The 72,089-nt window shown below is 29.7% G+C and overlaps 2 protein-coding genes and 2 non-coding genes across 4 annotated transcripts; 2 read left to right on the top strand and 2 right to left on the bottom strand.

Moving 5' to 3' along the window:
- Positions 1-8,481: 8,481 nt before the first annotated feature.
- Positions 8,482-8,588, bottom strand: LOC113860379. Its single transcript, XR_003503832.1, has one exon. It is a non-coding gene; the product is annotated as a small nucleolar RNA R71 (small nucleolar RNA).
- A 27,317-nt stretch (positions 8,589-35,905) lies between these two features.
- LOC113859578 lies at positions 35,906-43,407 on the top strand. Its single transcript, XM_027492313.1, has 4 exons — positions 35,906-36,056; positions 36,133-36,482; positions 42,738-42,770; positions 43,306-43,407. The coding sequence occupies exons 1-4, from the start codon at positions 35,906-35,908 to the stop codon at positions 43,405-43,407; spliced, it is 636 nt and encodes a 211-aa protein (XP_027348114.1).
- An 865-nt stretch (positions 43,408-44,272) lies between these two features.
- On the top strand, positions 44,273-44,379 carry LOC113860437. Its single transcript, XR_003503890.1, has one exon. It is a non-coding gene; the product is annotated as a small nucleolar RNA R71 (small nucleolar RNA).
- A 19,038-nt stretch (positions 44,380-63,417) lies between these two features.
- On the bottom strand, positions 63,418-64,542 carry LOC113860142 (ethylene-responsive transcription factor ESR2-like). The gene has a single exon (XM_027492806.1). It carries the CDS (start codon positions 64,540-64,542, stop codon positions 63,418-63,420), a length of 1,125 nt encoding a protein of 374 aa, XP_027348607.1.
- Positions 64,543-72,089: the final 7,547 nt, after the last annotated feature.

Here is a 72,089-nt window from a genome sequence, read left to right as displayed (position 1 = left end):
ATCTCTACCTTTAATCCTTATCACATATTTCACATAAGCACATCTTGTTCACTCAAACCAATTAATTAAACACATAGATTATCAGCTTTCCCTCACAAATACTATTATTAAGTATATACTCTCATACAATAATTATGTAATAATGTTCCCATGAGAAATAAATATAAACTTTAATAAAATGATAAATAGAGCTCTCATTGCCTCGAGATGAGTATTTGGAGAGAGGTTGATGAAGACTATTGGCCAACAATAAAAGTTTTCCTAGATATCACAAGATATCTTTCAGAAATGAAAAACAAAGAGAAATGAATGAAGAATCCAAAATTAAACTCAGAAACATACTTAGAGTCAATTAGATTTAACGTCCAAGTTTGAAATTAAGGAATAATTGAAGTTTGACAAGGTTTTATCTGAGAAAAAAGAGTGGAAGTTCAGAGAAAATGAGGAGAGAACATAGGACTTGGAGTAAAATAAAATTTTCATGCTGAAAATCTTTTAAATACTCCTTATTCTCGCGCATTCTCAGTTGAGCAAGCGGGTTCTCGCTTAAGCAAAACCACTCTTGCCTGGACAAGAAAACCAAACAGTGGTTCCCCTAAGCTTTATCTGCTATTCTCACTTGAGTGAGAGTGACTCTCATATGAGCGAGAAGACACCCTAAAAGTTAGCCATTTTTCCTGTGAATCCTTGCCTAAGTAACTCATCTCGCCTGAGTGAAAGGACGGTTAGGTCAAGTCTATCCTATTCTCAAGCGAGATTGCTCTAAAATCATGTGGTTCTGAGCGCTCAGCCTCACCTTACCGAGACCTCCTGTACTAAAATTCTATTAAACACTCATCAATTCAAATTAAAACACCTCCCAACACCCAACTTTAAAATAATTATCAAATAATAAATAAAATAAAAAGAAGATATTACAAATAAATAAGTAATCCATGCATATAAAGGAAAATGTAGCTCTAAAAAAATTATCATGACACACATAATATTTATAAAAATAATAATATTATGGTCAATCTTGTATCGATGTTAGATCACTTGTAAATGTTAAATCCTACAAATTTAACATTTTATATATTTTAATGCAAGATATAAGGAAATATATTAAGATATCTTATGTCAATTAAAATATTACTTTATAAGACTTAAATAATTTCTCTCCTTTAAATTAACTTTAAAAATTAAATTAAGGTCGCTTTATTTTTATAATGTCTACTTAAATTATAGACATTTAGTCACATTTAAAATTATCACTAGTTTAAATTCATCAATTATTTAATAATTATTTTATAAATTTATTATTTTCATAATAAAATAAAAGTGTTAATTCATTGTAAGCATTTGATTCAATCTTGAAATACTAAGTTTCTTTGCTCATTCAGAATATAATGACGAAGGGAAAGAGCATCACATGTGCATCCAAAGAGAGATACCCCACAATAACTTATGACCAATAATTAAATCATGTAATGTAATCAATTAATCAATATTTGATTTAATATATATATATATATATATATTATTAAATGAGAAGAGAGATAAGATAAGATAAAAATGACATAATCCACTTGAAGCTTGGGTTGCAAGCGGGAATATTAGGCAGAAATAAGGAAGTATATATATATATATATATATATATATATATATATATATTATATTTTAATTTATTATGTAATTTTTATTTTTGATATAATTATGTAGTTCTCACATTATTAAAGCTTTAGAGAGCATTAATCTGAATTCATTATTCTTTGATGTTTCCTCCCCTTGATAATGTTGAGTTTTAGTATTTTTTTTTAACTTTTCCTTTCTCTTTTAGTTCTTCTCCGATAGTTGAAAGAAAGTTCTTTTACAATTACCATGATACTGTCAGAAACTGTGAAAATAATAGTACATATATATGTTGTAACTTCTACTTGATAACTGCTCTTTTATTTTTATATGAAAAGAGAGGAGAGAGTTTCTTATAATTATATTTACAATTATACTTCCAATGACTCTATATTTTATATTTAATTACTGTCACGCTGAATCATTAATTAGAGTCATATTATAAATTATATAAGCCACTATATAGATTATTAAAATAATTCAACATATATATATATATATATATATGGGGCATGATTTTCTTACACCGGTGTAAGTCTAAAAATTCTTACACCGGTGTAAGTCTAAAAATTCTTACACCCAATTTGAGCCTTTTATTTAACTTAAATCTAACGGGTTATAATTTATTACTTTACTGATTGTTAAATTTAACTTAAATAAAAGGCTCAGATTGAGTGTAAAAGTTTTTAGAGTTACACTAGTGTAAAAAGATCATTCTCCTATATATATATATATATTATGAACTAAAATGAACCTAATAGTCGAGCATTTTGATTCTTTCTTTCTAACTTTTGTTAGCAATCAATTTCTGTTTCTAGTTATGATTTTCAAGGAACATTATGTGATCCACATAACCCTATTATCTGCATCCGTTTTTGTTTTACAAGGAGTTTACTTTCACTAGTTTTTCAAAATGGGCTCTATGATGAGTAGAGCCCTATAAATATTTTACTCTCATGGTTTTAGGTCACCGAATCTGCTCCCCTTCTTAAAACAAAACACACCATTGTGCTTGAGTGAGTGAAGGTTTGGAAAATTAGAACTGTGACTGCGAATCAACTTTCCAATGGCTAGAGGTTTGTGTTCTCAATCTGTTTCACTTTTGCATAGCCTTATTATGGTTTTTATTTGACTTTTCTTTATTTACATTTGGTATCAGAGCATTGTATAGCCTCTACCTTACTTGTTCTGAAAATTTGAAATTTTGTTTTTGATATGGATATTGTGTGTTTGACTCTTATTATCAAAATTGAATATGAAAAATTATTTTCTACATTTTCATCAGAGCATTGTATAGCCTCTACCTTAAATGTTAAATTTTTTAAATCGAGTTTGTGGGTCATAACCTGGTCAAATTGACCTAGGTAGAGGTTGAAGACAACTGCAATGCAAGCTTTTTCGCATTTTGTGTGTTCTGAGTTTATGAATACATGAACATATATTTTTGGACATGAGACAAAGACAAATATGGTGCATGGCCTAATGGTTAGCAGTGCCTTGCCATTTGTGGAGGATGAATTTTATTCAAATGTTTTTTTTGCCCTTAATCAATCCAAAAAATAAGTTTTGGTCCTGCACTGGTTCGAGCCTAAGACCTCTACAGCAAGACACTACAGTTTATATGTTTCTGAAATTTATATATATGTAAAAAATATCTGAAATAAATATATGTTCTTTTAAAAAATATATATGTTTTTAGCATTAATACCAAACCCATGTTGTGTAAAATATATATTTTTGAAATTTATATATCCTCTCTTTGTGACTGTTTAGCATGATATTATTAATTTTTATGTCTAATTTATTTGATATTAATGCCAACCTTTGACTCTTTGGAGAGAATTAATGTTTGGTGATGAATATAATTTTAATAAATTGGAGAGTAGCCACAGCACCTTTGATTGATTAAAAATTATATGTATAGTTTTTAAATCACATTGAAAAATATTAATTGTAATTGATTATATATGATGTGATAAAATGTACCCACAAGAATTTATTGCATGTGTATGATTAATTAGGATAAGATATTGGATTATATTTCTTAATCTACCCACAGGAATTAAGAAAAGGAATATAATTTAATGGTTTTGTCATAAAGATATGTAATGAGTCTAATTGAATAGGACTTTAGCTCAGAGACAAGTTTTATGTTACTAGATTCATGAATTAAAGAATGTTTGCATTGGTAAAACATGATATTTATTTTATCCTCAAATTATGATGATAAGCATGTGATATTTTAAACTTTGGAGTTTCTCAATCTGTGAGTATTTCTGATATTAAATGTGGTATTCCCGAGTTAAAGGGTGACAACTATAAGGTCTGGAAAGAGAGAGTTCTTCTTCATTTGGGCTGGATGGACATTGATTTGCTATTAGGAAGGACGAACCACCGGCTATTACCACAACTAGCACTCTAGATGCAGTTGATCTTTATGAAAAGTGGGAGGGGTCTAATCGTCTTTCCGTGACTTTCATGAAGACCAACATTTCTGCTCGTATTCGGAGTTTTATCAATCAGCATGATAAAGTCAAGCATTTATTGAAGGCCATTGATGAGCAATTTACTACTGATAAATCTCTTGCCAGCACCCTTATAATGCAATTTTAATCCATGAAGCTTATTGGAATTAGAGGAGTGCATGATCACATCATGCGCATAAGGGATATAGTGGCTCAGCTGAAAGCCTTGGAGGTTACCATGTCTGATTCCTTCTTAGTACACTATATTTTGTGTACCTTGCCTCATCAATATACCCTATTCAAGATCTCTTATAACACACATAAGGATAAGTGGTTTATTAATGAATTGTTTACTAAGTGTGCTTAAGAAGAGGAAATGTTACTAATGGAAGAAGGGGAGAGGGTAAACTTAACTACCTCTGCGAGGAGTAAAAAGAATCAAGTTAATCACAAAGGAAGGATTCCTATTCAGCCGGACATAAAGAATGAGTCAAAGTATTTCTTTTGTAAAAAGAAAGGATACATGAAGAAAGACTGCCTGAAATTCAAGACATGGCTAGACAAGAAGGGTAATCCATTTGCTTTTGTTTGTTATGAATCTAATATGGTTGATATTAATCATAATACATGGTGGATTGATTCTGATTCTACAATCCATGTTTGTAATACCTTGCAGGTTATGCAAAACCTAAGGAGGCCAGTGGGAAGTGAACAATGCATCTACTCAAAGAGTAGGATGAGTTCACATGTAGAGGCCGTTGGGATGTGCAATTTAACTTTAAGTAGTGGTTTTGTTTTAAACTTAGAAAAGATATTTTATGTTCCTAGTTTTTCCAAGAATTTGATTTTAATTTCAAGACTTGCACCTTTAGGTTTTTCTTTTAACTTTTCAAACACTAGTTTTACTTTATTGAATAAATCTAAACTTGTTGATTTTGGTGAACTATGTGATGGACTTTATTCTATTACTTTTCAAAATAATGTCGCTTATAATTCTATGCACGTTACTGCTGGGGTAAAACGATGTGTTGTGAATGAGGAATCCTCTATGTTGTGGCATCGGAGATTGGAACACATCTCCATTGAGAGAATTAAGCGATTAGTAAATGAATGATTACTTAGTGCTTTGGACTTTACTGATTTTGAGACTTGTGTGGATTGCATTAAGGGTAAGCAAACTAACAAATCTAAAATTGGTGCCAAGAGGAGTTCAAACCTATTAGAGATCATTCATACAGATATTTGTTGTCTAGATATGGACGCAAGTAGTCTGAGATATTTTATCACCTTCATAGATGATTACTCATGATATATGTATATCTACTTGCTTCGTTCTAAGGATGAAGTTTTGGATACCTTTAAAGTTTTTAAGGCTGAAGTAGAGCTGTAATGTGGAAAGAAAATTAAGATTGTGAGATCAGATAGAGGTGGAGAATACTATGGTAGATACACAAAGAATGAACAAGCACCTGGTTCATTTGCGAAATTTCTTCAAGAATATGGCATTGTTGTCCAGTACACTATGTTTGGTTCTCTGGATCAGAATGGTGTGGCAGAAAGAAGGAATCAAACTTTGATGGACATGGTGAGAAGCATGAGGAGTAATGCAAGGCTTCCTCAATTCTTGTGGATTGAAACACTTAAGATGGCTGTGTATATATTAAACAAAGTTCCAACTAAGGCTGTCTCAAAGACACCTTTCGAACTGTTCAAAGGTTGGAAACCTAGTTTACGACATATACACGTTTAGAGATGCCTATCTGAAGTAAGAATTTATAACTCACAAGAGAAGAAACTTGACTCTAGGACTATTGATAAATCCACATTTTACTACATATTAGGTACATTTTTTTTGTTAATAAATAAGTAGTAATGTGCCAAATAAACTTGGAAATGCAATTAAAAATTGCATTAATATTCATAATTGTGTAAATAGTTTAGAATTTTAGATTTTTTTTACAATTCTGAACAATTTGACTTAAAAAGACTTAATTCTTATACAGAAACTTGAGTTGAGAATTTAAAGATATTAAAGTGGAAAAGTAAAAAGATTGAGCCTAAAAAAGCAAGAATCAGATGGTAAGTGTTGAGCGTAACCACTTTGAGTACATAATGTTAACACTTTGAAAAAGAAAATCTATGAAGACCAAGATAGTAGCAACTCTAAGTGGTGAAAGTGAACACTCCAGCAGCAGAGATCCTGAAAGACCTTGCGGTGTCCACACCAAGCGTTGAGAGTAGCTACACAGTAAGTGCACGTTCCTTCCAAGCGTTTAGAGTAGTTACGCCCAAGGGTAATTCACTTATGTAGTAAGCGTGTGTCCCCTGCAAGCACTATGAGTAGCTATGCAGTAAGTGCGTGTCCACTCTATACGTTGAGAGTAGCTATGCGTGAGGCTTTTCTATACAGAACAATTGCGTGTGGACACTCTTACCACTTAAAGTGTCCACGCAAAAGTAATAGAATTTTGAAAATCACTTCTAAGTGTTGACTTTGGACGATTTGAGTTCCTAATTTAGTTGTAGAAGCTTCTAGAAGACCTTTCATACTATAATCTTTAGAGACTAAAGTGTGAAAGTGAAAAAGGCGGGAAAAATATTATAAATAGAAGTTAAAAGTTTAGATTAAGGGACTTTTGTTCATTTTTGTCATTTTTCACTTTGTAACTGTTTTAACTTCCAAGGGAAGTCAAAGAGAGAGATTGGGAGCAACTTTCAAGCTTCATTGCTAGAGGAATTAAGGTGAAGATTGAGTCTTGAAAGATGTTCTTCTGTTTTTTGTCTTCTTCTCTTACTTCTCCTTCTTCTATTGTAATGTTGTTCTAAACCTTTTCAATTAGGGATCTATGGATCTAGATTTGATATTGTGATATAATTTTAGATTTAGATCTTGAGATTTTAATTGAATTAAGTATGTGATTATGTTCTTAATGCATTTGTGAACTAATCATTTATTCAATTGAACTTAGAAGAATCTTCATTAATGGAAATTGAGTTTACTTCTCATATTTGAATCATATGCCTAGGTTATTGAGATCTTAGGAATAAGTATCATAGTCTAGTAATCCTATAATTTCCAGAACTTAATGCAATATTTGATTGAATTTCACCTAAGGAATTAGGGAAGTTTAATTAGGTATTAGGATCAATGAGGTAAGGAATTATTAATCAATTAAAATTCTCAAGAGTCCAGAACATGATTATATTGCAATTGAAAATCTGGTGAAGTGATTTCTAACTATTTTTCATATAGTATTTTTAATACAAAATTCATACTTTATTTTTACAGCAAGTTTGTTACCTTATATTGTTTTTATTTCTTACATTTACATGTTACAAATCTTCCAAATGAATTATGTGGCTCAACTAATTGTTAAATTATGAAGTGGTAATTGAAAATAAGATCCTTGTGGACGATACTTGGGACATATTGATTTCCAAAATTTTATTACTTGCTACAACTACCTAGTACATTTGCTAGTTAGTATTCCTCTAAATTTGCATTGTTGTCGAGAATCTTAATTTTCAATATCATTAGTAGCAAGGAGACAACTAGATTGAGCTGTTTGTTTTCTTTTTAAAATTTTGTTTTATCAATTGAAATTTGTATTTCACTTTTTGCTTTTTTATCTGCACATAGTTCTTGTCTAATTCTGTATAAATTCTGTACCATTGTATTTTGTGTTTAGTTAAATGTTTAGATATTAATTTTCTTTCTTAACTTCTAGTAGGATATTCTACTAGTAATTGTTCTGCATTTTATTGTTCTGTATTTTGATCATTTTTCAAGTTTTCTACTGTGTTTACTTTTTCTTTTTGTTATATGTGTGGGAAAAATAAAAGCAAGACTGCTCTTGAGTTTGATCCGGATATAGATAGAAAATTAAGAAGGCTGAGGAATGAATTAAGAGCAGGAAATTTTGCAAGCAAAGAGTAAGAATTGGAATCTACACCTTTTACCCCTAAATCGGAAGAACTTCAAATTCCTTCTCCTACACCACCAACACCTCAAGAAAAGATAATGGCTGAACAGAACATGATGAGAACTTTAGGGGATTATGCAGTGCCTAACATACATGGATACAACTCCTCTATAGTCAAACCTACCATACAAGCCAACCATTTTAAAATAAAACTAGCTCTACTTCATTTAGTTCAGCAAGATCAATTTTTTGGTTCAATTTTGGATGATCCTAACATACATATCTCTAACTTTTTGCAACTTTGTGATACAATAAGGATGAATAGAGTAAGTGAGAATGTAATTAGATTGAGACTATTTCTATTTTCCTTAAGAGATAAAGCAAAGTGCTAGCTACAATCTCAACCACAAGGAAGTATTACCACTTGGACAGATATTGTCAATAAATTCCTTACTAAGTATTTTCCACCATCTAAAATTGCCAAACTAAGAGGAGATACTACATCATTTATGCAGCAAGAAGGGGAATCTTTATATGAAGCTTGGGAAAAATATAAAAAGCTATTGAGGAAGTTTCCACATCATTGCATACCGGAATGCATGCAGCTGAAAGCTTTCTATAATGGAATGAGTCCAACCATTAGAACTATGATTGATGCAGCTGCGGGAGGATCATTGAATACAAAATCATTGGAGGAAGCTCAACAGATTATAGAGATGATGGCTTCATCTATATACCAAAATTCTAATTCTAGACACTCTACAAGGAGTGGAGGATATGAAGCTAAAATTCTTGAGACCTTCCTTGCACAAAACCAGCTGCAAAACCAAGTGTTCTTAGAGCAAATTGCTGCACTAACTCAACAAATAAGCAATTTACAGGCTGCTCCAATTCAGAACATACAACTTAGTTGTGATTTTTGTGGAGGAAATCATGTTAATAGTGCATGTGATGCACCTACAAATGAACCTTAAGAGAAAATTAATTATATGAAAAATTTCCAGAGACAACAACCTTCATTCCCACATGGTTTTCAGTACTCTAATAGCAAAAACCAATAGTATTATAATTGGAATTCTCAAAATTCTATTGCAAAGAATTCTAATTCTGCATTACCTTTTTCTGGTGCAGGTCCAACAGCACAACAATCCTATTTTTAAGGGAATCCGGCCATCTTAACCTCAAAGAAATCAAAAGTTCTCCAAGCCTATGACTAAAAGGTTGAATGAAATGGAGGAAACCATGCTGCAATTTATAAAAGTGACCCCAAACAAGCTTCAAGAATCTTCCATGAAAAAACTTGAAACTCAAATTGGATAGTTGGCTGAACAATTGTCTAGCAGAGAAGAAGAGAGATTTTCTAGCAATACAGTTGTTAATCCAAAAGAACAATATTAAGCTGTAATGACTAGGAGTAAGCTATTGTGGGGAGTTCCAAACTTCCCAAAAAGAGAGAAAATAATTCTGCTACAGAGGAGAAGTTGAAATCTGACTTGGATGAAGAAAAATTTACCTTGCTGAAAAGAGAAAATTTAGAAAAGGAAAGTTCTCCAAGGGCTGTGAGAAAGACAAACAGGCAAATACTTGAGGAAGCAAATCAGCCTATTAATGAGGAGAAATACAAGAGACTTCCTTCCCAATTCAAAACAAGAAAAGCAATTTGAGAGGTTTCTAGATGTCTTCAAGAAACTCCAAATAAATATTCCTTTTGCTGAAGCACTTGAGTAAATGTCTTCCTATGCTAAATTCATGAAGGAGTTGTTATCTAAAAAGAGAAAGCTTAAGAATGATAAAACAATCCCCTTGATTGAAAAATGCAATGCTATTTTGCAAAGGAAGCTCCCTTAAACATTAAAGGATCCAAGTTCTTTTAGCATTCCATGTTCCATTAGAAATTGTACCATGAGAAAAGCTCTATGTGATCTTGGGGCCAGCATTAATCTCATGTCTCTTACTATCATGAAGAGACTTGGAATAGAGGAAGTCAAGCCTACTAGCATAACTTTACAACTTACGGATAGATTTTACACATATCCTTATGGTATTTTATTTTCCATGCAGATTTTGTAATTTTGGACATGGAAGTGGATGCCGACATTCTTTTAATTTTAGGCAGACCATTCTTAGCCACAGGGAGAGCTTTAATTGATGTTCAAAAGAGAGAGCTTATGTTGAGAGTGTAAGATGAGAAAGTTATTTTTAATATATTTGAGGCACTCAAACATCCCAATGATGATGTTACTTGTATGAGGGTTGATATTCTAGACTCTATTAATTTCCCTCATTTTATTGATAATGCTGATGAGATTTCATTGTTAAGGGAAATAATAGTTGCAGGGAATCATTCTACTACTATAAAAAAAGAACACTTGAGAGAATATATGCAGCAGTTGGACACTTTGTCAATTGTTCCTTTTTCAGAAAATTTAGTAAAAAAAGAACTAGAAAATGAAATAAGGGAAGAGAAGATTGAGAAACTGGAGTTGAAACAGTTGCCTTCTTACTTGAGATACTCTTTCTTAGACTAAGAACATGAAAATCCAGTGATTATTAGCAATGATCTCAAGAGAGAAGAAGAGGAGAAATTGCTGAGAATTTTAAGAGCTCATAAATCAGCAATTGGTTGGAATATTTCAAATTTAAAGGGGATTAATCCAGCTTTTTGCAAGCATAGAATTCTATTTGAAGAGAACTACAAACCAGTAGTACAGTCAGAAAAAAGACTAAATCCAGTCATGAAAGAAGTAGTGAGAAAAGAAGTAATGAAAGTTGTTGGATGCAGAGATTATTTACCCAATTTCAGATAGCCAATAGGTTAGTTCAGTGTAATTTGTCCCTAAGAAAGGAGGGATGACCATTGTGCCTAATGAAAAGAATGAATTAATTCCTACTAGAATTGTCACGGGCTGGCGCATGTGTATTGATTATAGAAAATTAAATGATGCAACTAGAAATTATCACTTTCCATTGCCATTTGCTGATCAAATGTTGGAAAGGCTAGCTAGACATGCATTTATTATTTTCTTGATGGATATTCTGGTTATAATCAAATAGCGGTGGACCCTATGGATCAAGAGAAGACTGCATTTACATGTCTATTTAGAGTTTTTGCATATAGAAGAATGCCATTCAGATTGTGCAACGTTCCTGCTACCTTTCAAAGGTGTATCCTGTCCATTTTTTCTAATTTAGTAGAGAAAATTATTAAGGTTTTCATGGATGACTTTTTTGTTTTGGGTAATTCATTTGATGATTGTTTAGCTAATCTGTCCATTATTTTGCAAAGGTGTCAAGACACCAACTTAGTTTTAAATTGGGAAAAGTGTCATTTCATGGTCCAAGAGGGAATTGTCCTTAGCCATAGAATTTTAGAAAAAGGAATGGAGGTGGATCAAGCCAAAATAGAAGTTATTAGTAAATTGCCTCTACCAATTAATGTAAAGGGAGTTAGGAGCTTCTTAGGCCATGTAGGTTTTTATAGGAGATTTATCAAAGATTTTTCAAAAAGTGCAAAAGCTTTTAGTGATTTACTTGTTAAAGATGCTGACTTTGTATTTGATGATTCTTGTTTGCATGCATTTTCTGTTTTGAAAGAAAAACTTATTTCTGCACCTATTCTTTCAAAACCTGATTAGAATGTACCTTTTGAATTAATGTGTGATGCAAGTGATAGTGCAGTAGGTCTGGTTCTAGAACAGAAACATGATAGGAAATTGCATGTCATTTATTATTCCAGCAAAGTCTTAAATTTTGCACAAGGAAATTACACAACTTCTAAGAACTCCTTGCTATTGTGTTTACTTTTGATAAATTTAGATCATATTTGATGAGATCAAAACTCATAGTATATACTGACCATTTTGCACTTAAATATTTGTTGTCCAAACAGGATGTCAAGCCAATATTGTTGAGATGGATTTTGCTACTACAGGAGTTTGAATTGGAAATTAGAAATAAAAAGGGGGAAAATGGGGGGTAGCTGATCATCTGTCTAGACTTCCATTAGACAGTTTAACCTTTAATTCCTTGGACATTAATGAAGAATTTCCAGATGAAAGACTACTTGCTGTGGAAGATCTACCTTGGTTCTAATATTGCAAACTTTAAGGCTACTTAACTCATTCCAAAGAAATTTACTTGATAGAAAAGAAAGAAATTTCTACATGACAGCAAATTTTATGTGTAGGAAGACCCTTATTTGTTCAAAATTGAGGTGGATGGTCTACTTAGAAGGTGTATCCCACAAAGTGAACAAGCTGAGATATTATAGTATTGTCATAATTTAGACTGTAGAGGCTAACATGGGAGTTCAAGAACTACTGCAAAAGTCTTGCAAGCAGAATTTTTCTGGCCTACACTCTTTAAAGATGCTAAAACTTATGTTGAGAGCTGTGATAAGTGTCAAAGGACAGGCAACATCTCCAGGAAGCATGAGCTACCATTGATAAACATTTTAGAAGTGGAATTATTTGATGTATGGGGGATTGACTTTATGGGACCCTTTCCTATGTCTTTCTCTCATGAATACATTCTTGTAGCAGTTGATTATGTTTCCAAGTAGGTGGAAGTCATCCTAACAAGGACAAATAATGCCAAGGTGGTAATTTCTTTCATTAAAGAAACATCTTTGCTAGATTTGGAGTGCCCAGATTTTTAATAAGTAATGGAGGTGCTCATTTCTACAATAAGCATCTTGAATCAGTCCTAGCAAAGTATGGTGTGAAGCCCAAGGTTGTTACTCCTTATCATCCACAAACAAGTGGACAGGTTGAAGTGTCAACAGAGAAATTAAACAAATTCTAGAAAAAGTGGTGAATAGTTCAAGAAAGGATTGGTCAAAGAAGTTAGATGAATCTTTGTTGGGCATATAGAATTGCCTTTAAGACTCCAATTGGTATGTTACCTTACCAATTAGTCTTTGGAAAGACATGTCATTTACCTTTGGAGATGAAACATAAAGCATATTGGGCTACTAAATGGTTGAATTTTGACTTGGCTAGTACTGAAGAAAGGAGGATTTTACAGCTACATGAGCTGGAAAAATCTAGGCAATAGGCCTATGAAAATGCTAAGCTATACAAGGACAGAACCAAGAAGATCCATGATAAATTCATTCTAAAAAAAGAGTTTAACGCTAGACAACAAGTTTTGTTGTTTAATTCAAGGCTGAAATTATTTCCAGGAAAGCTTAGATCAAGATGGTTTGCACCTTTTATGGTTAATGAAGTATATCCCTATAGTGCAATATTAATTGAGGATCAAAAGACAGGGAGAGAATTCAAGGTCAATGGCCAAAGGCTGAAAGTTTATCATGGAGAGGCATTCACAAAGAACATCTCTTATGTTAAATTGGTTTCTCTTGAATGAGAAACATGAGGCGTCAAGCTAGACGTTAAAAGAGCGCTTGTGAGAGGTAACTCACATTTCTAACCCTTTACTCTTGGTAGAATCTAGTTTAGGAATTTTTACTTTTAGTTATTTTTGAATTTTTAAAATTCTGCATTTTTTGAATTTTTAGTTAAAAATGTAATGGTTAATTCTAAATTTCCTAGTGATAATGAAAAACAAATTGGATTTTAATATTTACATGTCTTGATTCAAGTAAGAACAATGTGTGGAATTATAATTTGAATGATGCTCATCAATTAAGCAATCACTTTAAGGAAGAAGAGTTAAGGCGCAAAGGCTATTTTCTGAAGTTGATCATTTAGGTGGACACTTCAAGGGCATAAAGTATCTACGCAGAAGTCTGTTGATTCTTAATTTTGCAGCAAAGCCAGCATGTAGACACTCTAATCATTTGAAGTAGACATGTGCAACAGGGCATTACTACTCTGGATGCTCAAAGTGAACAAGCACAAAGGTTTTAAAGGATTTTTCTGAAGTGAACTTTGCGCGTAGCTACTTGCATTGCATAGAGTGTCCACACACAACAACTGGCCTCATGCGCTTCTACTCTAGTTGGTCAGAGTTGACACGCGCAACTTTGAGTGGACACTCTAATCACTAAGAGTGTCCACGCACAAGAGTATCTGAGAAAATTGAAAAGGAGGTTTCTGCGTGTCTACTCCAGACTTTTACAGTGTCCACGCGCAATTGCGCACTGTTACTCTACCCAATTGAAGTGGACATAGGCATCTGAGCGAAGCAAGTGCGTAGCTACTCTAACTATTTGGAGTGGACACGCACACAGGTCAGCATTTTTAAGTTTCAACTTCAAACACTTAAAGTGGTCATGTAATTTGCACATTCTATTCAAGTAGACACTCTGCATGCTTAGAGTGAACACCCTCACTTATGATTCACTACAAAATTTTCAGCATGTCTACTCTCTCTATTTAAAGTGTCCACTCATTCTGCGTAGCCATATAAACCATTAAGAGTGATAACGCAAAAGCTCCAAACCCTAACCCTCACATCTGCCCTGAACCCCAGCTCTAAAAATTTGATTTTCCTACTCATTATTAACTGTGTTTTTGTTGATTATCTACTTCTTCATCATCTGTGAGTAGGATTACATCATTTTTGCACTTCAATTCCAAGTAATTCTTCCTCCAATTTTGAAATTTCTGATTAGAGTTCTTTAGAGCGTGAATTGGGGAACAATTGGGAACTTGAAATTGGGGGCAACCTCTGTGAAACTGTTGATTTAAATATGAAATTGAAGGTTGATAGGGTTGATTCCATGCTCAAATTGTAATTTTCAATGGAAGATTAATGCTACATGAAGGATTTTCGTATGAACATGTTGCTGAACTTGTGCTTGAATATTAGACTTGATTTTTGAGCAAATTATTGTGAAATTTCTGCATTTTAATATCTGAAATTGCTAGAAATATGTCTTGAATAATTCTGAAATGAATTTTGATTAATCAATTGTGCAGAAAAGATTTTCAAAATGAATTTCATGAGTACTAATGTGAATTTTGGTGTTGAAACTATTGGAGCAGAATATTCTAAGATTATTACTTTACTGCACTACACTGATTAATTCTGAATTTCACATTTTTACCATTGAATTTTGATTCTGCACATGTTAATCATACTGCTCTGCATGCTAGCACACTGCACATGAAAAATAGGGGTTGAGATGAGCATGAACTTTTATTTGGCACCTATACATTGTTGAAATTGATGATCTGCATTTGTTGATGAATTATTAAAATTGCACACATTCTCTGGACAACATATTCTCTGTGTTTTGAAATAAAACATGCAGTAATTGTTGAAATATTTCTTGCATATTTGGCAATAACAATAAATTCACTCTTCCTTTGTTTAAATTGTGATTTCAGCGAAGAACATGGCAAGCACACTAAGAGGAACTCCAAGATCAAAGAGGGGAAGATCCTCAGCTGGTCCTTCCTCAAGAATTATACCTGATCATGACCCTAGATTCAGGAGCATTGCACATGAGAACTACTTTAAGGCAATATCTTGAGGAGGAAGATAGTTTAAGATAGAAATTTTGATCTAGCTGAAGAAAAGCACTCTGAATTTTCTAAACAGATTTAAAAATGAGGCTGGGAGATTTTCACTACCATAGCTGGAAAAGAGTCCAAGGATATTACACAAGAATTCTATGCTAATGCCTTAAGGACTAAGGGAGAACATTTACCTCCAAACCGCACTGTTGTTAAAGGCACTGTGGTAGACTTTTCTGGTAAGAATATCAACAAAGTCTTGAAGATTGTTGTTGAAAAAGAAAAAGGACAGCAAGATTTCTCATATTTTGATAGAATTATGGATAAGGATTACACAGAAATCCTCCATAAAATTGGAAAACCAGGAACCATATGGGAATTGAGTGCAAGAGATGAAGCTAAAAATATCTCTACCCCAAAGAATATTTTGACCAGAAATCTGCTATCCTTTGCAAAAGTATAGAGTATTTTCATACTTAGTTCATTCATGCCAGTGATCCATAGCTCCACCATTGCTGTCAAAAGAGCTGAACTCATTTTCGCCATAGTTAGTGACTTCTACATCAATGTGGGAGAAGTGATCAACAACTGCATTAAGACAATTCTGAAAATGCAAAAGAAGTGATTACTCTACTTTGTGAAGATGTAGGAGTAAATCTTGGAGAATACTATGAGAAGATTAAGGCCATTCCTTCCATTACAGCAGCTATGATAAAGGAGATAAATGCTACTACACTAGTCACTATTGTCTCACCTATCCCTATAAAGTTTAAGAAGGATTCTCCTCTTAAAGTCAAGGCCCAATTGCAGAAAATTCTAAACAGACAAGATTCCTTAGTTGAGAGGCAGAATGTCTTACATGAGAGCAACGAGGCTAGAGTTTCTTGCTGGAAAATAATAATAATGAACATTGGTAAAAAGATGGGCATGACAAAAGAGCAACTCTGTTTGTCAGAAGTAGAAAATATCCAATGCCTTAGAGCCACCACATTCAACAATCTACCTCTCTTCAACACTTGCTTCAACACTCCCCAAGAGCTGAAATAGAAGAAAGTAATGAGAGTGAAGAAGAAGATGAAGAAAAAGAGGGGGTTCAGATGAAGAGGATGCAGAAGAATAGTTTAGGAATTTAGCTTTTACTATTTTTCTTTTTAATTTTTAGATTGTGTAATTTCTAGTATTTAGGAATTTTAATTTCTGTAAGTTTAGGTAATTTTCAACTGTTCAGAACATATTTTAATACTTTTTCAATAGTAATGAAGTATAATTTCCATTTGGTTTTATATTTCTGTATTTTAATTACTCTATTTTTTTGCATTATTAATGGAAATTTGGTGTTTTGTGCAGAATATGTCACTATCATACAGCACCCAAGCACTTAGATTTGACACTTGCACAAGTTTCCATGAAAGGGGGGTAAATTTTGTACCTCTTATTCATAGGTTTAGCTTCACATACACTGAAAATTTTTCAGAGAAACACAAAAACATTAGTTTCGATTTTGAGCTGCATATAAGTGAAAATTTTGTGAATTCTGATTTATCTTTAAGTTGTTTTTCCCATTCTCACATGATTGTCACACTTGTAATTTTTAAAATGAGTTAGTCTTGCCATTTTGTGCATATAATTGTGAAAAAGTGAATTATAAGCTTGATTGTTTGACATATTCACTTTAAAAATTCCTTGGAGAGATTTGAGCTTCATGCATAGCAATTCTTGTTGTGTGAAATTAATCTCATTTGTTGCTGCACCTCTAGAACTTGCTTTGTTTCTTGATTGAATATGTAATTTACAGATCTCACATGCGTGATAGAGGTCTTCTTTGATCATGCTTAGTTAGCCTAAATGCCCCTCATTTATGTTTGAGAATCCTAGTTCACCCCTTTTGAGCTTTTAACCTTTTCTTTGGTCAAACTCCAATATAAGCTTTACTGAAAAACCATAAGACCTATCCAAATTAGGAAGAGGCAATTTGAGTTTAATCAAAGATGAATTTTAAAAACTAAGTTTAGGGTGTCATTTTCTATTAATTGCTTGAGGACAAACAAAGTTCTAAGTTTGGGGTGGAGGAGAACAGCAACATAATCTAAGTATTTGAAAAAGAAAAATGAAAAGCAAAGTGTTGAAAATAAGAAAAAGAAAGTGAAAAACAAAGAAAGAATTGAAAAAGAATTTTTCTGCATAATTGATGCAATGATAATTCTTTAAATGCTACATAAATTCTGAAAATTCTATGCAGATTTGAATGAATAAGAAAGAGAATGCAATCTTAATCTAAGTTTTAATTTTCATCTACTTGAATTGTATCTTTTCTATTTGGAAGTAACCACATTGTTTCCCTAATTGATTGAACACTTACATGTCCTTTAACCACAATTTCACCTGAAAAAGTCCTCTTGATATGTGACTTGCTATATATTTGTAGAGGAGATTAAGAATATTTACAAGCCTATGGTAGAGTATGGTAAAAATGATGATTTTGAGAGTAAACATTGAACCTAAACACTGTTGAGTGATAAGGGAAGCACTACTTGTAAGCTGTGATCATGTCTCTTAATTTTGCTCACATGAACCTTTGATGAATTATATAAACTCTGATAACAAGCTCTTGTTTAAATAATGAGATTATTTCAGTGTGATTTTCATAGTGATTGAATAGAAAAATAGCTTGATTAAAAATGACAAATCAGAAAAATACAGAATTGAAAAGTTTTAAAGAAAGGCAGTTTGTTGATTGAATTTTGAGAAGTGGATGAACTTTCCCTTTGAGTTGATTTGATTTGCTTGAGGACAAACAAAATTCTAAGTTTGGGGTGGTGATAAATCTACATTTTACTGCATTTTAGGTATAGTTTTTGTTAATAAATAAGTAGTAATGTGCCAAATAAACTTGAAAATACAATAAAAATTGCATTAATATTCATAATTGTTTAAATAGTTTAGAATTTTAGATTTTATTCCAATTATGAACAATTTGACTTAAAAAGACTTAATTCTTGTGCAGAAGCTTGAGTTCAGAATTTGAAGTTGATATTGAAGTGGAAAAAGTAAAAAGATTGAGCCTAAAAGAGCAAGAATCAGATGGTAAGTGTCGGGTGTAACTACTTTGAGTACATAGAGTTAATACTTTGAAGAAGAAAATCCATGAAGATCAAGAGAGTAGCAATTCTAAGTGGTGAAAGTGAATACTCCAGCAGCACAGATCGTGAAAAACCTTGCGCGTGTCCACTTTAAGCGTTGAGAGTAGCTATGTAGTAAGCGCATGTCCAGTCCAAGCATTTAGAGTAGCTACGCCCAAGGGTAATTCACTTACGTTGTAAGCCTGTGTCCACTGTAAGCACTGAGAGTACCTACGCACTCAAAGGGAAAGAATCAGTTACAAGGAGACCTTTTCTCCTGTGTCTAGAAAGGATTCTCTTCGAGTGATTATGGCATTGGTAGTTCATTTTGACCTTGAGTTACATCAAATGGATGTGAAGATAACATTCCTCAATGGTGATCTAGAAGAAGAGGTTTAGATGAAACAACCTGAAGGATTCTTCTTTAATAATGGTGAACATTAATCTTCAAGCTTAATAAATCTATATACGGATTAAAACAAGCCTCTCGTCAATAGTATCTAAAATTTCATGAAGTCATATCTTCATTTGGTTTTGAAGAAAACATCATGGATCAATGTATATACATGAAGGTTAGTAGGATGACATTTTGCTTGCGACTGATGATAAGTGTATGCTATATGAAGTGAAACAATTTCTCTCAAAAAACTTTGATATGAAAGATATGGGTGAGGCGTCTTATGTTATAAGCATTAAGATCCATAGAGAAAGATCTCAAGGCATTTTGGGTTTGTCTCAAAAGACCTATATTAACAAGGTTTTAGAGAGGTTTAACATAAAAGATTGTTCACCAAGTGTAGCTCCCATTATGAATGGTGATAGGCTTGAATTGAGCCAATATCCGAAAAATGACCTTGAGCGGGAACACATGAAAAATATTCCATATGCTTCAGCTATTGGAAGTCTTATGTCTGCTTAGGTTTGCACTAGACTTGACATTGCATTTGCAGTTGGAGTTTTAGGAAGATATTAGAGTAATCCAGGTGTTGACTATTGGAAAGCTGCAAAGAAAGTAATGAGATATCTTCAAGGAACAAAGGATTACATGCTTATGTATAGACGGACTGATGCTTTGAAAGTGAAAGACTACTTTGACTCAAACTTTGCTGGCAGTATTGATACTAGGAAATCTACATCTTGTTACATTTTTATGCTAACTTGTGGAGTTGTGTGAAGCAGACCTTGACTGCTACTTCCACTATGGAGGTTGAGTTTGTTTCTTGTTTTGAGGCTACCTCACATGGTGTATGGTTGAAGAGTTTTATATCTAGGCTTAGAGTTGTGAACTCTATATCTAGGCTATTGAAGTTGTACTGTGACAACTCTGGTACAATATTTATGGTTAATAATAACAAGAGTGGAAGTCAAAGTAAACACATCGACATCAAATATTTAGCCATAAGAGAACGTGTTAAGGAAAAGAAAGTGGTCATTGAGCACGTTAACACTAAGTTGATGATTGTCGATTCTTTGACTAAAGGCATGCCACCAAAGAATTTTAAGGATCATGTAGCATGAATAGGACTTGGTTCCATGATGTGACAATCATTAAGGGTACTTTTATTATTATTTTTTATAAGACTTTTATTCAGATTTGATGTTTTCTCTTTCGTTTTGTGCACATTTTTGTTTGTTTGAGAAATATCCTTTAGTTTTGACCTTGAATGAACATGTGGTTTATTCATTAAGTTGATAGTTAGAGTTGAGAGACTTGATATACTGCGATACATTGAAGATAATACTCACCATTAGAGGAATTGTTACCATGATTCATATATTTGATTTCTTGTTATGGTTGATAATGGGATTAATGGATCAAGTGGGAGAATGTTAGCAACCAATTTCTGTTTCTAGTTCTGATTTTCAAGGAACATTACGTGATCCACATAACCCCATTATCTGCATCCGTTTTACTTTCACTAGTTTTTCAAAATGGGTTCTATGATAGGTAAAGCCCTATAAATATTTACTCTCTCATGGTTTTAGATCACCGAATCCGCTCCTCTTCTTAGAACAAAACACACCACACAATCGTGCTTAAGTGAGTGAGGGTTTAGAAAACTAGAACTGTGATAGCGAATCAACTTTGTAATAGTTGGAGGTTAGTATTCTCAATTCGTTTTGCTTCTGCATAACCTTATTGCGGTTTTCATTTAGCTTTTCTTTATTTATAGCTTTGGCTTTTCATTGTACGTTTGGTAATTGATATTTGGGCCCATAGATCTTTGTAGTACTAAATTCGTAGAATTCAAGATCGAAAATTGTCTTTAGATAGAAAGGAGATCATCTACGTAACCTTACAAACTCAAGGAAAAACCCAAAATAGAGTGAAAAATAATACAAGAGATAGAAGGAAGAAATGATTAAGTTTATGTAATTTTGTAAAGAATCTTTTTTCAATATAAATAACATTGTTGATTCCATAAACCACATGTATTCAAAAGAATGTAGCAAAGTGTCTGAAAACAAAGGACATGGTCACATGAATGTGGATTAAGATTTTTTATTTTTATTTTTAATACTCTTGAAGCACTTCATTTTGTTTGAAGTAAAATATCTAGTATGTATGATTATTTTTTTCTCAATTTATTGTTTTTAAATAAAATAAGAAAAAATATTAAGCAAAGGAAGTTATCTTTAAGAAAGTAGCTACTATAAAAAGTAACGTAAATTTGTTCGATGTTTAGATAATATTTTTGTTCCCTTTTGAAAATCTATTTTAGATCAGAATACATACAATATCTTTTTGAGTAAATTATATTTACATCTCTTAAAATTTAATAAAAATGTATTTGATACTTTTTCTATATTTTTAACATTTATTAATTTATTAAACAGTGTAAAAAAATAAAAGTGATTTATTGATATGCTATTATTCTGTGTATATTGAGGTAGAGTCACCCGTAGAGACACTAAAAAGAAGGATAGAAAATTTTGTATCTCTAATTACTTAATTCTTACATCATAGCTAACTATAAAAAAGTGACAAAAGAGAAATAAAAGAAAGCAATTAACAACAAATATACTTAATAAACTCTCTTTTAGAACCATTCCTTCAATTAAAATTAACAAATATTTTTCTTTAAACCGTCAGATTCTTTGAGGACACACTTGACCTTCTTATCTCATTTAGAATTTATGTTAGATAAGTTGAAACTTAAACTTTCTTTACATGAGTTTTTGGGCTATTTCTGCTCTTGTAACATTTATATAATAAAAATGATATACATTGATATGTTATAACATGTATATAAAATAAAAATATCATATAAAGTTGCATTAAATTTCAAAAGACTTTAAATTTTCTTTTTTTATTATATTTTGCTTAACATATTTAATATAACATGATAATTGATGAATTTTATTTCCTAAGATAAAATGAATGTTTCTGATTTATTATATATTTATTGTGAATTTAATTTATCTCATTTTCGTGATATTTATGGTGTTAGTTTTTTCAAAAACAATATTTAAAAAACATGTATACATGTTAATCTCGTACTCTCTGCACCATGATTGTGTATGTTAATCTCTCTCTCTGTACATGTTCCATCAAGTCACCCAAAGATCTCTTTTCAGTTCTGTGTGTTTTGTGTAAAGCTCTTTCTCGATTTGAATATATGTTCAACATTTCATATAGTTGAAAACCATCATCATAATTCATCAACAAAAAGGACAACAATGGGGAAAAAGCTTCAAAACCAAAAATTTTAAATCACTCTTTATTATTAATTAAAATTTATTAAAAACTACAAAAATTATATAGATTTCACCTTTTTTTACTCATAATTTTTGTAATTTTTAATAAACTTTAGTCAACTAATATTCCATAATAAATAATGAATTGCACAGATTATGCTTTGATTATATTTGATTTTTTTTTTTATCAAATCAATGTAGATAGAATTGAACAATATCTTTAGTTAATCATTCAATCCCTTGGCGAGAATCAAAGGTGGCTTTGACAAATGTTTTTGTTTGTGTCTAAAATAAGCTTCCACTGGGCCACTTATTGGTTGTCTTCTTGTTACCATAAATCAATACGGGGACGAAACCATTTTTGTATTTTCTCGTGTATAAACATAACATTTCTAGCTATTACAAGTTCAAGTGTGTGGATAAGAACACTTGGGAGGTGGATTTCCGTCAGCACATGCATGCACTAGCTGTTGTTGCAAATGTTGAAAGTAACTACCGGATGATCAGATATTGTTATCTTAATTATTAAGATTAACTAGTGTTTCTAAATGTACATTGGACAATATAAATTACGATTTTTTTCATAACATTTTTAATTATAATTCATTTACATTTATCTCTTTATATAATATAAATTTTATTTTTATTAAAGCTCTCGCATAAATATTTTTATATTTTTAAATTCTTTCAATTTATTACTTTTATTGTTTATATTTTCTTGTAACAGTGAGTTCAGATTTTGAGTTTTGGGTGGGTATAATCGTATCCCTATGACATCAATAGGGGACGAATCACATGAAAAAGCTTTTTTTTTTAATCAAAAGGTGAGAGAAATAATTTTCAATCATTAAATTTCATAATAAATAATTAATATTAAAATATATAAATTATGTAATTTTTTTAAGTAATTACGAATTAAATTTTATAATCATAATCCCGTCTAGATTTACCGTTCTCATTTTTACATAAAGAAACTCCTCTTAGACACATCCGAATAAACACAAAAACTCCATCGTTAATGAAAAATTATCCATAGCCTTTTAACTACTAAAAGTCTTTTGTATTTTCTATGAACCAAGGACTAGGTTAACAATCATCAATAAGAAGCGTAAATAAAATTGTAACTTATCAATGACATTAGTGGATAAAATATCGATCATTAGCAAATTGCCATTAAAATTATTATCAGTTTGACTATCGATCAATAGTTCAAAAATATTGGTAATTATATATTATATATCTTTTTATAATTTAATTATGTATGTTAAAAATTAAAATAAAATAAAAATAAATATCATTCTTTATTGAGCTGATGATGGTCCACATACATTCTCATGTTGTCATTCTCCTTTTTCACTAAAAATACAAGTACTCTTCAAATAACACGCTTGGTCTCACGAACTATTTCTACAACAATTCTTTCACTTGAAACTTCATCTCAGCTAGCTCCGTCGTTGATATACCATACAACACAATTGACATCAAACTAATACTCCAACACGAGGTCTATATCAAATTCGAGTTTTTCTTGTATGTGGTAATGGTAACACCTTCTTTTTCTTAATTTTGTTTGTTATTAATTATATGTGAATTGTATTTTAATTTGAGAAGTCTTTGAATATAGCCTGCTACATGGGGGTCTCGTCAAATGAGACATGTTTCGCTCAAGTGAGACTGAGCAGTCTGTACAAGGAGATCCCACAGCATTCTCGCTTAGGTGAGAATGAGTCTCGTCCATGCGAGATAAGATAGAGTCGCCTCAACTGTCCTCTCACCTAAGCGAAATGGAGCTCACTCAGACAGCCTCGTAGAAAATTTTAAAAAATTCTCTGGACTCCTCGCTCAGGCGAGAATATCAGAAAAAGTATAAAAAATCATTCTTTAATGTTTTCGTCCAAGCAAGATAGTAACTCGCTCAAGCGAGAGGCGCGAGTTTGAAGGATATTTAAGAGACTTCTAGCCAGAAAACTTGCATTACAATACAAGTTTCTCTTTTCTATCATTTATCTCTGAACTCTCACTTTCTTTCCTCAGAGAAATCTCCTCCAAGCCATGAGCATTTCTTGAATCCAAACTTAGACGTTCAATTTAACCGATTCTAAGTAAGATTCTTGGAGCTTAGTTCTCCAATCTCTGTTCTTTTCTCTTCATTTTCTATTTTCTCAAAAGTGCTCTATTTTGTGATGTTTAGGAAGATTTCTGTTCTTTGAATGATATTCTTCACAAATCCCTTTCCAAAACTTCATCTCAAGGTAAGGAGAGCTTTTTTTTGCTATTACACAGTGTATATTTTCATGCTCATGAGATTACTATCATGTATTCTTTGCTGTGTTTGAAAGGCATATTTGAATGAATTTATCTATTCTAGAAAGTTTATGATATATGTATAGTTGGTTTTGAATGGTTGTATTCTATATCATAATATATGTGTTGCATGGATTTAGTCTAAAAGTGCTTTACTAAGCACGATCTTTGAATATGAATCATGAGAATGAGACGAAAGGAAGTGTATGATGAGTACAAAGTAATGAAAGGAATTAGACGATAGAAAATCTAGGGGAAACATAGGGTGATCAATGACACTCGTGTATGACATACTCTTTGTGAGAGCGAATGCATCACATGACCTCACACTCGTTTCTTGACTAGACTACTAACTATACCATTGCTAAGGAACATGTTATTGTGTATGTTGTATCAGTGTGCAAGGGTTATCCAGTGACTATTTACCTATCTATGTAAGACCTTGTGAAGTACTAAAGGCATCGAATATCTGTAATCACAGTGCACTGGAAAGTGTGTATTTGAGAGATAAAATGCTATGATTTGTAAATGAGTATGTATAATTCTGTGGAATTTATTGATGAAATTGTATCTTTGGTGTAAATATTTCCTTTTAATTCATAAGTGAAGTTATGTTGTGAATTTATATTAATGTAATTGCATTATGTTTAATGGTGATATAAATGCTTGTCCTTATTAAACATTTTAGAGAGCAAGGATGACTGAATCTCGCAGGGTGATGAGATAATAGATTATTATGTATATTGTAGGATTAACTATGTATTTAATTAATATCAACGGTTCTATTCCTTTCAATTTATTGTAGACCGTGATAATGTACAAAGTAATGTTTTTACTTTAGAAATAGATTTAGACTATAGTGTGCCTTTAGACTTTCGTGTAAATAATAGGATTCGCCATACCCTTAGTATACATGTTTATAAAGGGACAGTAAAGACTCCAACAATTCTGCAAATTATTTGGATACTTTCTTAGATCATGATCTCCTTGGAAAATTGACTCAATTGACTGTTGATCGAGTAACAAGTATTGAGGTCGAGGCTGATTCTAGAGATCTTAGAGAGGATGAAGATCTGACTCCAGAGGAATTGGATGAGATAGAGAGCTAGGACTGAGTCCTTAGTGTTTTGGATATGGATAGGAACTGTTATTAGGACTTAATTAATTTTGACATTGTAATTATGTATTCTAAGTCCTAGTGTATTTTGAAAACAATTTGTAAATGTTAAACTTGTATATGTAATGAAATTAGCTATGTACATTATTTCTTTATTGATTCCTATGCAAATTTAATTACTTAAAGGGTACAATTTACATTTTGTTATTTATAAAATCTTCAAATTTTTCATTTGTAGACTTGTTGACATGAAAATTTCAATTTTATCATAATTATATATACAATTTCAAACAAAAATTTAAAGGCATTACAACAATTTTGTCACTTCCTTTAAAAAGACCCCAGAAATTTCTTCCACAATCAGCATACTTCCGAGTCATCAACATCAAAAGAAAACAACACTATGAAAGCTTTAGCCTTCTTTACTTTCACTGAGTCACCCATACTCAAAATCTAAAAACAATTGGTGCATGAGTACCCAAAACTAAGGTTCTACCTGTAACGCCCCAGATTTTTGTAATAATATTTTAATTACTATATGTGTATATACATATAGGAATTTTCATGTGTTTGTATGTTTGAGTATGTGATGACGATGTGTATTGGATGGTGGTGTGGATACATGATGGGAATATATGCGTATACGTGAGATGAATGTGGATGTTGATTGTGTGTTGTGATTGGATGTGTTGAACTGATTGAAAATAGGTTCAGTGGGTGTTTCTGGGGTGTCCTCGCTGTAGTGAGAAGGCCTTGGGAGGTAGGCGTGAGATTGTCGCCGTATCGTTGTAGTGAGAGAGCGACAGTGAGAGATGCATTTATGGGTACAGTCTCGTTGTAGCTAGAGGTTCTCGCTGTACGAGATTTTGCAGAAACCATAGTGCAGTTTCCTCTGAGATTTTCGTTATAGCGAGAAAGGGTGTCGCTGCAGTGAAGGGAATGCATTTAAGGAGTTTAGGGTTAGGAAAAATGCATTTCCACTTTCCTTTCTTCTCTTTCTTGTTGGTTCTTTCAATCCCTAGCCTTTTTCACTGATTAAACCGCCCCTCAAGCTGTTTTTGCCCTAGATTGAAGATTGGAATCGTGTTTGAAACGTTTGAAGGTGGGTATTTTGAGTTAGGGTTTTCGATTTTTACTCTTTCTTCATCCCTCTTGATTTCTCATGGATTATTCCATGTATTTAGGGCAAGAATTCGTCTAAGAGGTGTTTCTACCGTTGGTTTCATGGTTGGTCTTCATTCTGAGGTACGGGGAGTTAATCCCAAACCCTAATTTCTCTTGGGTACTTTGAATTTGATGAAAAACCCCTAATTACTTTTATATTATCTAAATGTAACTTGTAAAGAGGCCGCAAGTAGATTTTGGGTGCATTCTAGGCCCAAATTGATGGAAGATTAGAGGTTCGCAACAGTCAGCACGTCCAGACCCATTCAATAAGCACAAGGGTACTTCAAGCCCATGCACAGTCATGCTTAAGGCCTTGCACGGCCTTGCTCATCTTAGGGAAGCCCATTTATGAAGAGTTTGTAGGATTCTCAAATCCTATAAAAGCGAAGATCTCAGGCATCGTAAGGACACCGTTTTTAACATCTTAGCTTTGGTTCTAGAATACATATGATCTCGTCTCTCTTGCACGGGATCCTTGGCACATGCTTGGCGACACTTGGAGCTTTAAGCGATTGTACTTGAAGACTGAGAACACATCTCACACTCTAGTTTGCTATTTCTTTTGATTATGGCTTTGTTTATGATTGTTTTAGTTCTTTTCTTTAGCATGAGTAACTAAGTCCATAGCTAGAGTTATGGAAACTATTGTTCATGAATTTATAAAATTTTGATATTTGAATTTAAATTTGATTTCTGTCAATTAATCGTAATTAATTATATCATCAGGCGACCGTACCTCGGTTAATTAATAGATCTATAGGGTAAAACAAGACAAAGGATTAGGTGGACCAAACCAATATTTCTCTTCTAATTGTTATTAAATTAACAAATTTGTAGGCTCCTAAAGCTTTATTAAATTAATGTCTTGCATGACCATTGGGAATGTCAATTTAGAGAAAAAAATATTAATATTGCATGACCATTGGATATTAATAGTATTCGTATGAATGATTGGTAATCACAAGGAAATTGAATTTAGAGTTAAATAGAAAAATAACATAAAGGATTGAATGAGAAAACTCATATGTCCTAGGTTCCTCTCCGATAAGTTTAACCAAGGCGTGCAGTGTATTCCTTACTCTTAGTTTTATAATTGATTTTATAAATTCTTATTTTTAATCAATCTCGTACCTTTGAAGCTTAAACAATTAAATTAAGAAATTCTTAGTAATTGAAAATCAATCCTTGTGGGACGATATTTCGAGAACTTAATTTAAGAACCCTTTATAACCTCTTGATGAGTACACTTGCCCTCCGAACATATAACATGTCGATTGATGTTGTCGTGATATGTGTTGTAATACATCGACGGGTGCGATTATGACACATGTATTATGACGTATTGATTAACGTGGATTAATACATGTATTAACATACAAATTAGTAGAAAGATGCATGTTATGAAAGTGGTAATTATGATTGTTTGTTTGTCTTGTGTTTACTCCTTTGTGATGGTGAATTAGATGATTTGAGTATCATTGTTAATTTAATCCATGTCAGAAAATATTTTCAATATTATATATATCTATATATATACGATTATTTTGCTTACGTTAAACAAGAAATTTAGTGAGGGGGAGATATTCACCCTTAGTACTATTTTTAGGTAATAAAAGTGAAGAGATAAAGATGTTTCGTCCGTCTTAGTATCATAATCCAAGGGTATTGGAAGGAAGACTGCTTTGTACAGACTAAGACCATTTGAAAAAATTGTATCATTTTATCTTAACTGTATCTTATGATGATTAAGTTTTGTAAATGATTTTCAATGTTAGAATTTAGATTTTATGATAATTGGGTTGATTTCATTGTAATGAATATTTTGAAAATATTCTTAGTGGAAATTCTGAATTTATATGTATTAAAAAATAAACTCAACAATTTGCTAGAAGTAAAGTTAAGTTTTATTTAATTACCTCCGAGTTTAAAAATCTTACCCTTTGAAGTGTTGACTCTTTCTTTTGAAATTTTCAAAACTTTCAAGAAGAAGGAAATATAAAATTTTGATTTTATCCTATTATTAAATTCATGAATAAAAATGAATTTGTTTTCCATTCGCCATAAAAATTTATTTATTTGAATGAGGAAAATGAGGATGTTACACTACCTTTGCATCAAAAAAGACATGATTGGATAAAAGTCAATCTATTTCTAATACCACATTTAAATGAGAAAGTGGCAAACAATTTTAAATTTATTGAAAAAGATTTACTTTGAACTACTGCAAAATAGCCCAAACATAGATTAGAAATAATAGTTGGTTTATGAATGGAAATAAACACTATTACATTATATGGTCAAGAAGATACAGAAAAAAATAAAGGTTCTCATACAATGAAAGGATATAAAGGAAGTTGTAATTCGAGAACCATACAAAGGGATAATAACTTTACTATTTAAAATATATATTAACAATTGCTAACTACATGTCATACTCCCATAATGCATGCAAGTCAAATTTTATCTTGTACATTCTTTCACCAAATGAAGTCCTCTACAGGGATAACACTTTACTAAACCTAATGAGTTATTATTCTTTGACGCATGTTTGTTATTTTTACTAGCGCTTTAACTTCTCTGATATACAAATGGACATTTATTGGCTGAATGTACCTTTTTTCCACAATAGTCACAAATTAAGGGCGACATAGGACAATTTTTTACTACGTGAGATCCCTTGCATCGAAAACATCTAACATCCCCTGAGAATTACTTTTGTTAGCTATTTCTATTTCCAACCTTAATATCTAACAAAACATTTGAACTAAAGATTCTAAAATAAAGGTGTTTATTTGAGAGAAGGATTCAAAACTTACCTTGCCTTCCTAAATCAATTCTTGACTTATTTCAAAGGATTGTACATGATTTTTATAATAGTATTCTTAAATGTATTTATTGTCCCTAAACCTTCAACCTCTAATATACAAAATATTCAAATTCTAAAGTGTAATAACTAAGGTATTAAGCATTTCATATAAACTTTCCATCAAACGTATTATGTGCAATAGCAAAAGTTAAAAAAAAACCAATATATATATCTATAATGTCAAATTGGTTGTAATAAGTATTTTTTACACCAATTATAAGAATATCAATGTAAAAAAAAATTGTACAAATTTAAAAAATGTTACTACATTTTTTACATTGATTCTTTGTTAACCAATGTCAAATCCTATGGTAGAAAGTATTTTTGTACTGATAAATCTATATAGCATAGATACACCTTTTTCTACATCCACGACTTCTACACATATTTTTAAGCATTGGTTGTGATTGTAGTCTCCATTATTAGAATTTTAGGATTTTTTGTAAAATTTTTTGTAAAAAATTATGAAAAATTTGTAAAAAAATATATTTCATGCAAATTTTGCTACAAATTTATTGTCACGGTATAAACTTTTGTGGGTAATTATTTCTGCTAAAAATATAATCTGTAGGTAATATTTCTACAAATTTTAGTAGGAATAAATTTGCAAATGCTTTCCTGCAAAAATAATTTGCAATAGAATCTCTTAAAATATATACAAATAAATTTGCAGATAAATTTGAAGAAAAATTTGCATGTAAATTTTTCATAAAAAAGTTGTAAAAAATTCTCAAGAAATTTTGCAAGTATTTTTATTTTTTTTTAAGAAATTTGCAATAAAGTCCATAAGTAAATTTCTTACAAATTTATCAACAAAAAATTTCCTAAGAAAATAAGAAAAATTTGTAGAAAAATTTACAAAAAGAAAATACTTTATACAACTAATTTTGCAAATAAATTTGTAGGAAAATTTTGTACATCAATAAAATGATTTGCATGAGAGGTTGTGATGTAGTTGCATGGTTTATACAAATCTTGGCAAAGATAACAAGGCAATCTATCATACTATATCATACTTAGAATTTTGGAACACTTGCAGCGTTACCAAAGATAAAGTCAATAATGGCATAAATGTCACAATGAGTAAATTTGTAAAAAATCTTATATACCAATGAACTACTAAAATTTAAAATAAATGACCACAATGTTTACTTTTGTCTATGTCCACATATAATATAAGAAAATGTAATTAAAAAAAAAACATAATTACATATTATATTAAATGTAATCCTTATAACTATTATAATCATTATAATTAAATATTATCAAAATCATCACTACTATCTTCACTACATCATAATCAAACTTTTGACAATGCATTATGAGGTGGGTCCCTAGCAAGTCTTCAAACAAATATTAGGATATATGGTGCGATGAATGTATTCTATATGGGAATGAACATTATGCATAAGTATTTTTGTATTAAACTTCAATCTTTAGTTATTCTATTGGAGAGAAATAAATGGTATAAAGCGTTATTGCATTATGGAAAAACTATAACCTAATCATCTATAGTAACATCAGAATTCCCCTCTTTCTATTTAGTAAGAACAAATGAACGACATTTGAATATATAAATTTGAGAGAGAAAGAAGAACAGAAATGAAGCAAAACTATAACATAGACTATAGCCCAAATAAAACAATGCCATAAAAATAAAATTGATAACCAATTTGATTTTTTTAGCGTGTAACCTTACTGTTTATATCCTCCAGAAATCTAACCAATATTACTTTACGACCAGCATTACAAATGAAAAAACTATTAACCAAATCGCCTATAGTAACATCAGAATTTCTCTCTTTCTACTTAGCAAGAACAAATGGAAGACATTTGAACATATAAATTTGGGAGAGATTTTCATTAAATATAAACACCTCAAAAATTCTTCCACATCCAAAGATTTCCAGCAACATTCAACGTAATAATAATAATAATAATAATAATGCATTCCATGTACAGAAACAAAAGTTGAGCTAAAGTTATTGAGTAGGGTTTTGCAAATTATAAAATAGAGCTAGAAGATTTTTGAAATCCAAAAGGAAAAAGCAAAGTGAGGAGGGAGAGAAACTTGAGATACGATCCTAGCATAAAGTGGAAGAATGTGAGATTTGAGAAACTAAGAGTTTGTGAGAACAGTGTGAATGGGAGGGCTCGCTTCATCGTAGACCTTCTCAGCAGCAGGAGTAATCTTTCCTAGCCAACTTCCAACTTCAGATTTTGAGCCTATTGATGTTTATTCTGCAGATTTTGCAACAGATATAGATTCTGCAACAAATTAAGATTCTTGTTATGATTTAGCTTACCCAGTCTGCTGATGCTTCGATTGTTGGGACGAGAAAGTAAAATTCGCGTATCAAACTTACTTATCCACTTCACCAAAGAATTCGTTGATATTTCGTAGTTTCAGAAACCTATCATAGCATAATTTTATAGCTCTCTTGAAATGAGAAGTCGAATAAGAGTAACTATGTAAGAAACTAAGAAATTGTTAGAACACGTTAAGTGTGAGTAACCTTCTTTTACTTTTAAGAGAGTGAAAAGAGAGAAAAATATGAATAAGCTTTTAATTATAAATTAACTTTTAATTTTTTATAAAACTGCTCATTTAAGGCTGCTTCAGACTAAATCTGTTTTGCCCACAAATCTTAACAAATATCGAATAATATACTATGATTATTCACTATAAAGTTGAAAATTGGCATGCCATAGTCTCTCCAAAGTGTTTGTCGACAAAATCACCGGTTTTTTGACATTGGTCTTAGAAAGAACTCATCCATGTAAACTTCCCAGTCAAGTTAGTCATTTGTAAAATAAGAAAGTTAAATAAAAATAATAAACATATAACTTAAACTTATCCGAACATATTAGTCGAACTGCTACATGCTCCACAATTTATTCCTAACGTAGAGACTTATTTCTCTCCAGTGCCCGTATATTATTCATCATTTGGGTGCCACGATCTGCTAGCTATTTTTCATTTAGTTTTACTTTTACATTGCGCAAATTATATGTGATACATTTTATTAAAAACTTATTACTTCAATATATTAACTTTTAAATGGTCAATAACTCCTAATTTATTATCATTTATTGCATGTGAATTAGCTGTCTGTCTAAAAATTATAACACTGCACCTTAAAATTTGGTTAATCCTTTACTTGAAGATTAGAAAAATCAATTCTGTTCTTTTGTATTTTGGACAAGATTTACACAGATCATTACTGTCATTGTGTTAACTTTAAAAAGTGAATTCAGAATTAAGTTATGCCAGAAATAAATTCTCTTTTGCAACTTAACGTTCTTGTTTCTAATCTTCGATAACATATTACTCCAATCTAGGTGTTACTTATCCAATTAGGGCTTCGATTTTATATTGAATAATGCATAACATGTTGGGCAGGTGTTTCGAGCCCTTTTGCATAAAGTTTCTCTTAGAGATTCTACGCAACCGTTTAAGATGCTATTGCGCTTTCATAAAACCGTAGCAAAACTAAGATAATGATATAAGGAAAACATAATTTGTTATAAAATTAAATAATGATAAAAGAAAAAAGTTAATTAGTTCTTGCCCGCTAATAGGGTAGAAATTGGTCATTGTGACATATCTCCGGATCCACAGACTCCTGAAAATGCTCCTAATCATCCTGAAGAGTCTCAACATCATTGTCCTCATGATAAGGAAAGGGATGGTGGAGGGGTGTGATAATGGTAGGGTGTCCAGTAGTAGTGTGGTGACGTATACGTTACATTTTGAGCATCTTTTGATAACCATTTTTTTAACTTTTGTAAGTCGTTTTTAAAAATTTTATTTTCTTCAATATTATTTAAAGGGTGAATCTAAATCTTGATATTTAACCAAAATTTCATAATTTTAATATTATGATCAACATCAATATAAAAGTTTGAATCCCTTGAAACTGCAAATTTAGATTGTAAATGACAGGTCATATAAACATAAGCAAACAAGTGAGTATTCATAGGCAAAGAAAATAATTATAAATTTCATTATTTAAGTTGTGGAGAAAGCTTAAGATTAATATTTTACTAGCAAATAATTAATACATTACACAATAATGTTAATTTAAGTAAAAATAATAATTCAAATTTTAATTGAAAAGAGAAAATTTTAAAAGAATTTATAGTTTAAGATTAATAAAAAATATCAATACAAAATAAAAATTTAAAATTAATTTCATAGTTCTTAAAAGATGAAATAGCAGTAAAATCACGCGTTACAAAAGTAGAACATAATAAGAGATGTCATAACATTGTACAACGAATACTCATATTTATAACATTCTATACTTTTTCAAAAGATATTTTTTGATTGAAAGTATATGTAAAATTTATGATGGTAAATTATTTAAAAACCAAATAATAGCTCTAAAAGTTTTTAAAAAATACAAAAAAATGTAAATAATTACATAATGAAACCCTTTTGCTTTTAGAAACAAAAATGATCACAAAATACTTACCATATACTTGGGGGAATAGCCTCCATGAGAAAAAGGTTTCGTACAGGTGTGTAATCCCCTATGCAAATTTTTCAAAAACTAATATTTGTCATACACCTTAATTTTGAGTGCATGAGATTGAAAAAAATGAAGATAGAGAGGGGGAAAAAAGTGAGAGAAGATGTGATATGATAAAAAAAATGAGGTAATAAAAGATAAAAAAAAATAATATGTATGGGTATGAATATAATTATTATTTTTCAAAATATAATAACCCTGATTTTAATAAATTTCTGTATATTAAACATGATTTATTATTTTTTTAATAAAATTACCATTAAGAATTATCTTAAATGATAATACTGTTTTTAAAAATTATTTCCTTTTTCATTTAGTCACACAACTTTTCTTATATTTAATAATTTTTTAAACTCAATCTTAACTACACTTTAAATTTTTTATGATTTATTTCTTAATTTTAAAAAGTTTCTCTTTAAATGATACATTTTTAATATAATAAAAAACTATTTTATTTGATAACTTTTTTTTGTTTTAAAAATAACCATATAATATATTATATATTTTTTAAAAAATATATTTTAATTTAACAATACTTATCCTATGCAAATAAAACTTATTCTTATTCTTAAATTTTAAGTCCATACAAATTAATACATTATTGCTTATCTATTTTAAGTTAACCTTATTTTAAGATACCTACAAAAAGAAAAAATATTCTTTATACCATTTGAGAGATTATTTAAAAGTATATTTTATTTTATTTTTATTTTTCATCCAATTTAATTTAGATCTAGCCCGAATTACACACTTAAATATGGTAGATGAGTATTTTTTTACATACACAAAAATTTAAACTTAAAAACCTTATTTAAGCGATACCAAATCACTTGTTGTATCGCCCCTTTCTATTTGGATTAATTTTTTTCAATATTGTTTATATTTTAAATGTTTTCTATAATATAGCATCTCTTACAATAGTTCAAATACTATACACAAAAAATTAGAGTTTGGTTATATCCATTTATATATCTTCTGAATAGTTCTTCTACTATTTTATAAAATAGTATTAAATAAGAAATACATATATTTATCATCTTAAAAATAACATTTATTTAACAATTTTTTATTTAAAAATTTAAAAGTTGTAAACATAAAATAATTTGCTTAGATATATTTAAAAGCACATAATAAAAGTACATGTATGTATTTTTATTATAAATTATAAAATATCAAAGTTTAATAATATTAATAACACTTTAAATATGAATATATATATATATATATATATATATAATATATTAGAGACAACGAGATTTATCTGAGTCTAAAAAAAATTGAAGACTAATTTTTAAAGGCTGCTAACTCGAAAAAATTATTTTACACAAGAAAATTCAAATATAAAAATTGTCTTATTAAATAATTAGCCTCATTTCTTAAACCATTAAATTAACACTGCTAATTTTTTATTAACTATCGTCCAACATGTGTTAAAATAATCCAACATGAAACATCGAAAAAATTAGAATTGTTCTACACAGCTAATCACCAGAATCATGTTATGCAGAAGGCTCCGTGTAGGGTATCCCTAATAATCCCTATAAATGCAGGGCAAATGATTAGGTAAAGAAGCTTGAAGAGGCTACACAAAACCACGAGTCATCCATTTCACAGCCAAAGCAGCTTCAAAGATACTTTGCCTTGAACACATCTCACTATTCCTTCCGAACACACCATGGTGGGTCCCTCCCAAGCGGACAAATCCACCCTCAAATTCCTCTGCAGCTACGGCGGCAAAATCCTCCCCCGTTATCCAGACGGCAAGCTCCGTTACCTCGGCGGCCACACCCGCGTCCTCGCCCTCCCTCGCTCCACTCCCTTTTCCGGTTAGATCATCACTCCTCGCTTACATTTTCCGTCACGTTAACGCCAATCCGTTACCGTTAAGTTAATTTGTTTCAGGGCTTATGGTGAAATTGGGAGAACTATGTGGCTCACACGTCACCCACCTCCGTTGCCAGTTACCCACCGAAGACCTCGACGATTTGGTTTCCATCACCTCTGACGAAGACCTCACTAACCTCATAGACGAATACGACCACGTTTCGTCTTTAAAAATCAGAGCCTTCCTTTTCTCTTTGCCCACTCTGTCAAAAACGTCGTCGTCTTCCACGCTGTCGTTTTTCTGGCCTACGGTTACGGCTCTGCGCCCGGTTGTGGTACGTCAGATGTCACCGGCTACCGCTATGAAGAAGTCGAATGTTCCTTTAGCCTACTCTGGTTATCCCCGCATTCAGGGGAATCGGGGTGTCGTTTACCTCATTCGAACTGCACCCACCGGCACTAGGCACTAGCGCATGTCTTCTGTCGTTTGATATGGTCCGAATGGATGATTGAACAATTAAGAATCCGTTGTGATCTAAAGAAAATTGAAGATAATATGTATATATGTGATGTATATAATCGAAAAGGATTGGGGTTTTAGATTGTGATCCTTGCTTTGATCATTAATAGAATTTAATCCATTTTGGTTTCTGTTCCAAATCTGTGACGGTAAGTTGAGTTCGTTCGCCTCTTTTTTTAAAAAAAATATTCTTAGTCGAGAGTCAAATCTTAATTTTAGTCTCTAACTAAATTTTATTTCTGTTTAACTTTTGGAAGATTAAAAGTATTTTTTTTGCATTTTATAAAATTCAAAAATAAATTAAATTAGTTTAATCAAGACAAAATTAAAATTTGAGAATTTTATAGAAACTAATTATTCAAACTCTTGCGTGATGGTCTTATATCCTGGTCATCTAGTTATCGATCCTTATCATCATTATCATTACAATTTGTTCAACTTCTAATTCTTTTGCACTTTGATTTTTCTTTTCACCATTTAATTGATTAACAGTTTGACATTTCTGGTTGCAGATTTGGTGAGAAGACTGAAGCTGATCAAATAGAAATAAGAAAGAGACAGCAATGAATTTTAGGCACGCTTCCATATTACCTTACCACTATATGTGTCATTACTCCTTGCAGTTGCTTAGCAATTTATCTTTTCTAATTTCTACGAGATGGTGACTATCTGCCCCGTTATCCGTTTGGATTTTAAAAATTCTTGGTCAATTTTTTAAATCAAATAAAATTCACGTTGCTTTTGTAGGAGAAAAGAAATAAGCTGATTGCAGTTATCAAGTAAACTTTATTATATAAATAATCTTAGAAAACAAATATACAATGTGAAAAAATCACATGGTATGATAAACAGAACTAATTTTTAAAAGCATTTTTATTTAAATTTTCCTAAAAATAATCTTATTTTAGAATGAACTTAAATTTGAGTCTTAATATATAATTCATTAAATATTTTAAAAATATAATTCATAACAATTTTATTTAACTTACGTAAAATTATATTTAAAATATAATTTAATTTTAATATATTATTAATATAACTTTTTTACATTATCAATCAATTAAAATATACCATAATCAGTAACGTAGTTGACTTTTAATAATATTTAAAAAATGTTACTAATTTTATTAGCAAAATTTTGATAAATGTAGTATAAACTCTATGTTGCTATAGGGATTTAGCACATATTATTGATGACAATTTTTAAACTACTGATTATATTGAGATCTTTTGCAACATTTATCAAATGTCATTAAACTAACTTAACATTTGATGTCTGCAAGTATTAAAAGAGCATGGAATTTTCCTTTATAATTTATGATATTTTGGTAAATATATTTAATTGTAAATTTACTTTTTTTTAATTTAGTTTAATTTAAGTAATTATTATAATATATTTTTCCTTAATTTAGGTATTGATTTTCTTAATTTTAGCCAATTACTATTATGTAATTTCCTTTACAAAAAAGGAGGAGTCTCTTTACAATTAAGGTATCAATAATATTAAGTTATTCAATTTGGTATTAGAGTTAGGTCTTTACGCCTCTTATTTGTATCCATGGCTGAAAATTCTTAGCTACCAACAATGATCAAAATAGGAGCAATTCCAATGAAAGACCTTGCTTCCAAATCAAGAGCAAAATGTCTTTTTGTGGGAATCACATTCTGTCCAAATTACCTCCTCTTATCTCATTGGTTGAACTATCTCTAGTGGTCAGAATCTATTTAGATGTATATCTTTGACATAGGATGTCTTGAATAGCTCACAGGTGAGCGCCCCAAGCCAAAAATTACTAACCTACAACATGTTGTGTAGGACGCTATAAACTCCATGGTTACGACATGGTTGGTCAACTCCATGAAGGAAAACACTAGTAGCAACTATATGTGTTATTCCACAATCAAAGAATTGTGGGATGGCGTTAAAGAAATAAATTCAAATAGGAATAAAGCTTAGATGTATGAACTCACCTAACAAGCTAGAGAAATTTGATAGGCAGTTGACAACATGATAAGATACTTTCACTCCTTGAAATAAGCATGACAAGATATTGAAGTCTACGAAATATAAGTGAAAGTCGGCCAAGAATGGAAAACACCATCAACAAGCAATGAAAACAAGAAGAATGTTTTAATTCCTTGCAAGTCTCAATGAGGAGCTAGATAAAGTTTGAGAAGAATAATTGGGAAAACAAGTTTACCTTCACTAAAAGAAGTCTTTGTAGAAGTTACAAGAGAGGAAACTCATAGAAGTCTAATGGTAAGAAAGACCAAAGTTGATCCAACGCCCCTTGAGACATGTATTTGTTACAGAAGTTGTTGCCTTTAAGAGTTCAACAGACTATAAGAACTCAAATCTTTGGTGTGACCACTTCAATTAATAAACCGTGTCACACTTGAGCAACTTGTTGAAAAATTTATGGTAGACCAGTACATTTAAAGAGCAACAAATAAGGTCCTAAAACACTTAGACCTTTCTTTACAACTCATAAGGCAAAAAAGGTCTCCTTGAGCAAGGAACAAGTTAGGCAACTCATTAGGTTGTTGAAATCTAGTTCTTTATATAGTACTCCTAGTGGTTTTTTGGCACAAGTATTTTTAGTACTTCTAGTTCCTTAACTACAGTTCGAATATGTATGTACCATGGATCATTGATTTAGGTGTTTTTGATCACGTGACCAACCTTTCTTTGTTATTTAAAACTTATTCTCCATGTTCTAGAAGTGTAAAAAATTAGAATTACATATGATAGTTTTTCTTCAATTACATGAAATAGGAGGGTTACCTTATATAAACACATTAACTTAAAAGTCACTGCAACAAAAAAACATTAGAGAGTGGTTCAAACCATTTTAATAAGTATTACTATGCATGTAACATCCCAATATTTCTACTTTGATTTCTCTAGAAAATTTGAATTATTATTATTATTTCAATCTGTCTTTTAATATACACGGTTGATCTAATTATATCCAAAATATTTAGAAAAAAAAATTATTTATTTATTTATTTTAATTCAGAATTTAATATGTTATTTCCCTTGTCATTCTTTTTTTTTTCAGCAATGTTGATTTTGATTTTCATTTCATGTGTGCATGTTCATAACAATAATATACAAAGCAGAACAGATTTCATTCTTCCATCCTTATTCACAATCCAAACCTTTGCTACCATATGCATGAAGTAATTGTAGTTGGCAATTGCCATTGAATTTCAAGTGTCATTCCTTCACTTGCCAAGTTGTGACCTTGAAACTTTCCTGACTGAAATAAAATAAATTGTGTGTGTTTCTAACAAGGGGGCAGACTTGTCCAGCTACCTCCCAACACCCTACAACGTGAAGAACAGAAAAGAACTCTTAATCTTTTGTCTCGTTTTATCCTACAGATCTATTAATTAATCGAAGTATGGTTGCCTAACGATATAATTAATTAAGATTAAGAAAGAAGCGCAATAGGATAAAATCTAATCACAAAACGGAAATCAAATTTAGATTCAAATATCAAAATCCCATAAATTCATAAACAATTGGTCTCATAGCCCTAGCTATGGACTTAGTTACTTATGCTAAAGAAAAGAACTAAAACAATCATAAACAAAGCCATAAAGAAAAGCAAACAAGAATGAGATGAGTTCCCGGTCTTCAAGTATGATCGCTCGAAACTCCAAGTCCCGTCAAACATATGCCTAGGATCCTGTGCACGAGAAAGGAGATGAGAAGTGTCCAAGACTAGGTGTCAAAAAAAGGGTTTCTTAATGGTGCCTTAGGTCTTCCTTTTAATAGGGTTTGAAAACCCTAAAGACTGTTCATAATTGGGCTTCCCACAGATGAGCATGGTCGTGCAAGGCCTTAAGCACGACCATGCATGGGCTCGAAGCACCCCTGTACTTGCTGAAAGGGTCTGGGCATGCTGACTGCTGCAAAACTCTAATCTTCTATCAATTTGGGTCCAAAACACACCCAAAGTATATTTGCGGCATCTTTATACCAAACTGCCTAATTAATATATAAATTAGTGTAAAATCCAAATAAAATAAAGGTCAAATATGAATATATGGGCTGTAAAAGAGAGCCTAATTACAGACTTATCAACTCCCTCATACTTATCTATTTGCTTGTCCTCAAGCAAAGTGCTGGTTAAGTAAATAACATAATAACTTAAAACATAATACCACACACAAAACCCAAAACAACGGAGATAAAGAGAGCAAAAAGAGTAATATCAATGAGCATAAGCAATCAAAAGGATTCTCAATTAAAATCTTATAATTCCATACTTTTCACTCAAATGTCAAACTAAGGTACTCTACTTTCGTCTCTCACCAAGGGACAAAATAAGATATCACTCAATTCTTCTAAAGAAAAGTGTACTACCATAGGCTTGACTATAAACCGACTCTCCACTAAATAAATTAAATGCAAGTCAAAATCATGAGGTCTTTTTCAGGTTATAATGTGGCTAAAGAGTTATAATAATTGAGGTGAGATAAATAAAAGGAAGGAGATATACAAAGGGGTAATAAATTATAAAAATTATAAACATCCCCTAAGTTTACAAATGAAGCTCTTGGATTAATTTTTATATTTTTGTATATAAACCATATCTTTACACTTCTCTCCTTTCAATCATATATAACCATTTTTCTTTTCTTTTCTTTTTTTCTATTTTTTATTTTCTTTTTCATACTTTCTTTCTTTCTTTTTGCACATGAGAGATATAGAGGAGAATTAATCAAACAATTCAACAACTCAATTGCTCCATTCATAAACTCAAGGTCATCAAAATATTTTATAAATTTAATGCAAGGGACCAAGAAAATCAATAAAGCTCAAAATGGACAACTAGTGTATCTCAAACATGCTGAAGGCTAAGAATAAAAATCCTATTATGTCTCAATCATATTAAAAACATGCAATTAAAAAGAGAAATCTTAAGTCGGTTCCAAGTCAAGTTCTAGAGCACAAATCCTAAGGAGATAATCACACAAAACAATGAGGAAAGGGGTACAATTAATTGAATTAAGATAGAAATCTCCTTTAAGGCTCAAAGCTCACACCTGTGGGTTAAAGTTTAATGTAGAGCATAAAAGTAAGGAACTTAGCTAATTATTAGTTTCCAAATGAAAGTATAATGCCAATAATAATCACTCAACATGCTCTTCTATCTGGAAAAATTGGGTTTCATGAGGGAAAAAGTTTTAAATTATCATAAAAAAAAATAGCATAGACACTTTACTCAAGAACATGCATTAACAATCATATAATTAGGAACTACTCTCTCATACTTAAAGCAAAACATTGTCCTCAATATTTGAAAGCAATCAAATTAAAAGCATGTAAAAACGGCGATTGAAAAAAAAAAAAGGTTCCCTGATAATTCTTGACATGACCACTTCGGGTGAGAGAGCACGGCTATGCTGAAATCTTAAGCATGCTCATGCTTATGATGTAAAGCTTCTCTCATAATTGTGACTGAATGCACAGCCGTGTATAGAATGTGAACGGGCGTGCTTGCAGATTAGAGCTCAAAAGTGTGTGCGGGAACGATCAACTCCGTTCTTGCAATCTTTCAATATGCTTATTATTTATTCTAAAACTAAAATAACAATAGCAAAATCAAAATAAACAAAAAGAAATAAAATTTAAATAAAATAAAAGACACAAGTTGCCTTCTGAGAGCGTTTGTTTAACGTCACGAGCCTGACATTCCTGTTAAATCATGGTGGAAAGAAGGTATGAGTCTCAGAGGTGACTCCCTTGATATGCAATTGTCTCCCCAGAAGCTTTGCCTCCCCAACACCTATTATATCAGAAAAATTATTCATAAGATGGGGATGAGAATAAAGAGAAGAAAATTTAAGCTTCGAATTAGGAGGCTTATTAATAGATGGTTTAAGTTTTTCTCTTTTCTTCTTCTTATACTGGTTCCTCCTTGGCCTTCTTCTTGTGGTTCCATGCTTCACATAAATTAGAGGAGGAGAAACAACATCTATAGTGCTCACAAAGTGACAAGACTCTTGGCTAGAAGGGTACTTGAAAGAATTGAAAACTTGAAATACAACTTCCTCATTATCTAGCCTCAGTGTGAGCTTCCCTTCTTGTACGTCTATGATGGCCCTAGCAGTGGCCAAGAATAGTCTCCCTAGTATGATGGGGACATCATCATCTTCCTCCATGTCAAGTACCACAAAGTCAGCAAGAAATATAAACTCCCCAACTTTTACAAGTATGTTCTCTATTATGCCTTTGGGATATGTGATCGACCTATCTGCCAGCTGAAGTGACATGGAGGTCGTCTTAGGTTTATGCATTCCAAGGTTCCTGAAAACAAAATACGACATAAGATTAATACTTGCTCCTAAATCACATAAAGCCTTATCAATATGAGTTTTTCCAATTGTGCAAGGAATAGTAAAACTCCCTGGGTCCTTAAGCTTAGGTGAAAGCTTTTTAAGGACTATAGCTGAGCACTCCTGGGTGAGCTTCACTGTTTCATATGCTTTCAACTTCCTTTTATTGGTCAAAATCTCCTTTAAAAATTTATCATATTTGAGCATTTTGGAGATAGCATCAATGAAAGTCATATTGATGTGCACTTTGCCCAATAAGTCTAAGAACTTGTGGAACTCTTCATCATAAGGAGGGTGACCTTGCAGCTGCTGTGGGAAAGGTATCTTAGGCTCATAAGGCCTTGGTTGAACAAGAGGCTCTTTCTTCTTTTCTTTTTCAGACTCCTCGATTGAAGCACGGTCTTGCTCATAGTGATGCATGGTCGTTCTTTTATTACTGTCATGGGCGTCCTTGTATAAGCACGGTCATGCTTCTATTGTAGCAGGGACGTGCTCATTAGTAAGCACGGGTGTGCATGTAGAATCAGCATAGGCGTGCTTCTCAACAAGCATGAGCGTGCATGTGCTTCTGTTCTGCGATTCTTGTAATTTCTTTCCACTTCTAAGGGTGATGGCGTTGCATTGCTCCCTTAGATTAGGTTCAGGCTAAAATGGCAATGTTCCCATCACTCTTTGACTCAGAAAATTCGTAATTTGCTCCCATTGTGCACTCATCTTTGAAGAGTTGGCTTATATTTCATATTTGACCTCTGCGAACTTCTTATCGGTTCTCTCAATATGTTCGTCCAATTTAGATTCAAGTTCTGTCATCCTCTTATCAGAGTAATGCACATATTGCATCATTTGTTCTTGAAAGTTGGACTGAGATCTAAGAGCTTCTTTTCCTTCTAGTCTTACTCCCTGACTTTGCATATGCGGAGGGCGATAAAAACTTGAATTTTGACTTCCAAAGCCATTCCCCAAGAGTTAGGAGGATTACTCCTCCACACTGAACTGTAATTGCCCATGAAATTTGTCTCCTCTTACTTAGATTCTAGGCTTGCAGGAGCTCTTACAGGTTGATCTTGAGCCTTCATTAAAGATTCTAGTTGCTTTGCAAAGGCTGCCATTTGGTTCATTAATGGGCTGCTGCTCTCTGCTTGGTAGACTGGGCTGGTCTCTTTCCTCTTGATGTCGTAAGAGTCAGTAGTGTGTCATTGAAAGCTAGAAGATGTCATCTCATCTATTAACTTGTATGCATCAGCTAGATCTTTCCTTATGAGGGACCCTCCTGCTGTGGCATCAATTGTAGCTCTGGTGGTGATTGATAGGCCATTGTAAAAGATTTTCACCTGTCTCCACGTCAGAAAATCATGATGAGGACATCTCCTCAAAAGCTCTCTAAATCGCTCTCATGCCTCGAATAAGATTTCTGCTTCATATTGTTGGAAGCAACATATCTCCGTCATAAGTTTAGAGGACCTTGATGGAGGAAAGTACTTTCTCAAGAATTGTTGAGATCCTCCCAAGTTGTGATGGAATTGGCTAGGAGTGAGGCAAACCAAGCAGTCACCTTTTCAGATACCGAGAACGGGAAAAGACGGAGTCGAATAGCATCGTTGGAGACTCCATTGTATTTTATGGTATCTATCAATCGGAGGAACTTTGTCAGATGAAGATTGGGATCTTCGTTAGGCATGCCCCCAAACTGTATAGAATTTTGAACCATGCTTATGAGTGCTGGTCTCAATTCGAAATTGTTTGCCTCCACATTAGATGCCGCGATACTTCCAAGAGTGCCTCTAGCAATGAATGTCATGCAATCTTGAATTGATCTCCTTCTCTCTGTCATTCTTTGCTCTCTCACTTCTTTTCTTTGTCTACGAACTGTTCTTTCAAATCTCCAAATCAAATAAACAAGTTGTAAAACACTTAGAACGAGTGAACATACATTAAAAGAAATTGTGAAATAAAAAAAAATAAAAAAATTATAAAATATAAAAGATAAATTTAACAATAAACAAAACAGAATTAAAATAAAATAAAATACAAATTACTCAAATCAATTAAATCTGAGATTTTCTTAATATTGAAAAAGCAATTCCCGGCAACGACGCCAAAAACTTGTACGAAGGCCAATTGTACCCATCGAGAAGTAATAAAGGGTTCTTCAATTAAGTTCTCGAAATATCGTCCCACAAGGATTGATTTCCAATTACTAAAAAATTTCTAATTCAATTGTTTAAGCTTCAAAGATACGAGATTAATTAAAAATAAGAATTTATAATATCAATTATAAAACTAAGAGCAAGGAATACAATGCACGTCTTGGTTAAACTTATCGGAGAGGAACATAGGGCATATGGGTTTTCTCTTTCAATCTTTTATGTTATTTTTCTGTTTAACTCTAAATTCGATTTCCTTGTGATTACCAATCATTCATACGAATACTATTAATACCCAATGGTCATGCAATAATAATATTCTTTTCTCTAAATTAACATCCCCAATGATCATGCAAGACATCAATTTAAGAGAGTTTAAGGAACCTATGAACTTGTTAATTTAATAATGATTAGAAGAGAAAGATTGGTTTGGTCCACCTAATCTTTTGTTTCGTTTTATCCTATAGATCTATTAATTAACCAAGGTATGGTCGCCTGACGATATAATTAACTAGGATTAAGAAAAAAGCGCAATAGGATAAAATCTAATCACAAAACAGAAATCAAATTTAGCTTCAAATATCAAAATCTCATAAATTCATGAACAATAGGTCTCATAGTCCTAGTTATGGACTTAGACTCATGCTAAAGAAAAGAACTAAAACAATCATAAACAAAGTCATAAAGAAAAGCAAACTAAAATGAGATGAGTTCCCGATCTTCAAGTACGATCACTCAAAGCTCCAAGTCCAGCCAAGCATATGCCTAGGATCCCGTGCACGAGAAAAGAGATGAGAAGTGTCCAAGACTAGGTGTCAAAAAATGGGGTTCTCAAGGTGCCTTAGGTCTTCCTTTTAATAGGGTCTGAAAATCCTAAAGACTCTTTATAATTGGGCTTCCCGCAAATGAGCATGGTCGTGCAAGGCCTTAAGCACGACTGTGCATGGGCTCGAAGCACCCCTCAATGCTTGTTGAAAGGGTCTGGGCATGCTAACTGCTACGAAGCTCTAATCTTCTATCAATTTGGGCCCAAAACACACCCAAAGTATACTTGCGGCATCTTTATACCAAACTGCCTAATTAATATATAAATTTGTGTAAAACCCAAATAAAATAAAGGTTAAATATAAATATATGAGCTATAAAAGAGGACCTAATTACAGACTTATCAAAACTACAGATTCCACTGATAAGAAAATATGGCTTGCCTCAGGAGCCAAACATAAGTAAGTATGTTTATTTATGCATATATTATATCAAAAAAATTTCTTTATAACTATTTATTCTATGTTATCTTTATTTTTTTTAATAGTTATTTATCTTCAAATAGTCCTTCGAAGGTTATTTCCAAAATAATCAAGTTTAAGTTTGATAATCTATGGCCTACTTGGACCAAGGTGCCATAAGAAGTGAGGAATACGTGGTTTGAAGAATTTAAGGTAACATATTTTAAAGTCATTGTGTTTTGTAAATATTAAACCCATCAAATGTCTCTAACATGTAAGCAAAAATAAAATAATTGTCATGCATATATATTCATGGGGTGATTATGTTAAATATTAGAGGGAGGGGAATAGTTTTAACAAAATTACTCTTGTATTCCATGTTATTAATGACTTCTATATATGTTATTGTATTTCTCTGTTTGATTTTTTTTATTTGCAGAAAACATACAAATGGCTCTCTTAACATAATCTTATCATTAGATCCATTTTTTAGCATAAAGACTCTATGATTTTAAACAACATAATGTCTAAGTTACGAAGCGGTAAAGATAAGGACCTTTGGATCACTTCTGAAGTGATGGAAAAGTTGCACACTCATTGGGCAGGAGAAGAGTTTCAGAAGAAAAGCACTATTGCTAAACAAAATAGAGGTGTAGATGGTGGAGCATCTTTGTACACTAGTGGCTCTGTATTTGCTGTTGTGCATCGTAATAGAATGGTAATTATTTAAACTATCTGTTTTTTTCAGTCATTTCCTTCTTTGGAACTTTACACTTGTATTATTATGCAAACTGAGCAACTTAAGCGAGTTCCCACAGCATTTGATATAATGGGAAAGACAAAAAAAAAAAAAAAAGCCAGAGAATGGGTCAATGACAAAGCCAAAAACATTGATGTATGTACCTTTCTAAATATTATTTTTTTATAAATTTTTGCCTCACTTTTATTATAAATTATGACTAATATGTTATTTAATTTTTTTTAGGATGAGTTTATTCGACGTCAAACTGAAGTCCATGCACATGACAAAGATGATCATGATGAAGAATGTGCCTCACGTGACCATTTTGTAGCTGCTGACAATGCCATTTTTTTATAAGTTCTTGGAGGAAAAAACAAGAAAAGTCACATGTATAGGTTAGGACAATTGGGTGAAGAGTTTGTGATGTCATCCTCTTCTTATACTTCAGTCTGATCCTAGTTCTAGTGTTAACTATCAACAGATCATTGTCAACCTTAATGTTGAATTAGCAGCAAAGGACACACACATTGACACTATGCAATCTAAATTACAAAGGACCAATTTAAAATTACAGAAGACCGAGAACATTCTCCAACAAGTTGTTCAACACTTGGAAATTTCTACCAGTACCCAAATGGATGATTCTCATGTTGATGGTGATGATGTTGGTTCTCCTCATAGTGACATTGATCCATGTTCATGATTTAGGACCTTTTTTTTCTATTTGTTATGTCAATAATTGTACCTTTCTTATAAAATGAGGTATACTTTTGTTATGGAGTAAATATATATTGTTATGAATTGTAAGATGTATTTTACTTCTTTAGATATATTTTTTTACCATGTTTGTAGTTTTTGACTATTAGCAGGTTTTGTTAAATATTATGTCAAGTAGTAAGCATGTTTTGTCATACAAATAAGTCTTGTTGAAAAAAAAGTTTAAAAAATTAAAATTATTCATTATAATTAGCCACCAAATTTAGCCACCGACTTAGCGACCAATTTAGCAACCAAATATTTGATGAAATTTAGCCACCAAAATAGCAACCGAAAAAGGTAGATGTAAAATTGCAACCGATTTTGCCACTAAAATGCTAGCAACAGAGTACAACCAATTAGCAACCACATTAGCTATTGAAATTTGGGGTTGCAATTAGTAACCAAAATAACTATCAGCTAGGTGGTGGCAAAATAGCGACCAAAATTTTTCAGTTGCTAAATTCATATTTCTGCAATTGAATGCATTTTTTGTCTCTAAATGTGTTTGCAACCAATATATTAGCCACCAATTGTAATCAGTGGATATTTTGGTGGCTAAAAATGTGACCAATTTTTATATTTTAGCCATCAATATTGTCAGTTGCTAAATACAATTTTTCTTGTTGTGCTCATTCTCAATAAGGGCAATATTAACACTAGAAAATGGCAAGGTATAATTTAACAGAGTCAACTCAATCTTCATAATTAGTATTGTTCAAAGTTTTCAACGAAGTAGGCATAGACACTGATGATGGAAACAACAAAATTTTAGATACACAATTAGTTCAAGTGCAACAATAATATGCCCATTACAAATTTTCTTAGTTAATCTGATCCTGCTTAAGGGTCTCGGATCACAATAAATAAGAAAAACAAATACGATACATAAAATTTCATGTCACAAGAATCCTAATGGGTATTAATACAAAATTGACATGAGTAAAACACAAATGTATGGTATTTTAAAATCACATCAATAACAACACATTGATAGGATATAATTACTATTAATGCAATATATAATTATATAATTTACTCAAGTCTTGTATAAACGATCTCATGATAAGTGGGATGACATTTATACAAAATAATCATGCATCCAGATTTAATAATTTAAATATATACGTTAGGCATGAAATAATAATTATACCACAATTATATCAAATAATTGATATAAAACCAAAAAAATAAAATTTAACATATATGATATTCAAAGAGAGAGTGAATAGTATAATTATGTATAAAAATTTTAAGCCCATAATTTCATCAATACAGTAATTATTTAATTAATTTAGACACAAATTAATTAATTAAAAATATCTACAATGCCCATAAAACTATGAAAATTGTCCAAAATATCAAAAATTTAATTTCAAAAGGGTTAAAAAAAATTTAGGCCCAAATTGTCCCTTAGAGCATCCTCCATATGCCACACTCTCCCAGCCTAGTGAGTGTGCTTCGTACATACAAAAAAAACCTACCAACCACAAAACGGGTCCAACAAACCTAGAAACCCGACACGGTTCAATCTTGCAATCTAGAGCACCAATTCATGTTGTTCTAAAGATGTTTTGATTGTCCATGAATGCTATGAAGAACCCTCATAGTAATTGTTCCAATCGTTCAGCCATATAGATGTATTTTGAACGAAAAAGAGAGTTTCAAAGGCTAAAACTCACGTAGCCATGAAGGATTCAAAGTGAGAATTCGAGCAACCCAGGCAGTTTCTTTCAACAAGGGTCCACTACATTCTTTGTGATGAGTTCAACAAAAGCCCTATGGCTATTTGTTGAAAAAGGTTTTCGTTTGAGGGAATTGAATCAAAATAAAAATAAGACAATGACAAACACAAAAAGAAAAAAAGAACAAATTCTCAATCTAAATTGTAGGAGGAGGGACTTTGAAGATCTAGACAATAAAACAGAAGAGAAACACAAGAAAAACTAAAAACAAAAGAGTGCATAGTATCAAAGAAAAACAATTGTAAAAGAAATGTGAAGAAGAAAACAAAATAAAAATAAAAATACTATACCGTCAATCATTGCTTACACTATTGTGTTGGTAAGCTATGTTCTCTCTCCTCCTTCGTTATCTTCTTAAACTTTCACTCGATGAATGGAAGTTAAGACAAAAGTTTTAAATCACTTTTTATTTTATTGTTTTTGTCTTATATAAAGTTATTGTGATTTGATATTATTTTATTAGTTTGTTCACTTTGATTTGAGGGATCTGTGAAATTAGAGGAAATTAGTTGCGCCAAAATCACTCTTTTTTTCTCTTTTTAATATAATTATTAGATGTGATTTGATTTGACGATTACAAAACTCGTTGCTCGAGTGTTAGCTTTGCAATCCCTGCGCATAAACTTTTTACATACGTGGTTATTATTTCACCTTTTTTTTTTATTTTTTTTCCATTAGCATATTAGTTTTCCTTTTTTTTTCTTTTATTTTACTGTTTTTGACAGGTCAAGTTTAATTATCTTTTTTTTTTGTTCGTTACCTTTTTTTTATTATTTTTCTTAGTTTTATAATTTTATTTATTCACTGTCTATTTTTATTATTTTTATCTTACTTTATATTTATTTTAATTTATCTGAAATAAAATACCTTTTATTTTTAAATTTAGTCTTTCTAATTTTGTCTAGTTATTTATTTTTAAGCAATAATAATAATAATAATAATAATAATAATAATAATAAATTATTTAAACATTATATTTTTATTTATTTATTTATTATATTTGAATTGTATTGTTATTCATAAAATTTATTTTATTCTAACATTAGCAATAAATTTTGTCAAATTTATTATATTATCCATTGTTTAAATCTTAATTATTATGTTTGTTATTTACAATTTAGAGTTGTTATCTCTTTACTTTTTTTTTTGTATATTTGTAGAATGTAAATGGTAATTCATTTTTATATTTATGATTTATCTTTTCTTATATTATGAATTTTTTTAATCAATGAACGAATAATAATATAATTGTATCAATTTATAATACTAACGTATAACTTATCTATTGTCATGTCATGTATTATAAATTGATAAAGCTTAAGTGTACCTACATTACCTTGGCTTTATACAATTTTAATTCATCGTATGTTGTCTTTAATTAATTAACTAATTATCTTAATAATCAACCAAGATGCATTTTTTCTTTTAATTACTAATATATTAATTGATTTATTTAATTAAAGATATTTTTATCAATATAACAATTTATAATGCTAATGTGTAGCAACTCTACCTTCATGCATTATAAATTGTCAAAATATATGTGTGTCAACGTTATCTTAGGTTTTACATAACATCAATATATTGAAAATTTTATCCGATTTTTGAAATTAATCAATTATTATTGCTATTATTTTCATTAAAATTCATCATTTAGAATATTTTCATCATGTTAATGCAGCGATATATAATATTATTGTGCAGCGTTTCTACTTTTATATGTTTTAAATTGTTAAGAATCATGTGTACCAAAGTTATCTTAGGTCCTATGCAATATAAATTTATCAAACAAAGTTTTAATCTTTTTAATCAATTAAATATATTTATTCCTTTTGTTAAATGATAATCATTATTATTTCATTTTATTTTTTTATTATTTTCTTAAGTCATATTTCTAATTTTGTTAAATTAAATAAGAAAACATTTTATTACATAGTTTTATTATAAAAAAATTTGTAACATCCATGTGTAATTTACATTGCCTTTAATTGTCCAATAAATCATAAGGAGTTTATTTATAACTTACATTATCTTAAATTCTCTTAAAATGAATTGTCAAATCTAAATAAATTCAAAATTTTATTTATTTATTTACAAATATTTTTACTTTATTTTAACAATTCGCTATATAGTTGTGTGATCTCTCTTCACCTTCTATATTGTATCTTAAATGTTGTAATATTATAAAAATTAATTTAATCTCAAAAAAAATTTATTTACTAAACTTAATTTTTATCAACCAAATTTTTAGATAGAACTACGTGGTTTCGAGTTCATCATTGCGCATGGGCATACGTAGGAGCAGGAACCGTATCCATCAAGTCAAAATAATTTTCAAGATAATTTTTTTTCTTTTAAGATACCAAGTAAACATTTCAATATATAATTTTTCTTCTTCTAAAATGAAAATAATTACTATTTAAAGGTTAAATAAATATTTTTTAGAGGTTAAAATGAATTTGCTCAAATAATTTAAGGTAACCGTTTTTTAAACGGACGTTATAGGGTGCTACTACCTTTCCAACACGTAAATGACTCTCGAACTCATTTTTTATTTCAAAGATCATATTATTTTAAAAGATTTTCTAAAGTTTTCTTAAAATAAACTTTGGTGATGACTCATCTGATTTTTGAAAAAATATTTTTATTCTTGAAAGATAATTTTCATAAACACATATTTGTCATACTATTACCTAGTTGCAACAGTATTAATCAGGCTCTAATACCAATTGCAGAATTTTATATAGAAAATTAAAGATACCAACGATCATATATAACGCACATCATAACATCTCAATATAATTCTAACAATATATAATTGAATAATTGCATTAAACGCATACCTAATGAGAACTCGTGAGTCATAAGCAATCCTTATTTTAAGTGAGCATATACTACTCTCTTCTCTAATTGCTATTATCCCACACTAGTAACTGTCTAATAGGGCAACAGTTATATATAAGCCTAATCAGATGAGAGTAGGAACTTCTCACTAGACACATAGAATGGCTCGAGTCCAATCACAAAATTTATATAATTAATAATAATTATACATATTTATTTTATGTCATAATTAATAACAATCTAGCTATAATAATTTAATAATAATCCACATATTAATATAAATATTAATATTAATGTTAGAAAATCTAACAGTAGATGCATGGTACTCACTTTTATTTCCCTTTCATATGCTAATGATGTATGTAAGTGATTCTTGCACCGTTGACTAACTCATTTTGGGATCTCACTTAATAACCCCTTGGTGTATGAATTATGTTTAAATGTGGCATATAATATTTTCTTTATTATGGTGGCATGGCACAGGTGTAAGATTTTATACATATACATCTAAATATGGTATGTGATTTTCTTCCCCAATTACTTGAAAATAAATATAATAAAGATGAAGCTAACTTAGGTTATGCACGTTAATTCTCTTCAAAAAGTACTTTTGTTATAAGTACACGCCACTTTTCTATATGTATGTGCTTATGGTACGCAGAATCTACAATACCAAATGTCACAATTCTCCTTTCCTTTCAGTTAATGACTAATATAAAAGAAATTTACTAACTCAGGTTATGCGTGTTAACCCTCTTTAAAAGATATATGTATTATTAGTGAACATTATACTTTTATGTATATGCCTATTGTGTGTTGAGTCTGGAAAGCTAGAGTGATATAATGCAAAGTAGATGTACTTAGACAGCAATTCATAACTATTCTCCAAATGTCATAACTACTCTCTAAGTACTCTACACAAATTGAAAATTGAAAATTTAATTTTTCATTGTTTATGATTTTTCAATTATAAACTAAAATAGTTCTTTATTGCTTGAAACTCAAGATTTTTCTTATAAGATCTTTCCTAGTATTCGTAGATTAGACTTTCTTAAGTTTGAACTAATAAATCATTTAAGCAAAAGAAGTTAGAATCCACTAGCACAGGAGAGAGAGAGAGAGAAGAGAGTGAAGAAAGAAGTGAAAAAGGTACTCATGATTGTGGAAAGGGAAAACCTTCTTAGTGTAGAGACAACTACATTATTGTCTTTATTACAGTGATCTACATAGTCAAATTTGGTGATAGAGAAAAAGATGAAGGTGATGAGAGAACACAAAGAAGAAAAGATGATGTTGTTATTACAAGTTGAGTGATTGACAACCACGTCATAATGGTTTCAAATAAAACTAGATTACTCAAATAATTTTCGAATATAAGGAGCAAACCTAGGTCATCTCACAAGAACAAAAATTCATTCTGCTTCTAATTTTAAACATGCAATAATGTTAGCTTGGGGGTTTTGTAGTTTTGACAAAATTAAATAGAAAGACGAGATTGAATTAAAATGCACTAAAGCAAATTGAATCAAATAAATAAATTATCCAGAAAATGAATTGTCCAGAAAATAAATTAAATCCAAAAAATGAAAACAAATCAAGGAAAAATCAATGCAGACCAAAACGAACGCAGATAAAAACAATTAAAACGAAACGAATTGAACCCAGAAATTAAAGACAAAAGTAATTTAAACAAAAATGAATTTAAAAATTAAAACAGATCTAAAAACGAAAACGATTCTAAAAACGAAAATGAATTTTAAACACAAAAATGAAAAATAATTTAACTCAAAAAATTGAAAAACAAATGCAGATTAAAACGAATAAATGCAATTAAAATCACGAATCACAGGCAGAACTAGGATTACTATATCGAATTTGCCTAAATCTCAAATGCAAAAGTGTTAGAATTTTCTTAATCCATTATGTAATTTTCATTATGCAATGACTATTATGAAATTACCATTACCCATTAGATCTTGAATTACGTTGTTCCTACAACACAATATATGATTTTCATACAATTAAGGGTTTAGAGAGCACTAACCTGAGTCTATTTTTCCTTGATGTTACCTCTCTCTTTGATGTCGTTGATCCCTTTGTATCTTCCCCAACTCTTCCTTCCTCTTTTAACTCTTCTCGGATGGTTGAGAGAAAGTTACTTTCTTGCGTTTACCGTGAGCACACTTAGAGACCATGAAAGTGATAGAAAATAGAGAATGTCGTAACTCTTATTTAGTAACCGCTCTTTTATTTATCTGAAGGGACAGGGGAGGGTTTCCTTATAATTGTATTTACAATTATACCCTTTATGACTCTATATTTTATATTTAACCACCTTAACATTAAATCATTAATTAGAGTCATGCTATAAGTTACATAGGCCACAATAATAAGATTATTAAAATAATCTAACAAAAAGAAATCAATCGATCAATTTACACTCAAGAATCAAACCAAATTCAATCAAATTATGCATGCACCAATCTTAATCAAGAATTGCGAAAAAATAAAAAGACAAACTCAAAGTGATCAATTTATCTTATAACTCATGCTTGTGACGAGATGATTTGCGAGAAAATAATAATTAAAAATATAGCAGAATCTGAAAAGAGACAAGTGAATGAAGCGAAAAAGGTTTTCTCTCAAAGTGGAAAAAAGTCTTTACAGAAAAATGAAATTATGAAAAGGAAGCGTCCAAAATCAACCTTTTGACCCCTATATATATTGGTCTTAAATGAAAACATAAATAAATGGGCCAAGGCTGCCACAAGTAATTAAAATAAAAGCCCGAAATAAAAACCCTAAATATAAAAGGTATGCTTTAAGTCTGAACTTCAAAAATTAATTAAAAAGATAGCTTTGAACTCACATCACAATCCATATGCCCAAATTGAAGCCTAGGTAGTCAGGAATCCATTGCAAAAAGAATTAGCCAAAAAGGGGATCTATAGAAAAAGTTATGGCCAAAATAGTGGACAAATGTCAAAACAGCAAAAATATAAAATATAAAGTAAAGATAACAAGTATTTATGAAAACTCCAATTTAATACTAGAAATGCAAAAACATGTTAAATGAAATAAATAAAGAATGAAAGATATTTTGGAAGATGCAATAAGGCTACAAGTGTGAGTATAAAATATGAATCATCAGTGATGTTTCACCCTTCTGTGTTTATGAGTTAAAAGAAACTAAAGTATTTTAAGATTTTGGTTTGTAAGAACAATTGATACTTAACCACTCTCCAAAGTGACATTCAGAGAGTGGTTAATACATAACTGCTCTCTAAAAATAACCTTTAAAGAGAGGTTATATACTGACTGTTCTCTAAAGTCACTTTCGAAAAGTGGTTATATATTCATCACTCTCTAAAGTCATTTTTGAATAGCAGTCATGTTATTTCACTTTACAAATGATCGCTTCGAAAGATCTAAGATAGAGTAGTGAATGTTTTACATGTACCAAAATTTTCATGTTACCTTCTCTTAATTGGTAAAATCTTCCAATTACAATGTGAAGTTCTTTGACACTCATTGTACTTTTAAAGATTAAACTTTGAGGAAGATGATTGGTTTGAAGATGCTTTTGAGAATAAATAACTCAAGGTCTTGGTAGCATAAGTTCTACCCCTGTAAGGGACCAAATAATGCTATGGCATAATAGATTAGAGCATCCAAATTTTCAATATATTAGGCATTTGTTTGTAAATTTTATTAAAAATTGTTAATTGTTCTTCTCTTGAACGTGAAAGTTGTGTCCTAGCTAAAAGTTATAAAGCACTTTATTTCTCTCAAAGTGATGTACAGGGTCCATTGAAAATTACAAGCAAATTTGTTACATGGTTTGTAACTTTTGTTGATGATCAAACCCGTTTGTGTTGGATTTATCTAATGCTTGAAATTTTGAAGTTTCAAAAATATTTAAATGTTTTTTATAAATGATTGAAACATAATTTAATGCAAAAAAATTTCATTTTGAGAAGTGACAATGATATTGAATATTTGAATAAGAATTTTAATGAATTTCTTTAAAATAAAAGGTCATTCCTCTACAAAATGGAACTATTGAAAGAAAAAATAAACATCCCCTTAAAGTAACCCATGGCATAATGCTTGAAAGTAATGTTCCAAATATTATAAAATGCACACTCATGGGTTAAGTATCACACACCATTGAGTACTTTCGCTACAAGCTTTGTTTAAAATCATCTACAAAGCAGGTATAAATAACTTATGGCAAGTGCACTAATTGTTTTAATGATTATTAAAAATTTACCATTTTTATGAGAAATAGGGCAATTAGTCAATGATACTTCTGTAACTCCATTTATGCTTAAAAATTGTACACTATACAAGAAGAATTATATACAAAATTTTCACAGTTGAAAGAATTGATTTTTAGAAGCTTTTATGCAAAAAGATGCGATGAATAAAAAATAATGTAATAAATTCAAAATAATACATATGATACAAAACACGTATATAACAAACACTAAACAATCACAAACATCTCACAAGCATAACATGCATGAAATTTCTTCTAAGTCTTACTTCATGAAGAATAAAAATCCATTTTAGTACACACAAGTATTACATGATGATTGATTTTGTTGACCATATTGAAACTCTAACCCATATGTCTAGACAACTAGAACAACAATGAAACTCATTCCAAATCTCCCTGTAAAACCAACATGTGAATTACACTCTTAATTCATCTAAAAGAAGCATTAATAGCATAAATGAATTGTACAATTTCTCATGCAAAGTCAAAATAGAAATAAAAAGCATAATCTAGTTCTCTAGTTATATTGTATGATCCAAATTTCTAATATAGTAAAACCAATATCTTAGCATCCTACCTTAATTCATAGTTAGAAAAACTTAATGTATAGTTAGAAAAACTTAATGTATAAGTGAAATTTAAATAAAAAAAAACATGTGCAAATTGTTGAATCTCACAATGCAAATCATCCTAATGTCTAGGCAATGAAGAAATAGGGAAGACATTATTTTAAACTTCAATATTAAACTACTATGTTTATTGTGGTTAGTGATACATTCATATAAGTAACTTCAGTTAATTGATGCATTAAGAACATGAATAATCTTTAACAAATTGTTAAAAAAATTTGAATTATATTCACTACAAAATCATTACATAAAACCTTTACTTAAAATCCATCTTACAATGATTTTAAAACACATACAAAAACTATACAACATAATGATGATAAAATAAAATTCTTGAAAAAACTTAGGAAGACACAAGAAACTTTCAATCCTTTAAAGAAAAGAAAATGTAAATCCAAGAATTTTTTAAATAAAAATTATGAAAATTAAAAGAGATATATCTAAAAATTGTCTACATGACATTTATTTATAGACTTCAGAGTCATGTTGGGTGTTAAAATGTTGAAATAGGCGTTAAAACACTTTTGAAGTCTTTTATTCAACATTTTGCATACAATTACCAGCATCACAGTATTAGAATCAGTATTAGAAATCAATGTTGAGACACTCAACATTTTTAGGCAGCTCAAGCCATAGGCACCGGAGCATTGAAACTTAGTGCTAGAAATCATTGTTTGCTGAAACTATGTTCTTCTATAAATGGGTGTTGGAACTTGGAATGCCAACCTGAGCATTGAAAGACTCAGTTTTTTATTCCACTTTTGTAATTTATTGTCTTCTTTAAAGCATTCTTCATTCTATTTTTTATTAAAAAAATAAAACAAATTAATTCAATTTAAAATAAACTTACTTAAAAATTACAATTATTTGATTCTTTAAAAAAAACATAATATTCTAATTTATAATTTTTTAAATAATATTCCAATCAAATTTAAGTAAATTAATCTAAAATGTATATTAAAATAAAATTAAATATTAGATTAATTGTAACTTCATCATATTCTGAAACTTAACTTTTTGTTTATCCTCAAGCAACATCAAAGATTTAAAAAGTAAAATAAATTTAGAATGTGAAAATTTAAATAGATATTTTATCTTTCAACTTGAATCATATTATGAGTCATTTAAGAAAATTACATTTTTTAAAAATTTTAATTTGTTAAGTAAGTCAAACCCAATTGTATAAAGGATTTCAAAGCATAAAACACTTCAAACAATAAATTTCTATTGAAATCCATAATTTACTCAAAGGATAAGTGTATCACTCAAGTGTTTCTGTAGCTTAGGTGTTTCTCGTAAATTACTAATCTGCCACATATAACCATGAATTTCAAATATTCTCAATATCAATTATTACATTCATATAAAAATAAATTAAAATATTTTTAAAATGATATAGTGGAAGTGATAAGAAAACGTGAAAATAAATTTGGATTCCAGCTTATATTTTCAAGTCAAAGATATTTTATTTTTTTTTTAATGTGACAATCAGGGTCATGACAAAGAAAAATAAAAAATGACAAATCAGAAATAAAAAAGAGAAAAATAAAAATTGAATAAGTCTATCAAGTTTTTAAAAAACTTGAAAAACTTTAGAAAAATACAATTTTTTCAATCAGATTAGAACTCATGAGTCTAATTAAACATGGTGAAAATATTAACACCCTTTACATTCATAAACTCTAAATTGTGTAAAAATTAAAATTTTATTTCATTCTTAAATTTAATATTTTGTTTATTAAAAATGGAAGAAAATAGATTTTAAAATAATTAAACTCGACAAGTTTTGATTCTTATTCTTTCGTATTCTCTAGTACAATAGAAAAATCAAAGTTACATAGCTCTAATAAATAAATAAATAAAATTCTTTTTTTATTAAATATATAAAATTGAAAGGAAAAAAAATTGTTAAAAGGTTGAAAAGAAGAAATATATGAAATCTTTTGAAGGATATATTAAAATAGGAGTAATCCTTTTAAAATAATTAAAGCAATTTAGAGAAAAGTATTTTAATTTTTAGCTTTTACTAAAAATAAATTATGAAAATTTCAATTTTATGATTATATAATATGAATAATATAAAGTAATTTATTCATTACTAGGATTTAAATTTTATTTTGATTATTAAAATAGGACAATTTAAAAAATATATATAAATTGGTATATATAAATTAGATATTAGATAATGTAGCTAAATTGGTATCCTACGCTTTTATAATATGTGAATGATAAAGTAATTTATATATCAAAATTATACAATTGTATAAAAAATATTTATTTATTTTAAAAATAAAACATTAAAAGTTTTAATTAAAGATATCCATTTGAATTTTGACTTTAGAAATAAAGTTTTTTTATTTCTTTTATTATAAAATTAAGAAAAGCTTGTATGTGTCTAACTTTTTAAAATTTAAAGAATAGAATAATATATACATCATAATTATTAATCATTTTGTGAAAATAAAAAATAATTATTTTTTAATATGAAAATATAAAAGTATCATTTTAAAATATAAAGAATTTAAATATTTGAAGTACTAAATAGTATAGCTAGATTAGTACTCTTATGATTTTATAGAGTGTCAATGAGAGAGTAATTTATACATCACTGTTATAAACAATAAATTCAAGTAAATTAAATAGAACAATTTATAATTAAAGCTATTCAGTTTGAAATTTGACTTTAAAAGTAAAACTTGTTTCCTTTATTTTGGTCTAAAAATACATAAAAAGTTTACGTTTAGTAATATTATAATATCTGAATGATAAAGTAATCTTTACATCACTATTTTAAAAAAAAAATTCTTTTTTAAAAATAAATTTTATTTTTAAAAATAAATTTTATTTTTAAAAATAAATTTTATTTTTAAAAAGAAAAAAATATCTATTTTAAAATTAAGATGTAAGATAATTCACATGCACAAAGTAATAGATAGTGTAACTAAATTAATACACTTATAATTTTATAATTGTCAAATGATAGAATAATTCATATATCGTTGTTACAAATTATTGCGTAAATTTAAAAAATTATAATTAAATATTTATTTATTTACTTTTAAAATACAGCCATAAAAAAGTTTACAATTTAAACAATTTTATTTAACTTTAATAAAAATATTTATTTATTTTACCACTATTATTAATTTTTTTAAGTGAGCTAAACTTTAGTATTTGGGTTTTCTTTTAAAGTAATAAATATTTTTATTTTTAATATTAAATTTGATAATCAAAACATAAGTTTTTTTATTTTTATTTTTTATTTTTAGAAGTAATCTAAAAAAAGAAAAGAAATATCACTAATTGATTTCATTACTTATGTCATATATGAAATGAGCAAAAAAGTGATGAATAATTATTATATTCATAACAAATACATGACAATTTAAATGTTGTAATAATATGTTTTGTAATAATATAAATAATTTGATTTTAGTAAAATAATATTTTCTTTAATAATATATTAAATGATAGTGAAATATTTAATTTTGTTAAGTACAGTTCTTGAAAGTAGCTTGCTGCTAGGTTGGATAGTTAGAAAGATCAATTATACATGTAAATTATATTGATAATCCTTTAATATATATTGTTAATTTCTTCTAAAATTGTAACGAATTATAATATTTTTATACAATAAATTTATCTTTAATAAAATGTTGATATTTAATAAAAAATAATAATAAAAATTAAAAAGATCATTATGATAACTTCATCACTTTTAACAGCAGTTTTTAATAAATTTAATATTTTATCATAATTGATAAAAATAATATTTTATTCTTTTAACGTTAACCATTCATTTGATTCATTAAGCGCTATTTATCTCATGTAACTAACTCTGCAAGTACAATAATCTCGTTTCCAACCGGTTAATAACTAGCTGATTTCATTCAAGGAATTCCATATGCATTAAAAAGCTATTACAATTATACATAGGAAGAATTTTCACTTAGTAATGTAAGTTAAAAATTCTTATACTGAGTTATTATATTACAATATGATAGATTTAAAAATATTATATATAAATTAAATAAAAAATTTAAATTAAATATAACATTTATATTAATATAAAAAAAATTTCTTTTATATATATAGATTAAAATCTTCTTAGACCTGATGTAAATTTAAAAAATTTTACACTCAGAATTTTTTATTTAACTTAAATTTAATAAATTATAATTTATTATTTTACTGGCCATTAAATTTAAGTTAAATAAAAAACTCATAATATAAAAAATTATAAACTTAAAATAATATAAGAAAATATTTATATATATATATATATATAACACTTCAATTTGCAACTGTATCCCATGAATTCAAAATGTGAACTGAAATATAGTTCCATTCCAATTTCTGACTTTCTAAGTAATAATTACAAAGGCCTGTTTACAGATTTAATTAGAAACCCTCCAATATCATCGGAGTTGGGTTACGTGAAAAATATTAGTTTTTCTATTAATTAGAAAAAAATATGTAAATTTTTTATTAAAAATTATAATATTTAATAATATTAATATATTTAATTATATTAATTTTTAAATTTTTAATTAAAAATTTATATATATATATATATATATATACCCATATATATAAGTTTCTATGCTGTGTAATATTAAAAAAAAATTGTTCATAAAATCCTGAATTATAACTTAAATTTTTATTTAAATAGTGTCTCTAATAAAATTATCATATAAATAATGCATGTAAAAGACCAATAAATCCTAAATCAGCGCTCCTTTTAAGTTTAATAATACAATTACAAGGAATATCTATTATTATATTTTCCATGATGAAAGTTTTATAAGTCTTTATGTTTAAAGAACTTTTATTTAAAATAGTTATTGTTAATATAATTATAAAAAAGGTATTTTAAACAAAATTATTCAAATTAAAATAATAATAATAAATACTTAAAATCAACAATAAACCCCTCAACCATCCATAAATAAATAATTAGAAAAAAAACAAATACATTTTCAAAGTTCATATACAAGCTCTCTTCTGAGCGTGGGATAAATTGCATAGCTCGTGTACAAAAGGTCTATTATCAAAAGACCAAAATCTACAACTATAACCATTAACTAGAAAAACCGATAATTAAAATTTCAAATAGACACATAATTTTCCAGAAAATAATATATATTATCATTATTTTAAAAATAAACTGGGTCTTATTATTGTGTACCTTAAAAACATTAAATAAATACTAATTAATACACTAAATATTAATTAAAAACAAAAACAAAAACAAAAAAAATATATTTAAATATTATTAATATTCTCTTAATAATTAATACACTTTTTCTTACTACTTTAAGCAATTTCACCTTGCAGAACTGAAAGAAATTTCATCAGTATGCATCAAACTGTTGGGATACTGAAAATCCTCACCCTGGAAACTGGCCTTTTCGTTTTCGATCAATGAGCAGCTTTAGTGCTTCACTTTCCCCAATGAGACTCTCTCGAATACTGCCATTTTTTGCTAGGGTTTATCTACCTAGCATACTTTACAATAAATTTAAAAATCCACAGTCCAATCCCTACCATTACCCAACAAAACCCAAGATGAAAACGACAGCTCAACCCAGTAATACTCAATCCAGACTAGGATGTTCTCACAACGATACTAAGAATAAACATACACACAAAGCATGAAGCAGAAAACAAAGTGTGATACAATGGACACCAACTTTTCTAGTTCCAAGGTCAACCCAATAGCTATCATTATCTTGCAATTGAAAACAAGGAATTCACTTTACTATGCGTATGTCGTTCTCAAGAACCACATTCCCATTTTTCAGAATAGATACATTAAACCAAACAATAACAAAAGAAAAGACAGCAAGTAAAACAATATGCACTGACAAGGGCAACGATTACATAATTAAACCAGATTTCAGAATTAAACCATAGTGCGGAGCAGAATTACAGAGTGAGCTTGAACCTAGTTAAACCTTCTAACAATCACAAAACCCTAAGAACCATGTTCCAAATGGAAAAGAGCAAATCAACATTAGCTGAACTTATAGTCAAGATAAACATATTAAAACAAGAAACTTGGAGACAAGACTTGCCAACTTTTTTTCTTCTCAGGCTAGTTAGCTAGCCACATCGCATGAAGTCAAGCATTTTGCATTCTAGCTGCAAGAGAATTGAAAAACTCTGGATACTGAAGAACATCTTCCATGAAGGAACATTCTGCAATATGATTCATCATAAACTTCTCATCACTTCCCATGGACATAGCCTGTTGTATGGTGTTAAACCCGTTATAATTTTCAAATTGTTGCATGGGAGGATCATAAGAAATACCATAAGATTCAATTTTGGGAACCCTCGTCCTCTGATCATCGTAAAACCGAGTGGCAGAGACCACCATGTGATCAGAAATTGGTTGAGGAAGCGACTCATGAACGGACAAAGTCTCTGTTTTCAGCGTAGTCTCACAATTCCTAGGCCTTGACTTAGGCAAAAACTTATGAACTATCTCTTCCAACAAGCCAGAATCCGAAGACTCTCTGGGAAAGAACCCAGAGTCATCTTCAATGGTGTCAAGCACTTCCGTTTTATGATTGGCACCAACAACACCACTTATATTATTACCATTGCCAACACAGCAACCTTGGAAACAGGCTGACACAGGTAATAACAAAGACGAAGTGGAAGACGAGGAGTTAAAAGAACCATTCGAAGCCTTGTTGTGAAACTGTGGAACCGGAGAAGAAGAAACCAAACAGGAGTTCGAAGAAGAGTTGAGGAAGTCACGAAAGAAATGCATGTTGAGGGCAGAAGCATTGTTGTTCTGCGTCGGTGACGAGAAGTCACCACCCAAGTTGGGATTATTGGGTCCGAACCTGCTGACGTGGCAGTTCTGAGACTGCTTCGGAATATGGAAGGGTTGGAAAAGGTGTGCTTCGGTGGTGTCAGGGTAAACGAAATTGGTTCGTGCTTTGACGCCGCGCATGGCTCGAGCGGCGCAGTCGTAGGCGCAAGCAGCTTCCTCAGCAGTGTCGAATGTGCCGAGCCAGCGCCTCTCCTTCGACTGCGGGTCTCTTATTTCGGCGGCGTAACGGCCCCATGGACGGCGCCGGACGCCGCGGTACCTCATGGCGCCGCCAGCGTTGGCGGTTTCGCGCAACGACTTCCTGGTGGCGCACTTCTTGTGGTGGTTGTCAGAGGTTGAGTCGTGCGTGTCAGGTTCTTGAGTAGGGGCCATTCCGTTCAGACGACGCAGTGCTTCTTCCATGAGATGATGTTTTGGTGTTATTGGGGAAGCGATTGCTGAATGGAAGCGTATGTTACTTTGCGCTATGAGTTCCGACTTGGAAGTACCGAAGGAGCAGTGCCTCTGGGTGCCTTGTCTTTATTTATACTATATTTTATCTGACATTGACTAGCTACTGGTTAAAATATTAAAATATAAAGGATTATATATATAATTTTAATTTTCATAAGAATTAAAGCTACGTATTTTCTAATAAATATAGCGAATACAATTTAAATAAAAACTATACTTAAAAGATATATTATATTTAAGGGACTAAAATGATATTTAAGTTTTTTAACTTTTAGTTTTTATAAAATGTATCTCATTTATAAGTAGTATTAATTACTGTAATTTATTATTTGAAATAAATTGTCAACTTAATAAAATTTTTATTTAATTTTATTTATATATTGTAGACATAAAAATCTATTTTTAATTAATAAACAATGTGAATAGTATTAAATAAGAGTACCTAAATTTTTTCTATACTGCTGCACGGTACCACTTTATTAAATGATTTTAATGTTGTAAGAAAACAAATATTATATTATTTTTTTATTTTAATATATATTTTGCCATACTTTGGGTCATTAATGGAGTATTTATCATGGTTTTTTAAAAAAGGTGAGAGTGCCCTTGTTACAAAATCATTTAATAATAAAGTATTTATTGCGTTAAAATATACAAATTAAAAAAATTTAAGTTGTTAAAACAAAGTCTAATAAGATACATTAAATGCTATTTAACAAATACTTTTCTAAACTTTTATTGATAACTTCATACTTTATTTTAGTCGTACATGTAAGAATTTGATCACTGTATCATTTGTTGACTTTTAAATTACAAGTCTTATTAATTAATGTCTTAAAATGTAGACAAAAAATTATAAACAAAAAATTAATCCAAATTACAATAAAATATATCAATAAGATTTTCTATATTTTTTAATTTTTAATTGATATCTTAATATTTTTCTTATTATAATAAATATTACTTATATTTTTAAAATTGTTTTGCACTTTAAAGGACATAGACTCGTTAATATTATTTATTCTTTTATTCTCAATAGATGCTTCTAGAGCACTCTTAATTAAGCCAAGATTATATTCCACTTATTTGCAATTTTTATTTTCTTCATTGAGACATATGTAGTTTTAATTAGAACCTCAAAATAAATTACAACTTCTATGTTATTATTAGGAACATTATGTTATCAATTACATAAATTTTAAAAGCTGAAATAAAAAGATTTAAAATTTAAAAGCTGAAATAAAAATAAATTTATCAAACAAGTTTTCTTATTTTCTCATCTTAAAAACAGTTTTAAAAATTAAATTATCAAACAGATTTATTTTTATTCTCTTCTTAAAAACAATTTTATAAAATTATTTTAAAATGTAATTTTTAAAAACCGAAAAGTAAAACTAAATCAAACAAGTCCTTAATTTTTTTAATTGTGACAAGAATTGGATCTCTAATTTTATTTTTTTAAAAACTAAAATAAACTTGTTTAAGCAAATTTTAAAAAAATAATAAAATATTTTTAAAAAAATCTGTTTAAATAAATTTAGAAATTCCTTAAACAAAATTTTCTAAATTACTCACCTTCTCCAGTAACTATCTTACTTTATTTAAGCAACTAACTTCCAAAAACAACAAAAGAATAGAGTTTAGGAAGGTTAAAGTTGGGAGGGGAGTGTTTGGGATGGGTAGGAGGCCTGTGGGTTGTGGGCGGAGGAGGAAGGGTTGATGAGCTGGAAGTGAAGGCTGAGTGTGAGTAAGTGGAAAAAGTGAGTGATTTTAGAAAAATTATTTAAGTAAATTTTAAATTCGTTTAAGTGATATTTTTTAAAAAAAAATTTGTCATTTTTTAAATTTATTTAAATAAATCTATTTTTACTTAATTAAGAATAGAACTAGAGGTTTAATTTTTGCTATGGTAAAAGAGAATCTAGATCCAAAATAAAGTTGTATATATTTTTACTGTGAGTTTTAGAATTTTTTTCATATTTTAAATTTACAAAATTAATAATAGAGGTTTAATATTATCAATCGTATTAAAACTTACAAAAAAAATAATGAAATTATTTATATCACTTATCTGAGTTTATTGTCACATTTATTTAAATTTTTTTATTATTCATGTGATTATAAGAAAAAAAATATTATAAACACAGATTACTTCAACAAAAATAATGATAAATACTTAAAAATAACAATAAATATACTAAAAAATAACATTTTCCTAAGATTATTTGTAAAGCTACACTCGATTTGTCTCAATTAATAAAAATATGTATGACAAATATTAAGAAAAAAAAGAAGAAGCAAGACCCATATTCTGCATTCAACCACGACTCTCCACTTTAAATAACAGTTCTCTACTCATAATTATTCAAAATAAATGGTTTAAACAATACTCGTTATTATGTGTTCTAAGAAACTTGTTTGATATTGAAATTGGCTATAGTGTATATACCTTGTCACATCGGATGTAATTGAGATAGATGACCTTACTACAAATTTGTATAGTAGAGGATTTGACACAGTAAAATTGAATTACAGAAAGGCCACATTTTATGTAATAAGGTTCATGCTATCTTAGAGCATATGCCGCTATTTAATCAGCAAATTATTTAAAATAATCTTACTTATACATCTTAGTTTTGAAATTTAAAAAGGAAAATAAAAAATAAAAACTATGGTAAATGATAATATAAAAGAAGAAAAGAAATCAAAATAAGATTAAAAAAATAAAATAATATACAATATATAATAATAATTATTAAATCATTTAAGTTATGTGTAATAAAATAACAGAAAATTATACATATAACAGAAAGTTTATAACTCTATAAGTAACTTAAAAAATTAATTTATTCTACAAATTAGTTATATATTTGATTGATTTATATTAAATGACTTAAAATGACATATGATTTAAATTAGATATAATTTGTTTTGAAACATTTTATTAATAAAAATATTATTATTAATTTAAACAATAACTTAAGTTTATTTTTAAAATTATTAATTTTAACATATTATATGAATAAAAGTTACATAAATTGATTTGAATAATTTATTTTTATAATTTAATTTTTAATTTTAAAAATATTATTTATTTACTTAATTTTTTATTTAATAAAATATATTTATACTTATTAATGAAAAATAAGAAAATAAAAAAAGAACAAAGAAATAAAATTATGGCATTGTAGTTTTAATTATACAAAAAAATAAATTGTTTTTTATATAAATAATAAAAATATTGATAGCTAATTTTTGAAAACTAAACCTTTTTTTAATATTCTTAAAAAAATTAAATTTCAAAATCAATGAAATTATTTTTATTTTATATGTAGTAAATAATTCTATAAATTTATTCTCCAATAAATTTATAAATAAGGTACAAACTAACTGTAGGAAAGATAACCTTAGTATACTATCTATTTTACAGCTGACGATCCAAACTTTCTTCGAGCAAAGGACCCGGGAAACTGATTGATCAGGTCCAACGCAACGCTCAACTCAATACACAAAACAAAAGGAACTGACAAATTTAGTGGTATAATTGTTTTACACTTCGTTTTGCTGCATTATTCGTTTAATTATCGATGGCATTATTTGCATCAAATTCTTATCTTAATATGTCTCTTTAGCTTCAAAACTTATCAATATAAATGCGTTTAAGTAAAAATCTTGCATTCGTTCATTTTCTATAAATACAAAACAAATTTTATAACATCAAATAAATATTTATGTATAAAAATTGTTTTAAATAAATGTTTAAATATAATAAATTCATTTAAAACTTATACCAATGTTTTGAGACATTAAAATTTGTGCAACTTTTGAAGAAAAAGATAAATTCAAAACTTTATCAGAGTATCTATCTGAAAAAACTTAATTCCACGAAAATGAAACAGACGTAAAATTTTAAATAATATAATAATTTTTAATAAAAATTACAAATTTTAATATAATTATTTACAATTAATATTACTAAATGTTATAACTTTTAATAAAAATATTATATATAATTTTATTTTATAAATTATTATACATATTAAAAAAATTAATAATATAAACTATTTGAGGCACGTTAAAATAATATTAAATGCTTTTATTAAATATTTTAAGTTATTGTAAAAATAAATATGAAATATTTTTATAATTTTAAACACACATTAAAAAAATTACAATAAAAATTAAAAAACAAATAAAATAGTGTCAATTTTCAAACAGTAATTCATCTTCATGTTTAATTAAGTAACGTGATTATGCCTCATTAGTGATTCTGCTTTTATTTTAGAGGTAATTACTGTAGAAGGTAGGGCAATACTATAGCTTACTACTACAAGTTTCATGAGCAACCCTGCACACTGTGCATGCATGGCATGATGATAATTTCTTCTGTCTGTCCTGTATCCACAGAGTTCCATGAAGCTGGCATGGACATAGCTTTCTTAGATCTGACTTTTCAAAACTTTATACCTGATGAACTTTATGCTTCTTCAGAGTGTTTCCAGACAAACTATGCAGCTATATATGCTCCTACGACTTCAAAGACTTTTTCATGTCCTATGACATGCCCTGCCAAGTCTAATTAACATTTGCCCTGTTAAGTATCCTATACACACACACACACACACACACACACACACAACATTTGCCCTGTTAAGTATCCTATACACACACACACACACAACTAATTGAAGTATGACAGATTAATAAACAGAAAAACATTAATGATGAGGATTCTTACATCGTAGATCATTGATTATAAAAAAATTAAAAACTTAACATTAGTTTATGCTGAGTTAAGGTAACTAATAATATTTAATTAAAAATATTTATTATATTTTTATTATTTTAATATAATTAAAAAAATTTGGATAAAATTTTATTATTTTTAAATGTTAAACTCGATAAAATTTTATTATTTTTAAATGTTAAACACAGTTTGAAGATTAAGGTCAATAAAATCTAAGTAAAACATAAGTTATATATAAAAAAATTAACACATTTTGTCATAATTTTTAATAGAAATATTTATTTGTTTCTTAAATTGTAATTTGCTTCTTAAAGACACGTTATTATTATTATAATTATTTATTAACTGGTTAATATTAATTCTGTATAATATGACTGTTTCCCATAGATAAATCTTGCTAGTCGCTGTCAATAATGTGGAAGTGGTAGTATGAAATGGAGGGGGTGGTTGTTGTGACTTGTGACAGCTAGAGCGCATGGCAGTAGTAGTAATTGCCTTCGGCTATTTCCGAGAGTACGTACGCATAGAAGGTATACAACCGTGGGAGAAAGACGGCAACACCACATTTGCCATTTTCAGTTGAAAAGTTATGATTGAAATCACTATAGGCGGATTTTCCTTTTTTACTCAATTATATGCATTCTCCACAAGCATTTTCTAAGAATAGAGAAATTACTATAAAACTGATAAGATGGAATGCACATTAATTTATTTTCAGGGTCTGGATCCACTCTTCTCCACCCAACATGTAATAAAGAATCAAGATTTTCCGGCAAGGTGCTTGATAAAGCTGCTTTTGGCTAGCTGTGTGTGTTTTTTGTTTTTTAAATGCAGAAATTTATGGGAAGTTGGAGAGATTCTGGTCCCTTGTGATTATCATTTTGAATGATTACACTGGCGGCGCTCAGAAATTGTTCCTCCCACTTTGGTTTCGTAGGTACTACTTTTCACCCCCCGTTTTCCTTTTCAGTTAATTTTGATTATGCAATTGTTAACTCATGTCGAGGTTGGAAACCAAGGATTTAAAGATCACATGGACTTGTCTGATTATATAGGGGTGGGTTTAAGAGGGTGGAAGATTAGGTCCTGTTGGAAGCTAGAAAGTTACTAATATAGGTTGTTACTAGTTGTACTCTTGAGTCAGAGAAAAGGGCGAACGGAAGCTGAAATAGAAGGGTTAAGGGTATATCCGTATATGACTATTTGGCAAGGCTTTAAAAGATTAGATAGGTCCACACGCTCGTCGCTCAAAATTTGCATGCCTTCGTAATGTCTGCTTAACTAATCTTTGCATTACAACTAGGGTCTCTTTCATCACATTCCCAATCATCAGGGAAGTAGATTTGTCAGTTTGCAAATAAAACTATTGTTTTATTTCGGCATAATTCACGAACCCCTTTGTTGAATAATGAAGTAATTGACTAAAGAAGCATAATTCATCGGTGATTAATTACCTATTCTAAAAGAAATATAATGTTAGGTGAATATTATTTCGTAATCATTATTCTCAACTTCAAAATTAATATCACAATTATATTTGTAAAACTAGTCGAGTAGGCAATAAAAATAGCAAAGCCTATAAGGCATTATATACAATGTTGTTGGCCAATTAATCCAGTGACGATTAATGGTGTATGTGCTATTTGCACAACGATGTATGGCATATATAAACAACGTTAACGTACAAATTCACTGGTGCCAATTAACAATTTGATCACAGATGTTGAAGCTGTAAGTGAAAAAAAGACGGTTAAATCTAGGGATCAAATCTTAAGCTATCAAAACCGGTTACACGACTTTATTTGGGTCAATTCTGTTGGTATTTTAAGATTCATTAAAATGGTGGGGTTTAGAAATTGTTTTCTATTCAAAGCACAAAATAAAGTTTTAAGATTGACTTAAATTTATATTTTACAATTCAGTTCGTACTTGGTTAAAGAATTTTAAGATACATAAGACAACTTTATTTTCGCCCTAATTAATGTTAGTTGTGGTTAATTTTAGTGTTTTGATCAAATTTTAAATTACTAGGCTTAGTGGATCTAATGCAAAATTTATTTATTTTTCACACATTAAGTCAGAATAAGAATTTTTAAGCGGTGAATTGTCAACCGTTTTAAGTGTAACCGCAGAAAATGCAGGCAAGAAAAGCTTTAATTTGCAGTTATAAACAAATAACTACAGAAAATGGGATGCAAGGCAATGCTCTGCAGCTAGGAATAATGGACTGCAGAAAATAGTCATTGTTTTGTATACGATTTTGAATATTGGACCACAGAAAAAAGAAAGGGACTTCTATATGGACACCTCTTAGCTTTTCCTTAAAGCTGGCTGATAAGTGTATATTTAACTTAATACTTACATATAAATCCTTCAATACGTGTTAATTACATATTTTAATTAAATTTAGAATTGATTTTTTAATTTAGTTCAAATAATAACTACATTGTATGTTTTATATATAGATGAAGAGTTAGAGAAAAATTGAAAAGTAATTTAAAGTTTAAAAGATAAAAATTTGGAGCCAATACTCCACTAAGTGTCAATGGAGTTGCCCATAGCCGGTAGAAGCTCATGAAAAAATAAAATTAGAACTGAAATCCAAAGAGATCTAATTATGATTGAATAGGTTTTTGTTTAGAGTTTGGGAAAAGTTCAAATTAAAATTGATTAAAATGTAATAAATTATTTTTATGTCTCTGTTTTATATATATATATGCATGATGGACTGTGATTAATGTATCAGAAA

This window comes from Abrus precatorius, unplaced genomic scaffold, assembly GCF_003935025.1.
Source record: "Abrus precatorius isolate BTA unplaced genomic scaffold, Abrus_2018 Scaffold2, whole genome shotgun sequence".
In the NCBI taxonomy this organism is placed as follows: Eukaryota; Viridiplantae; Streptophyta; class Magnoliopsida; order Fabales; family Fabaceae; genus Abrus; species Abrus precatorius.
Note: the sequence above shows the minus strand (reverse complement) of the source record. Positions and strands in the feature narration are given on the sequence as shown.

Coding starts and splice junctions, on each gene's coding strand:
- LOC113860142 (XM_027492806.1), bottom strand. CDS start 64,542: ATGGAAGAAGCACTGCGTCGTCTGAACGGAATGGCCCCTACTCAAGAA.
- LOC113859578 (XM_027492313.1), top strand. CDS start 35,906: ATGGTGGGTCCCTCCCAAGCGGACAAATCCACCCTCAAATTCCTCTGC. Junction 36,057..36,132: donor TCGCTCCACTCCCTTTTCCG/GTTAGATCATCA, acceptor AATTTGTTTCAG/GGCTTATGGTGAAATTGGGA. Junction 36,483..42,737: donor TTCAGGGGAATCGGGGTGTC/GTTTACCTCATT, acceptor ATGGGGACATCA/TCATCTTCCTCCATGTCAAG.